General features: G+C 45.2%; 3 protein-coding genes and 1 pseudogene across 3 annotated transcripts in view; all 4 read left to right on the plus strand.

Annotated features, from left to right (window-relative positions):
• The first annotated feature begins 9,917 nt into the window (after window positions 1-9,917).
• Window positions 9,918-14,602, plus strand: LOC135532065 (junctophilin-3-like). Its single transcript, XM_064959710.1, has 3 exons — window positions 9,918-10,053; window positions 12,440-13,716; window positions 14,241-14,602. The coding sequence occupies exons 1-3, from the start codon at window positions 9,918-9,920 to the stop codon at window positions 14,319-14,321; spliced, it is 1,494 nt and encodes a 497-aa protein (XP_064815782.1). The 3' UTR covers window positions 14,322-14,602.
• Window positions 14,603-38,224: 23,622 nt separating this feature from the next.
• Window positions 38,225-42,683, plus strand: LOC135532068 (zinc finger protein 319-like; annotated as a pseudogene).
• A 1,367-nt stretch (window positions 42,684-44,050) lies between these two features.
• On the plus strand, window positions 44,051-56,974 carry LOC135532067 (casein kinase II subunit alpha'-like). The gene is made up of 7 exons (XM_064959713.1): window positions 44,051-44,273; window positions 44,550-44,661; window positions 45,171-45,272; window positions 46,140-46,190; window positions 48,728-48,787; window positions 48,951-49,034; window positions 56,856-56,974. Exons 1-7 carry the CDS (start codon window positions 44,170-44,172, stop codon window positions 56,958-56,960), a joined length of 618 nt encoding a protein of 205 aa, XP_064815785.1. The 5' UTR covers window positions 44,051-44,169; the 3' UTR covers window positions 56,961-56,974.
• Window positions 56,975-66,370: 9,396 nt separating this feature from the next.
• Window positions 66,371-67,996, plus strand: part of LOC135532066 (casein kinase II subunit alpha'-like) — a gene marked incomplete at its 3' end in the record, with an annotated part of 36,045 nt that continues 34,419 nt past the window's right edge. The window contains exon 1 of the mRNA XM_064959712.1: window positions 66,371-66,382. Coding sequence (XP_064815784.1) covers window positions 66,371-66,382 — 12 coding nt within the window. The remainder of the gene's footprint in view (window positions 66,383-67,996) is intronic.

Below are 67,996 nucleotides of genomic sequence, written 5' to 3' on the forward strand. Positions count from 1 at the left end.
CAGGCCAGACGGATACAGGGTGTAAACAACAGTCCTTAAGGCAACACACAACCCAGGCCAGACAGATACAGGGTGTAAACAACAGTCCTTAAGGCAACACACAACCCAGGCCAGACGGATACAGGGTGTAAACAACAGTCCTTAAGGCAACACACAACCCAGGCCAGACGGATACAGGGTGTAAACAACAGTCCTTAAGGCAACACACAACCCAGGCCAGACGGATACAGGGTGTAAACAACAGTCCTTAAGGCAACACACAACCCAGGCCAGACGGATACAGGGTGTAAACAACAGTCCTTAAGGCAACACACAACCCAGGCCAGACGGATACAGGGTGTAAACAACAGTCCTTAAGGCAACACACAACCCAGGCCAGACAACACACAACCCAGATACAGGGTGTAAACAACAGTCCTTAAGGCAACACACAACCCAGGCCAGACGGATACAGGGTGTAAACAACAGTCCTTAAGGCAACACACAACCCAGGCCAGACGGATACAGGGTGTAAACAACAGTCCTTAAGGCAACACACAACCCAGGCCAGACGGATACAGGGTGTAAACAACAGTCCTTAAGGCAACACACAACCCAGGCCAGACGGATACAGGGTGTAAACAACAGTCCTTAAGGCAACACACAACCCAGGCCAGACGGATACAGGGTGTAAACAACAGTCCTTAAGGCAACACACAACCCAGGCCAGACAGATACAGGGTGTAAACAACAGTCCTTAAGGCAACACACAACCCAGGCCAGACGGATACAGGGTGTAAACAACAGTCCTTAAGGCAACACACAACCCAGGCCAGACGGATACAGGGTGTAAACAACAGTCCTTAAGGCAACACACAACCCAGGCCAGACGGATACAGGGTGTAAACAACAGTCCTTAAGGCAACACACAACCCAGGCCAGACGGATACAGGGTGTAAACAACAGTCCTTAAGGCAACACACAACCCAGGCCAGACGGATACAGGGTGTAAACAACAGTCCTTAAGGCAACACACAACCCAGGCCAGACGGATACAGGGTGTAAACAACAGTCCTTAAGGCAACACACAACCCAGGCCAGACGGATACAGGGTGTAAACAACAGTCCTTAAGGCAACACACAACCCAGGCCAGACGGATACAGGGTGTAAACAACAGTCCTTAAGGCAACACACAACCCAGGCCAGACGGATACAGGGTGTAAACAACAGTCCTTAAGGCAACACACAACCCAGGCCAGACGGATACAGGGTGTAAACAACAGTCCTTAAGGCAACACACAACCCAGGCCAGACAGATACAGGGTGTAAACAACAGTCCTTAAGGCAACACACAACCCAGGCCAGACGGATACAGGGTGTAAACAACAGTCCTTAAGGCAACACACAACCCAGGCCAGACGGATACAGGGTGTAAACAACAGTCCTTAAGGCAACACACAACCCAGGCCAGACGGATACAGGGTGTAAACAACAGTCCTTAAGGCAACACACAACCCAGGCCAGACGGATACAGGGTGTAAACAACAGTCCTTAAGGCAACACACAACACACAACCCAGGCCAGACAGATACAGGGTGTAAACAACAGTCCTTAAGGCAACACACAACCCAGGCCAGACGGATACAGGGTGTAAACAACAGTCCTTAAGGCAACACACAACCCAGGCCAGACGGATACAGGGTGTAAACAACAGTCCTTAAGGCAACACACAACCCAGGCCAGACGGATACAGGGTGTAAACAACAGTCCTTAAGGCAACACACAACCCAGGCCAGACGGATACAGGGTGTAAACAACAGTCCTTAAGGCAACACACAACCCAGGCCAGACGGATACAGGGTGTAAACAACAGTCCTTAAGGCAACACACAACCCAGGCCAGACGGATACAGGGTGTAAACAACAGTCCTTAAGGCAACACACAACCCAGGCCAGACGGATACAGGGTGTAAACAACAGTCCTTAAGGCAACACACAACCCAGGCCAGACGGATACAGGGTGTAAACAACAGTCCTTAAGGCAACACACAACCCAGGCCAGACGGATACAGGGTGTAAACAACAGTCCTTAAGGCAACACACAACCCAGATACAGGGTGTAAACAACAGTCCTTAAGGCAACACACAACCCAGGCCAGACGGATACAGGGTGTAAACAACAGTCCTTAAGGCAACACACAACCCAGGCCAGACGGATACAGGGTGTAAACAACAGTCCTTAAGGCAACACACAACCCAGGCCAGACGGATACAGGGTGTAAACAACAGTCCTTAAGGCAACACACAACCCAGGCCAGACGGATACAGGGTGTAAACAACAGTCCTTAAGGCAACACACAACCCAGGCCAGACGGATACAGGGTGTAAACAACAGTCCTTAAGGCAACACACAACCCAGGCCAGACGGATACAGGCCAGACGGATACAGGGTGTAAACAACAGTCCTTAAGGCAACACACAACCCAGGCCAGACGGATACAGGGTGTAAACAACAGTCCTTAAGGCAACACACAACCCAGGCCAGACGGATACAGGGTGTAAACAACAGTCCTTAAGGCAACACACAACCCAGGCCAGACGGATACAGGGTGTAAACAACAGTCCTTAAGGCAACACACAACCCAGGCCAGACGGATACAGGGTGTAAACAACAGTCCTTAAGGCAACACACAACCCAGGCCAGACGGATACAGGGTGTAAACAACAGTCCTTAAGGCAACACACAACCCAGGCCAGACGGATACAGGGTGTAAACAACAGTCCTTAAGGCAACACACAACCCAGGCCAGACAACACACAACCCAGATACAGGGTGTAAACAACAGTCCTTAAGGCAACACACAACCCAGGCCAGACGGATACAGGGTGTAAACAACAGTCCTTAAGGCAACACACAACCCAGGCCAGACGGATACAGGGTGTAAACAACAGTCCTTAAGGCAACACACAACCCAGGCCAGACGGATACAGGGTGTAAACAACAGTCCTTAAGGCAACACACAACCCAGGCCAGACGGATACAGGGTGTAAACAACAGTCCTTAAGGCAACACACAACCCAGGCCAGACGGATACAGGGTGTAAACAACAGTCCTTAAGGCAACACAAGACGGATACAACAGTCCTTAAGGCAACACACAACCCAGGCCAGACGGATACAGGGTGTAAACAACAGTCCTTAAGGCAACACACAACCCAGGCCAGACGGATACAGGGTGTAAACAACAGTCCTTAAGGCAACACACAACCCAGGCCAGACGGATACAGGGTGTAAACAACAGTCCTTAAGGCAACACACAACCCAGGCCAGACGGATACAGGGTGTAAACAACAGTCCTTAAGGCAACACACAACCCAGGCCAGACGGATACAGGGTGTAAACAACAGTCCTTAAGGCAACACACAACCCAGGCCAGACGGATACAGGGTGTAAACAACAGTCCTTAAGGCAACACACAACCCCAGGCCAGACAGATACAGGGTGTAAACAACAGTCCTTAAGGCAACACACAACCCAGGCCAGACGGATACAGGGTGTAAACAACAGTCCTTAAGGCAACACACAACCCAGGCCAGACGGATACAGGGTGTAAACAACAGTCCTTAAGGCAACACACAACCCAGGCCAGACGGATACAGGGTGTAAACAACAGTCCTTAAGGCAACACACAACCCAGGCCAGACGGATACAGGGTGTAAACAACAGTCCTTAAGGCAACACACAACCCAGGCCAGACGGATACAGGGTGTAAACAACAGTCCTTAAGGCAACACACAACCCAGGCCAGACGGATACAGGGTGTAAACAACAGTCCTTAAGGCAACACACAACCCAGGCCAGACGATACAGGGTGTAAACAACAGTCCTTAAGGCAACACACAACCCAGGCCAGACGATGTAAAAACAACAGTCCTTAAGGCAACACACAACCCAGGCCAGACGGATACAGGGTGTAAACAACAGTCCTTAAGGCAACACACAACCCAGGCCAGACGGATACAGGGTGTAAACAACAGTCCTTAAGGCAACACACAACCCAGGCCAGACGGATACAGGGTGTAAACAACAGTCCTTAAGGCAACACACAACCCAGGCCAGACGGATACAGGGTGTAAACAACAGTCCTTAAGGCAACACACAACCCAGGCCAGACGGATACAGGGTGTAAACAACAGTCCTTAAGGCAACACACAACCCAGGCCAGACGGATACAGGGTGTAAACAACAGTCCTTAAGGCAACACACAACCCAGGCCAGACAGATACAGGGTGTAAACAACAGTCCTTAAGGCAACACACAACCCAGGCCAGACGGATACAGGGTGTAAACTACAGTCCTTAAGGCAACACACAACCCCAGGCCAGACAGATACAGGGTGTAAACAACAGTCCTTAAGGCAACACACAACCCAGGCCAGACGGATACAGGGTGTAAACAACAGTCCTTAAGGCAACACACAACCCAGGCCAGACGGATACAGGGTGTAAACAACAGTCCTTAAGGCAACACACAACCCCAGGCCAGACAGATACAGGGTGTAAACAACAGTCCTTAAGGCAACACACAACCCAGGCCAGACAGATACAGGGTGTAAACAACAGTCCTTAAGGCAACACACAACCCAGGCCAGACAGATACAGGGTGTAAACAACAGTCCTTAAGGCAACACACAACACCCCAGGCCAGACGGATACAGGGTGTAAACAACAGTCCTTAAGGCAACACACAACCCAGGCCAGACGGATACAGGGTGTAAACAACAGTCCTTAAGGCAACACACAACCCAGGCCAGACGGATACAGGGTGTAAACAACAGTCCTTAAGGCAACACACACAAAGGCCCAGGCCAGACAGATACAGGGTGTAAACAACAGTCCTTAAGGCAACACACAACCCAGGCCAGACAGATACAGGGTGTAAACAACAGTCCTTAAGGCAACACACAACCCAGGCCAGACAGATACAGGGTGTAAACAACAGTCCTTAAGGCAACACACAACCCAGGCCAGACGGATACAGGGTGTAAACAACAGTCCTTAAGGCAACACACAACCCAGGCCAGACGGATACAGGGTGTAAACAACAGTCCTTAAGGCAACACACAACCCAGGCCAGACGGATACAGGGTGTAAACAACAGTCCTTAAGGCAACACACAACCCAGGCCAGACGGATACAGGGTGTAAACAACAGTCCTTAAGGCAACACACAACCCAGGCCAGACGGATACAGGGTGTAAACAACAGTCCTTAAGGCAACACACAACCCAGGCCAGACGGATACAGGGTGTAAACAACAGTCCTTAAGGCAACACACAACCCAGGCCAGAAACGGATACAGGGTGTAAACAACAGTCCTTAAGGCAACACACAACCCAGGCCAGACGGATACAGGGTGTAAACAACAGTCCTTAAGGCAACACACAACCCAGGCCAGACGGATACAGGGTGTAAACAACAGTCCTTAAGGCAACACACAACCCAGGCCAGACAGATACAGGGTGTAAACAACAGTCCTTAAGGCAACACACAACCCAGGCCAGACGGATACAGGGTGTAAACAACAGTCCTTAAGGCAACACACAGACACACAAACCCAGGCCAGACGGATACAGGGTGTAAACAACAGTCCTTAAGGCAACACACAACCCAGGCCAGACGGATACAGGGTGTAAACAACAGTCCTTAAGGCAACACACAACCCAGGCCAGACGGATACAGGGTGTAAACAACAGTCCTTAAGGCAACACACAACCCAGGCCAGACGGATACAGGGTGTAAACAACAGTCCTTAAGGCAACACACAACCCAGGCCAGACGGATACAGGGTGTAAACAACAGTCCTTAAGGCAACACACAACCCAGGCCAGACGGATACAGGGTGTAAACAACAGTCCTTAAGGCAACACACAACCCAGGCCAGACGGATACAGGGTGTAAACAACAGTCCTTAAGGCAACACACAACCCAGGCCAGACGGATACAGGGTGTAAACAACAGTCCTTAAGGCAACACACAACCCAGGCCAGACGGATACAGGGTGTAAACAACAGTCCTTAAGGCAACACAAACCCAGGCCAGACAGATACAGGGTGTAAACAACAGTCCTTAAGGCAACACACAACCCAGGCCAGACGGATACAGGGTGTAAACAACAGTCCTTAAGGCAACACACAACACACAACCCAGGCCAGACGGATACAGGGTGTAAACAACAGTCCTTAAGGCCACACACAACCCAGGCCAGACGGATACAGGGTGTAAACAACAGTCCTTAAGGCAACACACAACCCAGGCCAGACGGATACAGGGTGTAAACAACAGTCCTTAAGGCAACACACAACCCAGGCCAGACGGATACAGGGTGTAAACAACAGTCCTTAAGGCAACACACAACCCAGGCCAGACGGATACAGGGTGTAAACAACAGTCCTTAAGGCAACACACAACCCAGGCCAGACGGATACAGGGTGTAAACAACAGTCCTTAAGGCAACACACAACCCAGGCCAGACGGATACAGGGTGTAAACAACAGTCCTTAAGGCAACACACAACCCAGGCCAGACAGATACAGGGTGTAAACAACAGTCCTTAAGGCAACACACAACCCAGGCCAGACGGATACAGGGTGTAAACAACAGTCCTTAAGGCAACACACAACCCAGGCCAGACGGATACAGGGTGTAAACAACAGTCCCAAGGCAAACAACAGTCCTTAAGGCAACACACAACCCAGGCCAGACAGATACAGGGTGTAAACAACAGTCCTTAAGGCAACACACAACCCAGGCCAGACGGATACAGGGTGTAAACAACAGTCCTTAAGGCAACACACAACCCAGGCCAGACAGATACAGGGTGTAAACAACAGTCCTTAAGGCAACACACAACCCAGGCCAGACGGATACAGGGTGTAAACAACAGTCCTTAAGGCAACACACAACCCAGGCCAGACGGATACAGGGTGTAAACAACAGTCCTTAAGGCAACACACAACCCAGGCCAGACGGATACAGGGTGTAAACAACAGTCCTTAAGGCAACACACAACCCAGGCCAGACGGATACAGGGTGTAAACAACAGTCCTTAAGGCAACACACAACCCAGGCCAGACAGATACAGGGTGTAAACAACAGTCCTTAAGGCAACACACAACCCAGGCCAGACGGATACAGGGTGTAAACAACAGTCCTTAAGGCAACACACAACCCAAGCCAGACAGATACAGGGTGTAAACAACAGTCCTTAAGGCAACACACAACCCCAGGCCAGACGGATACAGGGTGTAAACAACAGTCCTTAAGGCAACACACAACCCAGGCCAGACAGATACAGGGTGTAAACTACAGTCCTTAAGGCAACACACAACCCCAGGCCAGACAGATACAGGGTGTAAACTACAGTCCTTAAGGCAACACACAACCCCAGGCCAGACAGATACAGGGTGTAAACTACAGTCCTTAAGGCAACACACAACACAAAACCCAGGCCAGACAGATACAGGGTGTAAACAACAGTCCTTAAGGCAACACACAACACAAAACCCAGGCCAGACGGATACAGGGTGTAAACAACAGTCCTTAAGGCAACACAAAACCCAGGCCAGACGGATACAGGGTGTAAACAACAGTCCTTAAGGCAACACACAACCCAGGCCAGACAGATACAGGGTGTAAACTACAGTCCTTAAGGCAACACACAACCCAAGGCAAACAACAGTCCTTAACACAAAACCCAGGCCAGACAGATACAGGGTGTAAACAACAGTCCTTAAGGCAACACACAACCCAGGCCAGACAGATACAGGGTGTAAACAACAGTCCTTAAGGCAACACACAACCCAGGCCAGACAGATACAGGGTGTAAACAACAGTCCTTAAGGCAACACACAACCCAGGCCAGACAGATACAGGGTGTAAACAACAGTCCTTAAGGCAACACACAACCCAGGCCAGACAGATACAGGGTGTAAACAACAGTCCTTAAGGCAACACACAACCCAGGCCAGACAGATACAGGGTGTAAACAACAGTCCTTAAGGCAACACACAACCCAGGCCAGACAGATACAGGGTGTAAACAACAGTCCTTAAGGCAACACAAAACCCAGGCCAGACGGATACAGGGTGTAAACAACAGTCCTTAAGGCAACACACAACCCAGGCCAGACAGATACAGGGTGTAAACAACAGTCCTTAAGGCAACACACAACGGATACAGGGTGTAAACCAACAGGCCAGACAGATACAGGGTGTAAACAACAGTCCTTAAGGCAACACACAACCCAGGCCAGACAGATACAGGGTGTAAACAACAGTCCTTAAGGCAACACACAACACAAAACCCAGGCCAGACAGATACAGGGTGTAAACAACAGTCCTTAAGGCAACACACAACCCAGGCCAGACAGATACAGGGTGTAAACAACAGTCCTTAAGGCAACACAAACCCCAGGCCAGACAGATACAGGGTGTAAACAACAGTCCTTAAGGCAACACACAACCCAGGCCAGACAGATACAGGGTGTAAACAACAGTCCTTAAGGCAACACACAACCCAGGCCAGACAGATACAGGGTGTAAACAACAGTCCTTAAGGCAACACACAACCCAGGCCAGACAGATACAGGGTGTAAACAACAGTCCTTAAGGCAACACAAACCCCAGGCCAGACAGATACAGGGTGTAAACAACAGTCCTTAAGGCAACACACAACACACAACCCAGGCCAGACAGATACAGGGTGTAAACAACAGTCCTTAAGGCAACACACAACACACAACCCAGGCCAGACAGATACAGGGTGTAAACAACAGTCCTTAAGGCAACACACAACCCAAGCCAGACAGATACAGGGTGTAAACAACAGTCCTTAAGGCAACACACAGCACCAAGACAATCTACACACACATTAAAATCTACAACCAGCATCTACATCAAGCATTTTAATATCTCTGTCTCTGTCTCTCTCTTTCTCTGTGTCTTTCTCTCTGTGTCTCTCTCTCTCTCTGTCTCTCTCTGTCTCTCTCTGTCTCTGTCTCACTCTCTTTCTCTGTGGTTTCTCTCTGTGTGTCTCTCTCTGTCTCTCTCTGTCAATCTCTATCAATCTCTGTCTCTGTCTCTCTCTTTCTCTGTGTATCTGTCTCTCTCTTTCTCTGTGTCTCTCTGTGTCTCTCTCTGTCAATCTCTGTCAATCTCTGTCTCTGTCTCTCTCTGTCTCTGTCAATCTCTGTCTCTGTCTCTCTCTCTCTTTCTCTGTGTCTTTCTCTCTGTGTGTCTCTCTCTCTCTGTGTCTTTCTCTCTGTGTCTCTCTCTCTGTGTCTTTCTCTCTCTCTCTCTGTGTGTCTCTCTCTCTCTCTTTCTGTTTCTTTCTCTCTGTCTCTCTCTCTGTCTCTCTCTGTCTCTGTCTCTCTCTGTCTCTCTCTCTCTTTCTCTGTGTCTTTCTCTCTGTCTCTCTCTCTCTCTCTTCTCTGTCTCTCTGTCTCTCTGTCTCTTTCTCTCTCTCTCTCTCTCTTGTCTCTCTCTGTCTCTCTCTCTCTCTCTGTCTCTCTCTCTCTTTCTCTGTGTCTCTCTCTCTGTGTCTCTCTCTGTGTCTCTCTCTGTCTCTTTATCTCTCTCTCTCTTTCTCTCACTCTTGTCTCTCTCTGTCTCTCTCTGTCTCTCTCTCTCTCCCTGTCTCTCTCTCTTTCTCTGTGTCTTTCTCTCTGTGTGTCTCTCTCTCTGTGTCTCTCTCTCTCTCTCTCTGTCTCTCTCTCTCTCTCTCTCTTCTGTGTCTTTCTCTCTGTAAACTACAGCCAGACAGATACTCTCTGTCTCTCTCTCTCTCTCTCTCTCTGTCTCTCTCTCTCTGTCTCTCTCTCTCTCTCTCTCTCTCTCTCTGTCTCTCTCTCTGTCTCTCTCTTGTCTCTCTGTCTCTCAGGATGAGCCACGCAAGGGGAAAGGCGGATGCAGCTGAAGGTGTGGCCCTGAAGGCTTGCGAGGAATGTCGGATGGCCAGGGTCGCTGCCAAGGAACTCTCGCCGTCATTCCATATCCATGGAAACGGTGAATCCAACGGTGAGTCAATCACAGAGAAATTGACTTAGCTCCAGTAACTACTGTACACATGCCCATTCAGGCAGAGAAAATAATTTGAATCATTGTAGAATTTGAAGTAACTTTATTGAAACTTCCTTTATAGACAATCTGGGTTGGATTCAGTCAGTAGTGTACCCAAATTCTAATTCTCCTTATCTTGTCCTAATTACCTGAGTTAACACAGTACAGGGTGTACTGTACTGTGTAATATTACCTGCGTTACTTGAATTAACACAGTAATCTAGCTGTGTAATCCTGATGTACAGTACCAGTTTTACAACACCTACTCATTCTAGGAGTTTTCTTTATTTTTTAAAACTATTTTCTACATTGTAGAATAATAGTCAAGACATCAACACTATGACATAACACATATGGATACATGTAGTAACCAAAAAAAGTGTTAAACAAATGAAAATATATTTTAGATTCTTCAAAGTAGCCACCCTTTGCCTTGATGACAGCTTTGCACACTCTTGGCATTCTCTCAACCAGCTTCACCTGGAATCAACATACTTCCTCCTCCATGCTTCACGGTGGGAACCACACATTCGGAGATCATCCGTTCACCTACTCTGCATCTCACAAAGACACAGTGGTTGGAACCAAAAATCTCAAATTTTGACTCATCAGAACAAAGGACAGATTTCCACCGGTCTGTTGTTCATTGCTCGTGTTTCATGGCCCAACCAAGTCTCTTCTTATTATTGGTGTCCTTTAGTAGTGGTTTCTTTGCAACACTTCGACTATGAAGGCCTGATTCACGCAGTCTCCTCTGAACAGTTGATGTTGAGATGTGTCTGTTACTTGAACTCTGTGAAGCATTTATTTGGGTTGCAATCTGAGGCTGGTAACTCTAATGAACTTATCCTCTGCAGCAGAGGTAACTCTGGGTCTTCCTTTCCTGTGGTGGTCCTCATGAGAGCCAGTTTCATCATAGCGCTTGATGGTTTTTGTGACTGCACTTTCATGTCTTAAAGCAATGATGGACTGTTGTTTCTCTTTGCTTATTTAAGCTGTTCTTGCCATAATATGGACTTGGTCTTTTATCAAATAGGGCAATCTTCTGTATACCACCCCTACCTTGTCACAACACAACTGATTTGCTCAAACGCATTTAAAGGAAAGAAATTCCACAAACTAACTTTTAACAAGGCAAACCGTTTCATTGAAATGCATTCCAGATGACAACCTCATGGTTGAGAGAATGCCAAGAGTGTGCAAAGATGTCGTCAAGGCAAAAGGGTGGCTACTTTGAAGAATCTGAAATCTAAAATGCATTTTGATTTGTTTAACCCTTGTTGGTTACTACATGATTCCATATGTGTTATTTCATAGTTCTGATGTCTTCACTATTATTCTACAATGTAGAAAATATTAAAGAAAGAAAGAAAAACCCTTGAATAAGTAGGTGTGTCCAAACTGTTGACTGTACTGTATGTCTGGTGGATCTCTGCCAAATCCCCTCTTTCATTGTGTTTCGTCTCTTCCCGCCTGTCTGTCTGTCTGCCTGTCTGTCTGCCTGTCTGTCTGCCTGTCTGTCTGCCTGTCTGTCTGTCTGTCTGTCTGTCTGTCTGTCTGCCTGTCTGTCTGTCTGCCTGCCTGCCTGTCTGTCTGCCTGTCTGTCTGCCTGTCTGTCTGTCTGTCTGTCTGTCTGTCTGTCTGTCTGTCTTCCCGCCTGTCTGTCTGTCTGCCTGTCTGTCTGCCTGTCTGCCTGCCTGCCTGCCTGCCTGCCTGTCTGTCTGTCTGTCTGTCTGTCTGTCTGTCTGCCTGCCTGCCTGCCTGCCTGTCTGTCTGTCTGTCTGTCTGTCTGTCTGTCTGCCTGTCTGTCTGTCTGCCTGTCTGCCTGCCTGCCTGCCTGTCTGCCTGTCTGTCTGTCTGTCTGTCTGTCTGCCTGCCTGTCTGTCTGTCTGTCTGTCTGTCTGTCTGTCTGTCTGTCTGCCTGCCTGCCTGTCTGTCTGTCTGTCTGCCTGCCTGCCTGTCTGTCTGCCTGCCTGCCTGTCTGTCTGTCTGTCTGTCTGTGTCTGTCTGTCTGTCTGTCTGTCTGCCTGTCTGTGTCTGTGTCTGTCTGTCTGTCTGTCTGCCTCTGCCTGTCTGCCTGTCTGCCTGTCTGCCTGCCTGCCTGTCTGTCTGTCTGTCTGTCTGTCTGCCTGCCTGTCTGTCTGTCTGTCTGTCTGTCTGTCTGTCTGTCTGTCTGTCTGTCTGTCTGTCTGTCTGTCTGTCTGTCTGTCTGTCTGTGTCTGTCTGTCTGTCTGTCTGTCTGTCTGTCTGTCTGCCTGTCTGTCTGTCTGTCTGTCTGTCTGCCTGTCTGTCTGCCTGTCTGCCTGTCTGTGTCTGCCTGTCTGCCTGTCTGCCTGTCTGTCAGGTCTGGAGTGCCAGCGGCCCAATAAGCACCAGGACAACAAAGACCACGAGATCATTTCCACGGGAACTGACAGTCCTGAGCTGTGCACCCCGGACACCACGCCTCCCTTGATAACGCCTGACCTCAGCCCAGTCCTGAGCCTCCCCCCCTCGCCCCCCCGCAGCCCGCCGACCTCTAAACAAGGCCACTCTCACCGTCCCAGAAACGCCTGCTTCATGCGGCAGAGCGCTGTGGACGACCAGGGAGGAGGAGCAGAGATACAGGTGCTAGTGGAGGGGCGGGGCATGGATCTCCAGAGGGGAGGAGCTAACAACTGGACAGAGGACATGTATCCAGACCGGGGGGGTCACAGCAGCCAATCCACCCCTCCATCTCTACTGGAGGAGCAGGAGGGACAAGTCAACGGCCACCAGCAGGTCCCGTCCAACCACAAACCGAGGGAGAAGGCCTCGACCAACCACAAGTCCCGGGAGCACACTTCCTCTTCCTATAGGTCGTGGGAGCACTCCTCCTCGTACAACCAGAAGCCCTCAAAGCACACCTCATCCAATCACAAGTCCCGGGAGTACATGCCGTCCAATCACAAAACATGGGATCATTCCTCCTCCTCCACCAATCACAAGGCCTGTGAGAATGCCTCTTCCAATTACAAGCAGCAGGTGCACATTTCATCCAATCACAAAGCCTTGGAGCATAACCTGTCCAATCACAAGACTTCTGAGCATGCTTCTTCCAATCACAAGTCGTGCCAAGATTATACCTGCTCCAATCACATCCCAAAGGACAATGTATCCTCAGCCAATCACAATGACCCCCGAGAGCATGTGTACTCCAACCATCACTCCAAGCAGCAGCACATCTCATCCAATCACAAGCTTAGCAAGCATGCCTTGCCCGACCCCGGGCTCGACAGCCCCGCAGGGGGCTGGACTGCCGAAGGCGCCCTGCAGTGGAGCCCTGCCCACTCGCGCCTCATGGACCGAGAGGAAGAGGAGGACAGGCTGGGAGACTACACAGTAGACATGAGGTTCCAGCCCCTGGACTCCACTACCCAGATGTCCCCTGGCCATTGCCCCAAAAGCAGGCTGCGCCCGCGGGGCCTGCGGCCGGTCAAGGAGGGCTCCATGGACTCTGTACAGATGCTGGACACTCTGAATGTGGGGGCGGAGCAGGAGGAGTGGCCCCTGCACAGGGACCTCACTCTCTCCCCGCCTCTCAAGTCTCAGCCAATCACCTTGGAGCAGGATGGGGAGCACCACACCCTCAAATCAAACTCAGTGAGTGATTTATTGGTATCAGATTGATCTATAAACTGGACCTCAGGTTTTAAATACTGATACTATACTCTTAACTGTAGAATCAGATTGATCTGTAAACTGGACCTCAGGTTTTAAATACTGATACTATACTCTTAACTGTAGAATCAGATTGATCTGTAAACTGGACCTCAGGTTTTAAATACTGATACTATACTCTTAACTGTAGAATGAAGTCTGAGAATTAACACTTTCTCTCTCTTCTCTCTCCTTCCACTCTCTCTCCTCTCTCCTCTCTCTCTCTCCCTCTCTCTCTTCTCTTCTCTCTCTCCTCTCTCTCCTGTCTCTCTCTCCTCCTGTCTCTCTCTCTCTCTCTCTCTCCTTTCTCTCCTCCTGTCTCTTCTCTCTCCTCCTGTCTCTTCTCTCTCCTCTCTCTCCTCCTGTCTCTTCTCTTTCCTCCCGTCTCTCTCTCCCTCCTCTCTCCTCCTGTCTCTTCTCTCTCCTCCCGTCTCTCTCTCCCTCCTCTCTTCTCCTGTCTCTCCCAGGGCTCCAGCTCTGTCCTGGTTGTCATGGTTATTTTACTCAACATTGGAGTAGCCCTCCTCTTCATCCATTTCTTCATTTAACCTTCCTTCTATGATCTACTAAGTCATATTATTATTATAATGACTTATATAAGTTATTATTGATACAGACATGACTCTGCCAAGTGGAGCAGCGTGGGAGGAGCGGAGGAGTGGCGACGGACATCGGTGTTTCTATTGTCGTTAACCTCCTGCTGTCCCCTTCTCCAGCCCTTTGATGTTTATCTCATCTCATGTCACAGACTCAGTTAAGGTATATAATTCAACGGATTTATCCATCTGCCTTGAGTTTCTAAAACACTACACTTTTTTTTTTTAATTTTTTTTTTTTAATGAATTGCCTTTTTTTGTTGTGCTTGCAACCACGTGGAAAGGTATTTTGACATTACGACTGAGTGGAACAGCAGCTTTGAGATGGTGTGATGCGATGTGGTGGCGTAGTCGGCCACAAACACACAGGTTTTGTTCGTAGGGCACCTGCTGTATGGAGGGCAGGATACACAGGGCACAGACTATGTCCACTGGGCCCATCCCTCCAAGACTAGTGTACAGCACCCTCTGTCCTACACTGTATCCCACTTATCAATATGATACAGCACCCTCTGTCCTACACTGTATCCCACTTATCAATATGATACAGCACCCTCTGTCCTACACTGTATCCCACTTAACAATATGATGCAGCACCCTCTGTCCTACACTGTATCCCACTTAACAATATGATGCAGCACCCTCTGTCCTACACTGTATCCCACTTAACAATATGATACAGCACCCTCTGTCCTACACTGTATCCCACTTAACAATATGATACAGCACCCTCTGTCCTACACTGTATCCCACTTAACAATATGATACAGCACCCTCTGTCCTACACTGTATCCCACTTAACAATATGACATGCTAGCCCACCTTAGCCCCTAACCCTATGGCCTCATCCACCAACCGCTGGGGTGCCGCTCAAATGGCACCCTATTCCCTATATAGTGTACTACTTTTGACCAGAGCTCTATGGGGGCTACGGTTAAACATAGAGGGTATAAGGTGCCATTAGGGACGTAGTCCTGGTCTATGCTATCAAACGATGCTGCAAGAGTAGATCCATGTTAAAGGGCTCCGCCATGTTTATTTTCCTGTTCACTATAACACACACACACTCACACACACACACATCTCTCTCTCACATACACACTCTCTCACACACACACTCTCTCTCACATACACACTCTCTCACACACACTCTCTCACACACATACACTCTCTCACACACACACTCTCTCACACACTCTCTCTCACACACACACTCTCTCACACACACACTCTCTCTCACACACACACACACACACACACACACACACACACACACACACACACACACACACACACTCTCTCACTCTCTGACACACACACACTCACTCACTCACTCACTCACTCACACACACACACACACACACACACACACACACACACACACACACACACACACACACACACACACACACACACACACACACACACACACACACACACACACACTCTCTCTCTCTCACATACACACTCTCTCAAATACACACTCTCTCACAAGTACACACACACACTCTATAATGTTTACCATAACACACACACACACACATACTCACACACACCCACAGCCACACACACCCACACACACTCACCCACACCCACACTCACACACACACTCACACCCACACACACAGCCACACCCACACACACAGCCACACACACACACACATCCACACACACTCACCCACACCCACACTCACACACATACACACACCCACACTCTCTCACATGCACACTCACACACACACTCTCTCTCACACACACACACAGATACACTCTCTCACACACACATACTCACTCTCGCACACATACAGTCACACAGTCATACACGCACACACACACACACAGTCATACACGCACACCCACAGCCATTACATGAGGGTGTGAGCAGTTAAAATAGCATCTTTCTATCCCTCTGTCTTTTCCATCTGTTGTTCTTCATTTGTCCACAAACCCTCCTAGAAATCCATCCTTATGATTCACTGATTCACTACGAACCGAGAGTTGGGATCAATGCCGTTTCACATTCAGACGAATCAGGAAACTGACATTTTGAAGATTCGATTCATGAATTGAATAAAACCCACACTTTTTTTCTATGAGTTTTTTTATATATTTTTTTTAAAATTCATGAATCATTCATGAATGATCTCAACCCTATCACTTACGCAACAAAACACACGTAGTGTCCACACTACACACACACACACACACACAGGACTATGGAGGTGGGAGAATTCAGGCTTGCCCCTGTGTACAGCGTTGAGACTGTTACGTTATAACACAGATTCTAAATATATATACATATATATATATGTATGTATCATTATTATTCAAATGTTTGTTACTTTTGAGCATTTTGCCAGACAGAGAGAATGCTGAGTGCCTCGTATTTATTTATTTTATATTAATGTAATGATTCACTTGATGAAACACCCCTCGTGGGAAATGCAGGCTGGGAGGGAGGGGGGCGGGGGTGACCTTCAGAATGGTGAAAGGTTGACCCCGCCTGAAGTGGCATGCACCGTTTAGTCTCTCTCCTTGTCGGCCTTCTTCCAGAACAGTCCACAGGGAGAACTGGGTCTCTTCCAGACTAGTCCAAAGTCCCAAATGGAACCCTCTTCCCTATATAACTAGTGCACTGCTTTGGGAGAACAGGTATGCGTGGGCCCTGGTCCAGAATGGTGCATGGTATATAGTGAATAGGGTGCTATTCTGGAATACAAGCCTTGATGTGTTCTCCTTCAGTGTCACTTCCAGATATGCTGGGGGGCCCCATGAGATGTTTTTCAGCATGTTTGTTTAGCCTGCTCAATCTGGTGTCAGTCAGTTTGTGAGTCTCTCTCTCTCTCTCCGGCTCTCCTAGTGTTTTTATCCAGCTACAGGTGGCTGTCGCTGAGGCAGAAACCATCATCGGTGTCAAAAAAAAAAAAAAAAAACGCTAGCTTTAAAAAAAATAAAACTCTTGTGGATTTTCAAAATGTCGATCCAGAGTTTTTTATGAATGGGCTTAAAAAAAAAAATCTGTTCTGCCTTTTTATACTCAGCACCCGGTGACATCATGTTGTGACATCATGTTGTGACATCATTGCATGCCCAAGCATGCTCTTTTCTTACGCTTTTTGGTTTATGACATGTGGAGAAAAAGAATGAAAATGTTTGAAATGACTGTGTGTCGGTGTTGGTTACTGCTGCTCTCCTCCGTATAGCCTCAGACACACACACACACACACACACACACACACAACAATGTATAGTGGACTGGATTGCAGATGTTAAAATCCTTTTCCTAGTGTCTGAATGTATAGTAACTACACTGACTTGTCTTTCTGCAGTATGTTTCTGTCAATACATCCAGAGGGTAAAAAAGTCAGCCAGCACTCAACAAAACAACCTTCAAAAAACCCCAGTCACTCTTCACTCCTGTCATCATTGGCTGTTTCAAAAACTTTATTTATAAAACCTAAATTCACATTCAAAGTGCAGCACAGGAAGGACACTTAGAACAATGTCTTGGGTATTTCATATAAAAATAAGTTTGAAAACATTCAGAGCAAACAGAGTATTTAAATGTAAAAAAAAAATAAAAAAACAATAACAAGACAAGGCACAGGAAGTGTCAAGAAAGCTTCAGGAATATCTCTGTCGGTAGAATACAGAGAGTAACAACCCGATGATAACATTAGATAACTAGTTCAATAGGTCATCTCGTCCTCCAGCCGGCGCTCTCTCTCTGTAGGAATGGAGCCTGGGGACTCTAGAGCTCTGACTTCTCATTCTGAATTCCAGTGACTATTTTACCTTCTGAGATGTGCACTTCCTAAAGAACAAACTTCTTCAGGACCAAATATCATGCCTTCATACAACCAGTTATGTAATGGAAAGGGAAGGGGGATACCTAGTCAGTTGTCCAACTGAATGTATTCAACTGAAATGTGTCTTCCTCATTTAACTCCTCTGAATCAGAGAGGGGCGGGGGACCGCCTTAATCCACATCCACGTCTTCGGCGCCCGGGTTGGGGTCAATTCCATTTCAATTCAGGAAGTACAATGAAATTAATATTCTCTTCAATGCATTTCAATGAGGAAAATGGTTTACTTTCTGAATGGAATTGAAATTGAGCCCAACCCTGCTTAGTACACTCTCTAGAACTTCCCAGTTTAACATTTAAAGACACTCTCAAAATAAGAAAAACACAGTCTACATAAGTGCTATTTAAATAATGGAAGAAATATAAACAAAAGACCAAAATACTGAAAAGACAGTTTGAAAATGCAGAGAACAGACAGCAAGGTGGGTTCTGTGTAAACAACCAAATTGTTAGGCCTCTACTTACTAGTTGGTCCCCCCCTATATACCCCACTGGTTAGGGGTCAAATGTTAGGGATCAGAGGTCATATAGTATTCAGAGTGATCAGCCTGAGATGAACACACATTGACGGTCCAGCACTGCTTCAGTGGTGATACAGCGGCTTGGTTTGCAGTGGAGAAAAGGATGAGTTCATGAGTCCTGAGGAACCACGTTCAGCAGCTTCTGACAGAACAGGGTCAACAAGCCTGCAAGAAACCCATCTCTACTAGGACACCCTTTCATCAGTAGTAGTAGTAGTAGTAGTAGTAGTAGTAGTAGTAGTAGTATTATTAGTAGTAGTAGTAGCACTAGTAGTAGTAGCACTAGTAGTAGTAGCACTAGTAGTAGTAGTAGTACTAGTAGTAGCAGTAGCACTAGTAGTAGCACTAGTAGTAGCAGTAGCACTAGTAGTAGTAGCACTAGTAGTAGTAGCACTAGTAGTAGCACTAGTAGTAGCACTAGTAGTAGCACTAGTAGTAGTAGTAGCAGTACTCGTAGCAATAGTAGTAGTAGCACTAGTAGTAGTAGTAGTACTAGTAGCAGTAGTAGCACTAGTAGCACTAGTAGTAGTAGTAGCACTAGTAGTAGTAGTAGCAGTACAAGTAGTACTAGTACTAGTAGCAGTACAAGTAGTAGTAGTAGTAGTACTAGTAGTAGTATCAGTACTAGCAGTAGCAGTACTAGTAGTAGCAGTACTAGTAGTAGTATCAGTACTAGTAGTAGCAGTACTAGTAGTAGTATCAGTACTAACAGTAGCAGTAGTAGCAGTAGCAGTAGTAGCAGTACCAGCAGCAGCGGTATTAGTAGTAGTGTATTTAATTCATCTAGATGTCATCTTGATGTGCACTGTACATTAACCTTGTGAGTAGAAGTGATAGTTTAGTATATTGATGTGCACTGTACATTAACCTTGTTAGTAGAAGTGATAGTTTAGTATATTGATGTGTACTGTACATTAAACTTGTCAGTAGAAGTGATAGTTTAGTATATTGATGTGTACTCTACATTAACCTTGTCAGTAGAAGTGATAGTTTAGTATATTGATGTGCACTGTACATTAACCTTGTCAATAGAAGTGATAGTTTAGTATATTGATGTGCACTGTACATTAACCTTGTCAATAGAAGTGATAGTTTAGTATATTGATGTGTACTCTACATTAACCTTGTCAATAGAAGTGATAGTTTAGTGATTCTCTACAGGAAGTGACAGCAGTGTTAAGTTACTCACTGAAGCCATTGATGATCCACCGAAGCCACACTCCATGGGCGTCTTCCCAAATGACACCACAATGAGGAACACACACGCTACCACTAAACTCACCGGGAGTAGGAGATTCACCTGGAACACACACACTACGTTGTAAGACCCAGAGGAGAAACACACACAGAAACACTCATACAAACGGACACACACACACAGACAGACTTACCTTGATGGGGCGCTCCAGTTCAGGTCTCTTGTGTCGCAGGTACATCATGCCGATGATGGCCATGGCGACGCAGAGCCAGTTAAAAAAGATGTCGCTGGATAATGTGTACAGCACCGTCATTATGCACTGAGAGAGAGAGACAACATACAGCACCGTCATTATGCACTGAGAGAGAGAGACAACATACAGCACCGTCACTATGCACTGAGAGAGAGAGACAACACACAGCACCGTCATTATGCACAGAGAGAGAGACAACACACAGCACCGTCATTATGCACAGAGAGAGAGACAACATACAGCACCGTCACTATGCACTGAGAGAGAGACAACACACAGCACCGTCACTATGCACTGAGAGAGAGACAACACACAGCACCGTCACTATGCACAGAGAGAGAGAACATACAGCACCGTCATGCACAGCAACATACAGCACCGTCACTATGCACTGAGAGAGAGACAACACACAGCACCGTCACTATGCACAGAGAGAGAGACAACATACAGCACCGTCACTATGCACTGAGAGAGAGACAACACACAGCACCGTCACTATGCACTGAGAGAGAGAGACAACATACAGCACCGTCACTATGCACTGAGAGAGAGAGACAACATACAGCACCGTCACTATGCACTGAGAGAGAGAGACAACATACAGCACCGTCACTATGCACTGAGAGAGAGAGACAACACACAGCACCGTCACTATGCACTGAGAGAGAGAGACAACATACAGCACCGTCACTATGCACTGAGAGAGAGAGACAACATACAGCACCGTCACTATGCACTGAGAGAGAGAGACAACATACAGCACCGTCATTATGCACTGAGAGAGAGACAACATACAGCACCGTCACTATGCACTGAGAGAGAGACAACATACAGCACCGTCACTATGCACTGAGAGAGAGAGACAACATACAGCACCGTCACTATGCACTGAGAGAGAGAGACAACACACAGCACCGTCACTATGCACTGAGAGAGAGAGACAACATACAGCACCGTCACTATGCACTGAGAGAGAGAGACAACATACAGCACCGTCACTATGTACTGAGAGAGAGACAACATACAGCACCGTCACTATGCACTGAGAGAGAGAGACAACATACAGCACCGTCACTATGCACTGAGAGAGACAACATACAGCACCGTCACTATGCACTGAGAGAGAGAGACAACATACAGCACCGTCACTATGCACTGAGAGAGAGAGACAACATACAGCACCGTCACTATGCACTGAGAGAGAGAGACAACACACAGCACCGTCACTATGCACTGAGAGAGACAACATACAGCACCGTCACTATGCACTGAGAGAGAGACAACATACAGCACCGTCACTATGCACTGAGAGAGAGAGACAACATACAGCACCGTCACTATGCACTGAGAGAGAGAGACAACATACAGCACCGTCACTATGCACTGAGAGAGAGAGACAACATACAGCACCGTCACTATGTACTGAGAGAGAGACAACATACAGCACCGTCACTATGCACTGAGAGAGAGAGACAACATACAGCACCGTCACTATGCACTGAGAGAGAGAGACAACATACAGCACCGTCACTATGCACTGAGAGAGAGACAACATACAGCACCGTCACTATGCACTGAGAGAGAGAGACAACATACAGCACCGTCACTATGCACTGAGAGAGAGAGACAACACACAGCACCGTCACTATGCACTGAGAGAGAGACAACATACAGCACCGTCACTATGCACTGAGAGAGAGAGACAACATACAGCACCGTCACTATGCACTGAGAGAGAGAGACAACATACAGCACCGTCACTATGCACTGAGAGAGAGAGACAACATACAGCACCGTCACTATGCACTGAGAGAGAGAGACAACATACAGCACCGTCACTATGCACTGAGAGAGAGACAACATACAGCACCGTCACTATGTACTGAGAGAGAGAGACAACATACAGCACCGTCACTATGCACTGAGAGAGAGACAACATACAGCACCGTCACTATGCACTGAGAGAGAGAGACAACATACAGCACCGTCACTATGCACTGAGAGAGAGAGACAACATACAGCACCGTCACTATGCACTGAGAGAGAGAGACAACATACAGCACCGTCACTATGCACTGAGAGAGAGAGACAACATACAGCACCGTCACTATGCACTGAGAGAGAGAGACAACATACAGCACCGCCACTATGTACTGAGAGAGAGAGAGACAACACACAGCACCGTCGCTATGCACTGAGAGAGAGAGACAACACACAGCACCGTCGCTATGTACTGAGAGAGAGAGACAACATACAGCACCGTCACTATGCACTGAGAGAGAGAGACAACACACAGCACCGTCACTATGCACTGAGAGAGAGACAACACACAGCACCGTCACTATGCACTGAGAGAGAGAGACAACACACAGCACCGTCACTATGCACTGAGAGAGAGACAACACACAGCACCGTCACTATGCACTGAGAGAGAGAGACAACATACAGCACCGTCACTATGCACTGAGAGAGAGACAACATACAGCACTGTCACTATGTACTTAGTCAAACACTGATACACACAACAGGAGTCAAACACTGATTCACACAACAGGAGTCAAACACTGATTCACACAACAGGAGTCAAACACTGATTCACACAACAGGAGTCAAACACTGATTCACACAACAGGAGTCAAACACTGATTCACACAACAGGAGTCAAACACTGATTCACACAACAGGAGTCAAACAATTGAGAGGTTAAATAAATAAATAAATATTTATACTGAAGGTGTAACTTTGTTGACAATGACAGGAGTCAAACAATGAGGGAAGGTTAAATAAATAAATAGGATAATTATACAAGGACAACAGAATGATAATGACAGAACTCACGGTGAAGATGAGTGAAGGTTGAGAGGTGAAGCAGGATCAGGTGGATCATGGACAACAGAATGATAATGACAGAACTCATGGTGAAGATGAGTGAAGGTTGTGGGGTGAGCAGGATCAGGTGGATCATGGACAACAGAATGGGCAGGTGACCTTCTCGTGACCTGACCAAAAACAACCTGACAAAAGAAAGATGGAGAGAAGTCTATTACAAACAGGTGCCCAGTAACTGCATGTAAGTTGACCTGTGTGTATTGACTTTAGAAGGTTATATTGTGAGGTGTGTGGGCTGCGAGGTGTGTGTGTGTGCATATACAGTGTCTTGCGAAGGTATTCACCCCCCCCCCCCTTGGGATTTTTCCTATTTTGTTGCCTCACAACCTGGAATTAAAATTGATTTTTTTTTGGGGGGGGGGTGTATCATTTGATTTACACTGGGATTTTTGCCCATCATTCAAGACAAAACTGCTCCAGTTCCTTAAAGTAGGATGGGTTCCGCTGGTGTACAGTCATACCACAGATTCTCAATTGGATTGAGGTCTGGGCTTTGACTAGGCCATTCCAATACATTTAAATGTTTCCCCTTAAACCACTCAAGTGTTGCTTTAGCAGTATTCTTAGAGTCATTGTCCTGCTGGAAGGTGAACCTCCGTCCCAGGCTCAAATTTCTAGAAGACTGAAACAGGTTTCCCTCAAGAATTTCCCTGTATTTAGCTCCATCCATCATTCCTTCAATTCTGACCTGTTTCCCAGTCCCTGCCGATGAAAAATGGTATTCTTGGGGTGATGAGAGGTGTTGGGTTTGTGCCAGACATAGAGTTTTCCTTGAAGGTCAAAAAGCTCAATTTTAATCTCATCTGACCAGAGTACCTTCTTCCTTATGTTTGGGGAGTCTCCCACATGCCTTTTGGCGAACACCAAATGTGTTCGCTTATTCTTTCTTGAAGCAATGGCTTTTTTCTGGACACTCTTCCGTAAAGCCCAGCTCTGTGGAGTGTACGACTTAGTGGTCCTACGGACAGATAGTCCAATCTCCACTGTGGCGCTTCACAGCTCCTTCAGGGTTATCTTTGGTCTCTTTGTTGCCTCTCTGATTAATGCCCGCCTTGCCTGGTCCGTGAGTTTTGGTGGGCGGCCCTCTCTTGGCAGGTTTGTTGTGGTGACATATTCATACATTTTTTTAAATAATGGAGTTAATGGTGCTCCGTGGGATGTTCAAAGTTTCAAATCTTTTTTTATAACCCAACCCTGATCTGTACTTCTCCATAACTTTGTCCCTGACCTGTTTGGAGAGCTCCTTGGTCTTCAAAGTGTTGCTTGCATGCGCAGACCAGCTGGCTGGTGTTTTTACGGACATATTCAATCAATCCCTATACCAGTCTGCTGTTCCCACATGCTTCAAGAGGGCCACCATTGTTCCTGTTCCCAAGAAAGCTAAGGTAACTGAGCTAAACGACTACCGCCCCGTAGCACTCACTTCCGTCATCATGAAGTGCTTTGAGAGACTAGTCAAGGACCATATCACCTCCACCCTACCTGACACCCTAGACCAACTCCAATTTGCTTACCGCTCAAATAGGTCCACAGACGATGCAATCTCAACCACACTGCACACTGCCTTAACCCATCTGGACAAGAGGAATACCTATGTGAGAATGCTGTTCATCGACTACAGCTCGGCATTCAACACCATAGTACCCTCCAAGCTCGTCATCAAGCTCGAGACCCTGGGTCTCGACCCCGCCCTGTGCAACTGGGTACTGGACTTCCTGACGGGCCACCCCCAGGTGGTGAGGGTAGGTAACAACATCTCCTCCCCGCTGATCCTCAACACTGGGGCCCCACAAGGGTGCGTTCTGAGCCCTCTCCTGTACTCCCTGTTCACCCACGACTGCGTGGCCACGCACGCCTCCAACTCAATCATCAAGTTTGCGGACGACACAACAGTGGTAGGCTTGATTACCAACAACGACGAGACGGCCTACAGGGAGGAGGTGAGGGCCCTCGGAGTGTGGTGTCAGGAAAATAACCTCACACTCAACGTCAACAAAACTAAGGAGAAGATTGTGGACTTCAGGAAACAGCAGAGGGAACACCCCCCTATCCACATCGATGGAACAGTAGTGGAGAGAGTAGCAAGTTTTAAGTTCCTCGGCATACACATCACAGACAAACTGAATTGGTCCACTCACACAAACAGCATCGTGAAGAAGGCGCAGCAGCGCCTCTTCAACCTCAGGAGGCTGAAGAAATTCGGCTTGTCACCAAAAGCACTCACAAACTTCTACAGATGCACAATCGAGAGCATCTTGGCGGGCTGTATCACCGCCTGGTACGGCAACTGCTCCTCCCTCAACCGTAAGGCTCTCCAGAGGGTAGTGAGGTCTGCACAACGCATCACCGGGGGCAAACTACCTGCCCTCCAGGACACCTACACCACCCGATGTTACAGGAAGGCCATAAAGATCATCAAGGACATCAACCACCCGAGCCACTGCCTGTTCACCCCGCTATTATCCAGAAGGCGAGGTCAGTACAGGTGCATCAAAGCTGGGACCGAGAGACTGAAAAACAGCTTCTATCTCAAGGCCATCAGACTGTTAAACAGCCACCACTAACATTGAGTGGCTGCTGCCAACACACTGACACTGACTCAACTCCAGCCACTTTAATAATGGGAATTGATGGGAAATTATGTAAATATATCACTAGCCACTTTAAACAATGCTACCTTATATAATGTTACTTACCCTACATTATTCATCTCATATGCATACGTATATACTGTACTCTATATCATCGACTGCATCCTTATGTAATACATGTATCACTAGCCACTTTAACTATGCCACTTTGTTTACATACTCATCTCATATGTATATACTGTACTCAATACCATCTACTGTATCTTGCCTATGCTGCTCTGTACCATCACTCATTCATATATCCTTATGTACATATTCTTTATCCCCTTACACTGTGTATAAGACAGTAGTTTAGGAATTGTTAGTTAGATTACTTGTTGGTTATTACTGCATTGTCGGAACTAGAAGCACAAGCATTTCGCTACACTCGCATTAACATCTGCTAACCATGTGTATGTGACAAATAAAATTTGATTTGATTTGATTTGATTTGCTTGGTGGAGCCCCTTGCTTGGTGGTGTTGCAGAATCTGGGGCCTTTCAGAACAGGTGCAGATATACTGAGATCATGTGACACTATGTGACTTCTGAAGGTAATTGGTTAAACTAGATATTATTTAGGAGCTTCACAGCAGAGGGGGAAAACATAAGCACACACCACTTTTCTATTTACATATTTGTTAACATTTTTGTAAAACGTTTTTTTGTTTTTTTTCAATTCACCAATTTTGACTATTTTGTGTAGGTCCATTATATGAAAACCAAATAAAAAATACATTTAAATTACAGGTTGTAATGAAACAAAATAGAAAAAACACCAAGGGGGTGAATACTTTTCCAAGGCACTGTATATGTCTGTGTGTTTGGTTTGTGTGCTAGCGTGTGTGTGTGTGTGTGTGTGTGTGTGTGTGTGTGTGTGTGTGTGTGTGTGTGTGTGTGTGTGTGTGTGTGTGTGTGTGCTGTGTGTCTGTGTGTTTGGTTTGTGTGCTAGCGTGTGTGTGTGTGTGTGTGTCTGTGTGTTTGGTTTGTGTGCTAGCGTGTGTGTGTGTGTGTGTCTGTGTGTTTGGTTTGTGTGCTAGCGTGTGTGTGTGTGCATGTGTGTGTGTGTGTGTTACCTGGAGGAGGTGAAGAGAGCCGAAACCCGTGGCAGAGCAAACCCGTGGTAGAGCAAACCCGTGGTAGAGCAAACCCGTGGTAGAGCAAACCCGCGGTAGAGCAACCCCGCGGTAGAGCAAACCCGCGGTCGAGCAAACCCGCGGTAGAGCAACCCCGCGGTCGAGCAAACCCGCGGTAGAGCAAACCCGTGGCAGAGCAAACCCGTGGCAAAGCAAACCTGTGGCAGAGCAAACCCGTGCAACCCCGTGGTAGAGCAAACCCGTGGCAGAGCAAACCCGCAACCCCGTGGCAGAGCAAACCCGTGGCAAAGCAAACCTGTGGCAGAGCAAACCCGTGCAACCCCGTGGTAGAGCAAACCCGTGGCAGAGCAAACCCGCAACCCCGTGGCAGAGCAAACCCGTGGTAGAGCAACCCGTGGCAGAGCAAACCCGTGGTAGAGCAAACCCGTGGCAGAGCAAACCCGTGATTTCTGGTAGATCATTAAAAGCAATTCAAACGCGGCATGTTTTTTTGACTCATTCGGCTGTTTTTTTTAATCTGATACAATACAATTGGAAATTAACATTGATAGTCTTTTCTTCATGTTAAAAAGACGCTGGTTGGACATTTTGATAAATAGCCCAATGTCAAAACAGAGTTTTAACTGTCCAAAACAATAACGAATATACACAAACAGTTCGTGATATATTGAAAACCTAAACATGTACATACATGTGTAACAATAGTAATCATATTACTTGTATATATATTTTTTTAACAAGCACCTTATAAACCACACACGCACCAAAAACCGTGGCAATAATTCACTGATATCGATTAGGGGAGAATTCAGGATGCGCGCTGTTGAAACTAACAACTAAAAAAAAAACACATGGAAACTGGAAATCTTTTTTCCATGTTTAGAGAACAACCTGCAGAAGACAGACCGTTACATTTTGGGTCGCTAAAACGGAAATAGAAACGCAATACGCACTTATTTGTCAATCACACATATCACGTTGAAATCAAATGGGCGAGAGAGGAGGAAATGAGGTTGCGCGTCCTGTTTAAACGAACACCGCTCAAAAAACGGAATATGGGAATAATGTGTACGTCATTGGTTTTAGAGGACAATTTGTAGAAGACATCTAGCTACATTTTTTTAAGTGTTGCGTTTTGATTAAAGTGTTTGGCCAACGCGGCAAGTGTAACGCATTAAAAATAACAGTTAATAACTTTATCGATATCACCCTGAAATCAATAGAACAGGGGGTAAACGTCTGGGGGTGTATCGCTGTTTAAACTAACACCATTCAGAGGCCAAATGGAAACTTGGAAAACCCTATACATGGTTGGTTGGATGAGAACTTATAGAAGGCTTCAATCGATATTTTGGCATTTCGGATGTTGAGTTGTAACTTCAGGGAGGCTGCCATTATGGGAAAGGGAACAGACCACTTTTTCTGTTAGTTAGTTAATTTAAACAGCATAAGATATCAAGTGACAACGATGGGTTGCGATTTAAGTGATACATTTGAATGTCCGCGACTTTTATAGCGGGACTGCCCCGAATTATCCGTGCCATTTCGTTAAGTCCCGCGCATCCCAAAGTGAACAGGACAAAACAACATATATTGATTGATCTGTTTTAAGTAATATATTTTATGTCATCGTGATGAATATAAACGTTCGTAGCCGAAAGGTCGCTGGATTGAATCCCTGAGCTAACAAGGTTAAAATCTGTCGTTCTGCCCCCTAAACAAGGCAGTTAACCCACTGTTCCCCGGGCGCCGAAGACGTGGATGTCGATTAAGGGTTAAATGCGGAAGAGGTATTAAGTTTAACAACTAACGGTATCCCCCTTTCCCCTTCGCCAGTCTGAGGTAAAAACGGGTGTGTAGTTACACAAAAATGTTATGGGGTGAAAATACAAGGTTTCCTTCAGCACAACAGATCGATACCTGCTTTATTTCAAAGGGAGATTGTATCCATACCTTATGTCACAAGTTACTGGAATACATTGGTCACTAATATCTGTTGGGAAAAAGTCTGGTTATTACCACACAAATACCTGCTTGTTAAGAAGGTCAAAGAGGTCTCTTTCAGAATGATCTATAAGTATGACCCTGCGAATCATTACCTGAAGAAACTCCAAAAAGACATTAACATTGATTGTACTTTTTGTGTTGAGCATCCAGAAACAGTTTTGCATTTATTTTGTCATTGTCTACATGTAAAAACATAATGGAAAGATATTCATAGTTTTATAATTATTCATATTCAGAATGACTTTAGTTTTTTATGGGAGAATGTGCTGCACGGTTGCACGGTAACCTTAATAAGAATAAAGAAAAACTATTTTACCTCGTAAATCTAATTGTGCTAATGGCAAAATTTCATATTCATAAATGTAAATTCACTAATAAAAAAACACTCTTCTGTGTTTTCTAGAAGGAAATGGAGCAGTACATTAAGAACACAATGTTCTGGGACACTGTAAAGTCCATGGAGAATAAGAGCACCTCCTCCCAGCTGCCCACTGCACTGAGGCTAGGAAACACTGTCTCCACTGATAAATCCACTATAATTGAGAATTTCAATAAGCGTTTTTCTACGGCTAGCCGTGCTTTCCACCTGGCTACCCCTACCCTGGCCAACTGCCCTGCACCTCCCACAGCAACTCGCCCAAGCCTCCCTCATTTCTCCTTCACCCAAATCCACATATCTGATGTTCGTGAGAGAGCTGCAAAATCTGGACCACTACAAATCAGCCGGGCTAGACAATCTGGACCCCTACAAATCAGCCGGGCTAGACAATCTGGACCCCTACAAATCAGCCGGGCTAGACAATCTGGACCCCTACAAATCAGCCGGGCTAGACAATCTGGACCCCTACAAATCAGCCGGGCTAGACAATCTGGACCCCTACAAATCAGCCGGGCTAGACAATCCCCTACAAATCAGCCGGGCTAGACAATCTGGACCCCTACAAATCAGCCGGGCTAGACAATCTGGACCCTCTCTTTCTAAATTGTTGCAACCCCTATTACTTCCCTGTTCAACATCTCTTTGGTATCGTCTGAGAATCCCAAAGATTGGAAAGCTGCCGCGATCAGCCCCTCTTCAAAGGGGGAGACACTCTAGACCCAAACTGCTACAGGCCTATATCTATCCTACCCTGCCGTTCTAAGGTCTTCGAAAGCCAAGTTAACAAACAGATTACCGACCATTTCGAATCCCACCGTACCTTCTCCGCTATGCAATCTGGTTTCAGAGCTGGTCATGGGTGCACCTCATCCACGCTCAAGGTCCTAAACGATATCATAATCACCATCGATAAGAGACATTACTTTGCAGCCGTATTCATCGACCTGGCGAAGGCTTTCGACTCTGTCAATCAACCACATTCTTATCGGCAGACTCAACAGCCTTGGTTTCTCAAATGACTGCCTCGCCTGGTTCACCAACTACTTCTCTGATAGAGTTCAGTGTGTCAAATTGGAGGGCCTGTTGTCCCGGACCTCTGGCAGTCTCTATGGGGGTGACACAGGCTTCAATTCTCAGGCCGACTCTCTTCTCTGTATACATCAATGATGTCGCTCTTGCTGCTGGTGATTCTCTGATCCACCTCTATGCAGATGACACCATTCTGTATACTTCTGTATACTTCTGGCCCTTCTTTGGACACTGTGTTAATAACTAACCTCCAGACGAACTTCAATGCCATTACAACTCTCCTCCGTGGCTTACAACTGCTCTTAAATGCAAGTAAAACTAAATGCATGCTCTTCAAACGATGACTGCCCGCACCTGCCCGCCCGTCCAGCATCACTACTCTGGATGGTTCTGACTTAGAATATGTGGACAACTACAAATACCTTGGTGCCTGTCTAGACTGTAAACTCTCCTTCCAGACTCACATTAAGCATCTCCAGTCCAAAATTAAATCTAGAATCGGCTTCCTATTTTGCAACAAAGCATCCTTCACTCATGCTGCTAAACATACCCTTGTAAAACTGACCATCCTACCGATCCTCGACTTCGGCGATGTCATTTACAAATTAGCCTCCAACACTCTACTCAACAAATTAGATGCAGTCTATCACGGTGCCATCCGTTTTGTCACTGAAGCCCCATATACTACCCACCACTGCGACCTGTATGCCCTCGCTTCACACTCATCGCCAAACCCACTGGCTCCAGGTCATCTACAAGTCTTTGCTAGGTAAAGCCCCGCCTTATCTCAACTCACTTGTCAACATAGCAGCACCCACAGGTAGCACGCACAAAGCCAATTCCTACTTTGGCCGCCTTTCCTTCCAGTTATCTGCTGCCAATGACTGGAACGAACTGCAAAAATCACTGAAGCTGGAGACTCATATCTCCCTCACTAGCTTTAAGCACCAGCTGTCAGAGCAGCTCACAGATCACTACACCTGTACATAGCCCATCTGTGTATAGCCCTTCCAACTATCTCATCCACATACTGTATTTATTTATTTATCTTGCTCCTTTGCACCTCAGTATCTCTGCTTGCACATTCATCTTCTGCACATCTATCACTCCAGTGTTCAATTGGTATATTGTAATTACTTCGCCACCATGGCCTATTTATTGCCTTACCCACATGCAGTATCTTATCTCATTTGCACACACTGTATATTGATTTTTTGTACTGTATTATTGACTGTATGTTTGTTTATTCCATGTGTAACTCTGTGTTGTTGTTTGTGTCAAACTGCTTTGCTTTATCTTGGCCAGGTCGCAGTTGTAAATGAGAACTTGTTCTCAACTAGTCTACCTGGTTAAATAAAGGTGTTCTCAACTAGCCTACCTGGTTAAATAAAGGTGTTCTCAACTAGCCTACCTGGTTAAATAAAGGTGTTCTCAACTAGCCTACCTGGTTAAATAAAGGTGTTTTCAACTAGCCTACCTGGTTAAATAAAGGTGTTCTCAACTAGCCTACCTGGTTAAATAAAGGTGTTTTCAACTAGCCTACCTGGTTAAATAAAGGTGTTCTCAACTAGCCTACCTGGTTAAATAAAGGTGTTCTCAACTAGCCTACCTGGTTAAATAAAGGTGTTCTCAACTAGCCTACCTGGTTAAATAAAGGTGTTCTCAACATCTCCGGCGCGGCCCACGCTTGGATTGCGTCCTACCTGACAGGTCGCTCCTACCAGGTGTTCTCCTCGCCAACCACTGGTGTCCCCCAGGGCTCTGTTCTACCCTCTCCTGGTTAAACCTAAAGTCTCTCCTATCATTGCTATGTTCTTCACCAGGTGGCTATCTCTGCATGTCTGGCAGACATATCAGTGTGGATTCACCACCTCAAAAGCTGAACCTCGGCAAGACGGAGCTGCTCTTCCTCCCGGGGAAATGATCTAAACTCCATTGTGTCCTCCTCCCAGGCGCTGTTCGTGATCCTGGACAACACCCTAGCCTCACCATGGTTAAATAAAGGTGCCTCACACAGGAAGCGGCGCAGGTCCTAATCCAGGCACTTGTCATCTCCCGTCTGGATTACTGCAACTCGCTGTTGGCTGGGCTCCCTGCCTGGCCATTAAATAAACTCATCCAGAACGTGTTCAACCTTCCCAACTCAGCACCCCGCTCCTCCGCTCTCTCCACTGGCTTCCAGTTGAAATAAGACCATGGTGCTTGCCTACGGAGCTGTGAGGGGAACGGCACCGCAGTACCTCCAGGCTCTGATCAGGCCCTACACCCAAGCAAGGGCACTGCGTTCATCCACCTCTGGCCTGCTCGCCTCCCTACCATTGAGGAAGTACAGTTCCTCAGCCCAGTCAAAACTGTTCGTTCTGGCCCCCAATGGTGGAACAAACTAAAGGACAGCGGTCAATCACCAAGACACCTGAAACCCCACCTCTTCAAGGAATACCTAGGATAGGATAAGTAATCCTTCTCACCCCCCCCCCCTTAATGATTTAGATGCACTATTGTAAAGTGGCTGTTCCACTGGATGTCAGAAGGTGAATTCACCAATTTGTAAGTCGCTCTGGATAAGAGCGTCTGCTAAATGACTTAAATGTCTTAAATGTAAACTAGCCTACCTGGTTAAATAAAGGTGTTCTCAACTAGCCTACCTGGTTAAATAAAGGTGTTCTCAACTAGCCTACCTGGTTAAATAAAGGTGTTCTCAACTAGCCTACCTGGTTAAATAAAGGTGTTCTCAACTAGCCTACCTGGTTAAATAAAGGTGTTCTCAACTAGCCTACCTGGTTAAATAAAGGTGTTCTCAACTAGCCTACCTGGTTAAATAAAGGTGTTCTCAACTAGTCTACATGGTTAAATAAAGGTGAAATAAATAAAAAATAAGAAATCTGTTAAAACAATCAATATGTATGTTCCTTTTAAGGACTTTGTATAATATGTCATTTGTTGTACCCCCAGCATGTGTTATCATTGTCTGTTTGTATACTTCTTGTATGTATACTGGTTTATCTGCAATACAGTTATATATATATATATACAGTATACATTTGAGAAAAAAACAAGCTTGTGTAAGGTAGTAACACAAACTGGCCACATCACGGACATTAGCGCATATACAATCATTTAAATATGGATAAATAATTCAACATGTCATTTTAACATGATAGTATATGTTTCCCGCTCAAACTATTGAAACAACGACGTCTATGTCTCACTAATTTAAACCATTAAAGAGTTTAAAAATGCTCACACGATGTAACCAGGCGCTCTAGACACAAGCCTCCATAGTGTCTGTGCATTAGGCTGAACGTTTGCCGTACCTACGTATTGCGCACGCCCAAGTCTCTAAAGCCAGTGAGGGAACATTTACATTTTTCTCAATGTAGCCAGCATGTTAATTTCATTGTAAACACACAAAACTGATTGTAAGTACTATGTAAACATGTGCAGTGTGTAACTGTACTGTACCTGACATACTTTATAATTTTTTTTTAATTGTACCTTTATTTAACCAGGCAAGTCAGTTAAGAACAAATTCATATTTTCAATGACGGCCTAAGAACAGTGGGTTAACTGCCTGTTCAGGGGTAGAACGACAGATTTGTACCTTGTCAGCTCGGGTGTTTGATCTTGCAACCTTCCGGTTACTAGTCCAACGCTCTAACCACTAGGCTACCCTGCCACCTCTACACTCTAACCACTAGGCTGCCCTGCCACCTCTACACTCTAACCACTAGGCCACCCTGCCGCCTCTACACTCTAACCACTAGGCTACCCTGCCGCCTCTACACTCTAACCACTAGGCTACCCTGCCGCCTCTACAGTCTAACCACTAGGCTGCCCTGCCACCTCTACACTCTAACCACTAGGCCACCCTGCCGCCTCTACACTCTAACCACTAGGCTACCCTGCCGCCTCTACACTCTAACCACTAGGCTGCCCTGCCGCCCTCCACTCTAACCACTAGGCTACCCTGCCGCCTCTACACTCTAACCACTAGGCTGCCCTGCCGCCCTATATACTTAACCTTTATTTTATTTGTGTTGCATCCTTTTTAATCTTAAACAAGATGACTTGGAAGTAATATATTAATTGTGGCTCTGATGACTCAGATCAGAGAACATGAAAACTCAGTCAGTCACATTGGTGCCGTGACTCCCACCCATATACTATACTCCCACCCCCATCCATCCAGGAAAATGAAATGTTCATCAATCTGTACATATTCTGATTACAGCTACAGTAGCCTAGTGTGTATCAATGTTCATAGTGCTTCAATTAGTAACGCATATAGAATTTGGCTTTACAATGCATTAACCCTCTTGTTGTGTTCGTTTCATGCTACTTAATTCTGTGTTCCGGGTTGAAAATGATCGCCCCATTATAGCTGATTATAAATCCATAATAATAGATATATTATCACCTAATGTTGTGTTAGAACCTTTTATCAACTTAAGTTATTGTGAACATAAGTTTTTAACTTCTATTTGCAATTTATGGCCTGAAGGCCTCATTGACCTGAGCTCATACAACTAGTTTTTGAGTAAAACAAGCATAAGGTATGGATTATTTCGACTACAACAAATACTCAGATGAAACATATTGTGCTATTTATCACAGACTACTTTGTGTCAAAGTTTAACAAGGACTCTCTCCTCCTCACTAGTGTCATGATCAAAGATATGCTCAAGAGCCTCACATACAGTATATTGTTTTGGCCATTGTGCTGCCACAGCATGAATTGTGAGCAAGGCCTCAAAAAAGCTTATATACTGTATACCAGAGCTGCGAGAAAAGCTTCTATATATTATTGAAACAATGTTGTGATTGTTTGTGAGAATGCCAACAGGTGTGGTTCCGTGGAGGAAAGATTCTATTGGGGAAAGGTTCCCGTGGGGGTTGCCTTGGAAGCCAAGAAGGGGAGTGAGGTGTGTGTGTGTGTGTGTGTGTGTGTGTGTGTGTGTGTGTGTGTGTGTGTGTGTGTGTGTGTGTGTGTGTGTGTGTGTGTGTGTGTGTGTGTGTGTGTGTGTGTGTGTGTGTGTGTGTGTGTTCAAACACACATGCATGTGGGGGTCTGTGAGAGGACGTGTGTCCATCTGATGAATGGACATGTGCCTGGTCTCAATTTTATACACTAATTGTAGTCTCACCCATTAATTTCTAATGACCATTCATTTTTGACCGGGAACACCACAAGTTAAATTAAACAACCCAAAACTTAATGAAAATCATCTAAATGTGTTTTGTGTGTTCAGATGCCCTGTGTGGACAAAGTCATGAAACCTTATGACAATCAGAATAAATGAACTACATTTGTCCGGGAGAAAACTTCGGACAACTCGGTCCAAATTCGACCGGAACACAGCAGGAGGGTTACAATTATACACCAAAGTTATACCAAATTGAAGGAGAACGGTTGAACGGACCGACAAATAAGAACAACCTTACATTATGATACAGAAGGGAGGGGAAATGTAGCTATAACATTTGAATCTACACCCCGGGGAGTGAGGCAGGCTGTGGAGATTTCCGGTGTACATCATTAGTGGTTGGCGTTCCGCTCTCATCTCGCCACCGTCCTCCGCCAGCCGAAATATTTATCGGAAGGTCGAGTCCTGTCCTGGCAGCAGAGGAAGATGACTGAGAGCCATACCGAAATGTAAGCTGTCAACCGTGTTGACTTATATATATATATATAGTTTTTTTAAATGATGTTGTATTTATGATTGCATGAAGATGTATGACGCCGCTTTTGGTTGTATACAAGGTGGAGTGTATAGCTCCGGTAGGGCGGCCTAGGTCGGCGGCTGGCACAATCCGAGACCATCGATGGGGCCTCGACGTTTCCATTTTTATTTTCCCCCTTCTGAAACAGCTAAATTAGCTTGGTAGCTAGCCATCTGGTTAGTCCTTTTCGCAGACAAGACAGTAACTTTCGGCGAACAACAGCTGTGTTTCTAGTTTTTTTTGCCGGCGACGTTATAGGCCTAAACATATTATTAACTAGGTAATACAAATGATACATTAATATTTTAAGATTAGTCATCTGTTTTTTGCAAACCGAATAGCCATGCTAACCCACGTAACTTGCTTAGCTAACCGACGTTAGCCACCTAATGCTATGTATCTAATAAATAACAATTATTATCGAGCTAGTTAACGTTAGTTTATTATAATCATACACCCAGTTATAATTTCGGCATCGTTTTTAATAGGTCACTTGTATAGCCGCATGATGTACTGTAGGTTTAAATGAGAGAACATGTAGTTCAGTGTCATTTTAGTGCCTGGACCTAGTCTCAGCCTCTAGTTAGCGAAACAGATAACTGTTGTAGTGATGTTGTTACTAGTTGAAGGATGCTGTCGCTCATATATAGAGACGACTCAAAACAAAACAACAAACACAATCTCCTCTCATCTCGCCTTTATGTAGCTACATATGGTAACACCAGATCATTTGATTTAACTCTAAGAAAATATATATATGTTTTACCATTATACTGGTAGTTACAGGTGTGGCTATACAAAACAAGTCATTTTTATCAACTAATCTGGCGATACTATCAAATTAAATTGTATTTGTCAGATGCGCCGATACAACAGGTGTAGGATCTTACCGTGAAATGCTTACTTACAAGCCCTTAAATCAACAATGCTGTTCAAGAAATAGAATGAAGAAAATATGTGCTAAATAAACTAAAGTAAAAAATAAAATGAAAAGTAACACTAAGATTAGGTTTCAATAACGTGGCTATATGCAGGGGGTACTGGTACCGAATCAATGTGCAAGTTAGTCGAGGTACTTTGTACATGTATGTAGGGGTAAAGTGACTATGCATAGATAATAAACAGTGAGTAGCAGCAGTATTAAAACAATGTAAATAGTCCGGGTGACCGTTTGATGAATTGTTCAGCAGTCTTATGGCTCGGGGGTGGGAAGCGGTTAAGGAGCTGGTCTTGGCGCTCCGGTACCGCTTTCCGTGCGGCAGCAGAGAGAACGGTCTATGACTTGGGTGACTGTCGTCCTCGATCCGTGGAAACGGGAAGGACCATGTCCGTTTGAATCTAGAAAATGCTCCATTGTTAAAATAAATATTTTTTGGGGGGCTCTATGAATTAATCCAACAATGTGTACTTCATGTAAAAAACAACGTTTTATTTTAAAAACGGAGCATTATCTAAATTTAAACAGACCCCTGCAGCTGGACACAAACATTTGACTATTAATCGAGGAGGAAGATGGTATCGCCAATACCAGTTTAGTTAAAATCTCTGGTGACGTTTTGTATAGACACCTGTAATACCAGTGTAATGAAACCATTCTTTGGGGTTTGAATCACATGATCTGGTTTTAAAATCTGTAGCTAAACCTTTAAGCTGTAGTCTATGTCCATCTCGAAATGTATACAATCCTAAAAATGTATAAAAAATCAAATCCAGTCGTTTTGAGAGTATTAATACCATAGATTTGGTAATAGCATTGCGTTGCAGTTAAAAACAATGCACATGGGCTCCCGAGTGGCGCGGAGGTCTGATGCACTGCATCTCAGCTCTAGAGGCGTCACTACAGACACCCTGGTTCGATTCCAGGCTCTATCACATAGGGAGGCGACTAATTGGCCCAGCGTCGTACGGGATTGGCCGGTGTAGGCCGTCATTGTAAAATAAGAATTTGTTCTTAACTGACTTTCCGAGTTAAATAAAATGTTAAATAAATAAAAAACATACATGGATCCATTGCATAAAATTTGTATCATTTACATCATGTTCATATACCCCCTCTGTCTCTCCCTCTGCAGGGTTTCTGCCCTTTTACTAGTGGACGACCAGATGTGTATCACCTATTGATAAGAGCCAGTAGAAAACACACCTGTTGGACATCACCAGCCCGACCAAAACCTGCCCCCATAGCCGGGCCTTATTGGATACTCCTGGGCCTCCCCTTCACACAGTCAAAACTGAATCAATACGTGCGAAGCAGCAGGATGACTGAGGCGTGGCAGCAGCACGCAGTGGCCCCCCCACCCACCGTGGTGCACAACCTCCCCCAGGCTCCGACAGCGCCCTGGGCTGTGCCGTGTACGGGATCGTCCTCCAGCCGGATGTGGCATCCCTCCAGCAGCAGCCCCAGCACGGCCAGCAGCACGCCGTACCCGCCCAGCAGCCTACCCTGCAGGTAGGAGGCGAGGGAGGGCACAAGTGCGGAGCCTGCGGCCATGACATATCCCACCTAGCTAATCCACATGAGCACCAGTGTATGGGGACCGGGGATCGGTCGTTCCAGTGTACCCAATGTATGAAGATCTTCTGCCAGGCCACTGATCTGCTGGAGCATCAGTGTGTACAGGTGGAGCAGAAGCCGTTTGTGTGTGGCGTGTGTAAGATGGGTTTCTCTTTGCTCACCTCGCTGGCACAGCACCACAACGCCACAACAACGGCAACAACCCCATGAAGTGTTCCATCTGTGAGAAGACCTACCGCCCAGGTTCTGGCAACAACACCCCCACGTCCTCCGCCGCCAACCCGTCCACGGGCGAGGCCTCCAGTGGCGGGGCGACGTGCGGAGCGTCAGCCCCTACGGCGTTTGAGGCTTCGGGACCAGACAGGCCCTACAAGTGCTCGGTGTGCCACAAGGGCTTTCGGCATCTGTCTGAGCTGTCGCGACACGAGCGGGTGCACACGGGAGAAAAGCCTTACAAGTGTGACACCTGTGACAAGAGCTTCAGCCAGTCCTCTCACCTGGCCCACCACCAGCGCACCCACAGCTCAGAGCGGCCCTACAAGTGTGCCGTCTGTGAAAAGTGCTTCAAGCACCGCTCACACCTTGTGCGCCACATGTACGCCCACTCCGGCGAGCACCTGTTCAAGTGCAATTTGTGCGAGATGCACTTCAAGGAGTCGTCGGAGCTGCTGCACCACCAGTGCCAGCCCACAGTGACGTTGGACAGGCCGTTCCGCTGCGGCTCGTGCGGGAAGGGCTTCAAGCGGCCTTCGGATCTGCGGCAGCACGAACGCACGCACTCCGAGGAACGCCCGTTCCAGTGCGAGGAGTGCCAGATGAGCTTCAAGCAGCAGTACGCCCTCGTTCGTCACCGCCGCACTCACAAGAACCCAGCCGACCGGCCTTTTAAGTGTAACCTATGTGACAAGGGTTTCCTGCAGCCCTCCCACCTGCTGTACCACCAGCACGTCCATGGCATGGAGAGCCTGTTCAAGTGTGCTTCCTGCCAGAAAGGCTTCAGCCAATCCGGTGAACTGCTCCGGCACAAATGCACCGGCTCAGGGTCGGCGTCTGGCTCCGTGACCGCGGCCACGCCGGCGGTGGAGAAGCCCTACAAGTGTGACGTGTGTGGCAAAGGCTACAAGAAGAAGTCCACGCTCCAGCGCCACCAGAACTCCAGCTGTCAGGAGAAGCCGCTGAAGTGCTCCCTGTGCAACCGACGCTTCCTGTCGCCGTCCGAGTTCGTGACGCACCGCTGCGACCCGTCGCGGGAGAAGCCCCTGAAGTGCCCCGACTGCGAGAAGCGCTTCAAGTATTCCTCGGAGCTGCAACGGCACCGCCGCGTTCACACCGGCGAGAAGCCTTACAAGTGCTCCAGCTGCGACAAGAGCTTCAAACAGAGGGAGCACCTGGTGAAGCACCAGGCGGTGCACTCGCGGGAAGCCCAGTTTAAGTGCGTGTGGTGCGGGGAGCGTTTTGTGAACCTGGGAGCCCTCCAGGAGCACACAGTCCAGCACACTGCAGAAGGAGGCGGTTATCCCACAGCCCCGTGTATACAGTGAGCAGGTCTGCTGCTGTTGAGCGCCTGTACAGTGTGAACACACGCCGTGACGTGGAGCGTTACCCGCCAGGCATACAGCAACACCCTTCCTGACACCTTATTTGTATATAACCACACATTTATTATTTACATTTAGTTACACCCCCACACACACACCCCCTCCCCCACACCCTTTTGCATAAACAATGGTAAAACTCTGCTTAATCCTAACCATGAAGTTATTATTGACACCTTCTTCCTCACACCAATGTTCTGCCCATGTTCTGCCCTTCATTAGTGACTTCCAACTACCCATGACCCAGATCAACTGAAAACAGTACATCAACTACCCATGATCCAGATCAACTGAAAACAGTACATCAACTACCCATGATCCAGATCAACTGTGGTCACCTTGTTGGATGCAGGAAAAATGCAACTTGAAAAGGAATCTTTTAATCTGAAAAGGCATTGGAAATGTATTCATGCGTTGTAACATCAAATACTTAGTTGCTTTTTAAAACATTTATGGAAATGAAATGTTTAAGAAAATTGTGTGGGGGGGGTCTTATTCTCTGACTCCTTCATGGTCATATAATTTCTTTGCTGTGGTTTGGTTCAAGTTTTGGCCACACTACGTGTTGAACTCCCCCTTAACCCTCTGGTTGGCTGTTAGTAATGCCCAATAAACCCCACCCCTCATAGACTTAAATATACGTTTCTGCATGAGTATATTTAAGCAATATGGCCCGAGGGGTTGTGGTATATGGCCAATATACCACGGCTAAGGGCTGTTCTTATGCACGGTGCAATGCGGAGCCCTTAGCTGTGGTATATTGGTCATATACCACAACCCCCATGAGGGGCCTTTATAAACTGGTTATCAATGTAATTAGAGCAGTTAAAATACATGTTTTGTTATACCTGTAGTATACCACGGCTGTCAGCCAATCAGCATTCAGGGCTCGAACCACCCAATTTATAATTGTGAAATATGTTTATATTTAGCATCACTGTTGTACTGTAGTAGCTTAGGTTTGCTTAAAAAAAAGAAGAAAAAAATGTGACAAGTTATATCTTGTGTTCTCTTTGGAAATCTGTGGTAGATAAACTGTCTCATCTCTGTACTATAATGAATAGCAACTACTGTAGTATGTATCAATGGGAATATTTCCCCGCATTCTGGACTACTTTGGCTCCCTATGTCATAGAAATAAACACATACCATATCTCTCCATCAACGTGGGGCTCCCGAGTGGCACTGCATCTCTGGTCCGATTCCAGGCTGTATCACAACCGGCCGTGATTGAGTCCCATAGGGGGCGTCGTCCGCGTTTGGCCCAGGGGTAGGCCGTCATTGTAAATAAGAATTTGTTCTTAACTGACTTGCCTCGTTACATCAAATAAAACGTGCACAGGGAATGGGCCGACGACGCTCACAACCTCTGAATCCTATACGCACTGGTTGTACATAAACAGTACACGCTAACATATTAACAAACTTAGTGGTAGAAGTTGTCAAAACGTGTTGAAGAACTGCTTCTGCTACCTGCTTTTTCGACCCTGTTGAGTTGAGATTGTTTTGTGTTTTTGTATTTAAGCAAAAAGGGGTGTGGAGGACATCCTCCGGTCCGGTGGCATTGTCCTCCGACAGGTGGGATCACTCCTACGCTACGCTCGTCCCTCAACCCACAGAGCAGACAGTTGGTCGTAAGACAACGGCCCACTGGTTTTTGTTTCAACCAGTAATGTCTACATCTGGATTTCAACCTAGAAGTTATCGTGTGATTTAAAAAAATAAAATTAAAAAAACACACATCAATCTCTTTATCATGACTTTTATTTGGACATGTTGGCCTTGGTTTGTGCCTAGGAGGTCTTCATGTAAACCTTGCCAAGTTAGGGTCCCAATTGCACAAATCGTTCCCTCAGTTGCCCCTGAAATAGCTGTGAGAGGACTTTTATGTTAGTATGTCTATATGTTGAGGTGGAGAAGAAGGAGAAAAATAGTATGTGATTATGTAATTCAAGTTTATACATATGTTGTTTTTTTTATATTGTTTTATGATAAGTGTATTTGGAAGGAGAGAAAAAATAAACCGTATGCTCACAATGTGTATTTGGAATGAGGATATGAAACTGAAAGGTTAGCAGTGAGAATGTCATGTGGTGGATTCATCTTAAATGGCACCCTATTCCCTATGTAGTATACCAGGGCCTCTGGTCAAAAGTAGTGCAAGCTATAAGGAGTAGGGTGCAACTTGGGAAGATGTTTTATGTTTGACCTGGGTAGGATGATGAGGTAGTCAAGCACTTGTGTCTGCAGCTCGGCTATGAGCGTGTTTGACATTGCAGCCAAAACATTTTTTTTTAAAGGCGTGACTGACTAATCTCCAAGTCACCTTGAATCATAATTAACTACTCAGATCGGTCAGTCGGTCACAATTTCCCCATGATGCATCACGGTTTTGATGCTCTCGACAGGCCTTCTGCATGCCAACGCTGGTCAAATATGTCCCAGTCTGTGCGTCTGCCTCTGCTGCCATCAATTTTTTTGTCAACTGGGAGATATAGACGATGGCATCATTCTGTGGCTTAATCTGTGTAGGCTGCATTCAATCTTGAATGATATGTACAGTATATCATGTTCATATACACACTGCACTAACAAAATAAACAAATCTTACAATATTATTGTTTTACAGTATTTGTGTTCGCTTAAATACACTGGACAGTAACTTACCACACATTCGAGAGGGGTCAAAGTACTACTAGTTCTTGACAGAAAAGGAAGTTCTTGACAGAAAACAGGAAACGGTCTCATACACAAACACAATACTTCAATGCACATGGAAATGTTGTCCACGAGGTGCACATTTTTTTAATTATCAGGTACCGAGGTGGAATTACAATACACCACACCTGAAAGAAAAGTGCATGTGAATATTGAGAGTGATCATGTGACTAATTTGGTACGTATTTCAGACTTTCTCTAGATATTTGCAGAAAGGTTTATATACATTTACTTCGTCAAATAAGATATAGTTTATGTTTCAATAAAGCAATTGCTAGGTTAAAAATGTGTGATATATCTTTAAACGAAACCCGCTACAAATGAAACCCCTGCTGGTTAGAATGCGGACGGTAACAAGACAGAGTAGTGATCTTTGGGCCGTTACATCAACGACTCCAATAGTGGCTCCAATGTTGCGTTTTGGGGAGGCGGGGTCACTGGCGACTACTTCCGGGTGAGTTTTTTTTTTTGTTGCAACGGAGTCCACAGCAGCAACGACTTGAACGACGGAGTCTTCTTGGGAATGAATATTTAAGCTAAACCCATTAGCCAGACTCAAAAACATATTCAAGCGGTTTCAAGTGTCATATTCTCAGGCATTTTTCTCGAACTTTGCGCCCTGGAGAGGGTGCCACCGCAAGCCCAAATACATGTCGCTGGACTTCCTACCCGAGTGCGCTGCTAGCTAGCTAACAGTAGCAGGCTAGCTAACGACAATCATTTCTACAGTAACGTACATGTAGCGAGACGGGATTTCACGTCTTTTCTAAACCAACTGACCATTGTTAAATAACTTATTATCGCCACTCAAGCTTGCTGTTTGATATTGTACTTATGTTGGCTTATCGTATTCGTTTACGTTAGTATTGTGATGAACACTGGGGCCCAACTTAGCTGGTTAGCATCTAGGCTAACTAGCTAACTTATCTTGCTTATACCAGAGGGGTCTGTCAAATTCAATTAGCTTGCCCAGCTCTCGGCCTCGTAAATTGCTTTTTAAACCATTTCTCGATTTGAGTTACTAACTAGCTGTCCGATATTGAATCCTTATTGCCAATTGTGTTAGTCTACCTCGTCCTCTTTCCCCTTTCTCCTGCCGCCTCCCTGAAACTGGCGGTCCACCATAGCATCTTGCCAGACAGGCTGTTCAGGTGCATCAGGCACTCGCTCATCGTAGCGTTGACAATCCGCACAGCAAGTTCTGCCGACTGCGGTCACCAACTACGGACGAAAGTAGCCCAAACCAATGTTAAGCCATCTTACACGGAGTTAACTAAATCTAGGGTCCCCGAAAGTCGGTGCCCTGCCTTCCAATTTCGCGCCAAGAAGAGTAGTATTGTTGTGGAAGGTGAGCCCCATCAGCACCGGGCGTCCAAGCTCGCGATGCCCCCTCCTACGGTCAGCAGTAAAGCTCGGGTCTACACCGATGTCAACACGCAGAAGACCAGGGACTACTGGGACTACGATGCACACGTGCCAAGCTGGAGGTAAAGAAGGATGTAGCTATTCTACTAACTGTTAGTTACTAGGGTTCTCTAATTCTGGAGAGTTGGGTGCGCACGCTTTCATTGCAAGTCTACAGGGTTTGATCAAACGTCTGTTTATCACTCGGTTGTCTCTTCGGGACAGGAGTTAGGAGAACCCTGTTGTAAATGTGTGTTATCCCTTCCAGATAATCCGGATAATAACCCTACTGCATGCATGTACTCCTACCATTCCCCCGCTGGTCTCTTCTCAGGATTCTCTTGTTCTTCTCTCTCCAGTAATCAGGACAACTACCAGTTGGTGCGTAAGCTGGGCCGAGGGAAATACAGCGAGGTGTTTGAAGCCGTCAACGTCAGTAACAATGAGAAAGTGGTGGTTAAAATCCTCAAGGTGAGCTGCTGTCATTTTTTTAATGTGTTTTGAATATATTTTTTTCCGTAGGTGTAGACAATGGGGTTAATAGGCCCCTCAACCTAGACATGTTGCCCCTGACTTAAAACATTTGGCCTTCCATTGAACAGCGTCGTATTCGTTAGTGCGCACACCCAATATTTTTTTATTTTACCTTTATTTAACTAGGCAAGTCAGTTAAGAAAAAACTCTTATTTTCAATGACGGCCTAGGAACAGTGGGTTAACTGCCTGTTCAGGGGCAGAACGACAGATTTGTACCTTGTCAGCTCAGGGATTTGAACTTGTAACCTTCCGGTCACTAGTCCAACGCTCTAACCACTAGGCTACCCTGCCGCCCCAATGGAGTGTGTCGAGTTAAGTGTCACCCCGTTTCGATCCAATTGTTTCCGTTTGGTTCTGGAGAATACGACCCTGCCTGTTTGAGGCTTTGAGGGTCTTTGTTGTTGTTGTGTTTAAGTCTGGGAAATGATTGATCTCTTGTTTCAGCCTGTCAAGAAGAAGAAGATCAAGCGAGAGATTAAGATCCTGGAGAACTTGCGTGGTGGAACCAACATCATCCGCCTGGTGGACACAGTGAAGGATCCTGTGGTATGTCTCTCTCTCTCTCTCTCGTAGAAATATCATCTCTAGAAGGGGTTTAGAGCCTCAGACAATCATAAATTGACTGGCAATGGCTGCCAGTCATCCCATAATAACATCAATGATTTGGCCTGTTCTATAGATTATATTTCTGTGGTCTCTCTGGTCAGCCCCAGTACTCCCTTCTATAGATTATATTTCTGTGGTCTCTCTGGTCAGCCCCAGTACACCATTCTATAGATTATATTTCTGTGGTCTCTGGTCAGCCCCAGTACTCCCTTCTATAGATTATATTTCTGTGGTCTCTCTGGTCAGCCCCAATACACTATTCTATAGATTATATTTCTGTGGTCTCTGGTCAGCCCCAGTACCTCCATTGGGTGCATGTTTATTTGTATTTAGGGGTGTGACCTCCCCTCTACGAAAAGGGAATTAATGAGCCCACACCGTCACAGTGAGGTTCTGACTAACATATTTACATTTCAGTTGTTTAGCAGACTCTTATCCAGAGCCACTCACAGTTAGTGCATTCATCTTAGCTAGGTAAGACAACCACCTATCACAGTCATAGTAAGTCAAACTTTTTCTCAAAGCCCGCTATCGGCGAAGTTAAACTCTAGAATGAGAGACCCCCCCCCCGATGAAGGCTATTTGGACGATGTTGGTGATAAATCCCACAAGCAAGGAGAGAGATGAGTGTGAGACTGTTTTCATTGTAATGTCTCTCCCATCAGTTTATTAGCCTTTAGTGGTGTGCTGCTCTGCTCTTGTTGAAATGTGTGCTGGTGATTGTGTCCTCAACAATAGAACTCTCTCTCACTGCCATCTTCTTCTTAATTAATCGAGGATGAATTCTCCCATCTTGTCTCTCTGCAGTCTAGAACGCCGGCCCTTGTCTTTGAGTGCATCAATAACACAGATTTTAAGGTACTGATGTTTGGTGAATATCATGCATTCGTGTGAAACCACTACAACATTATTTTTTTTTTAAGTTACTGATCTCTCTCTCTAAGGTAATTGTCTGTTTGAAATGTTAAGACATGACAATATACTGATATCATCTAACAAATACTTTTTTAATCTGTAAACGTTTTTGAAGGTACATTGCCTTCCGAGAGTATTCAGACCCCTTGACTTTTTCCACATTCTGTTACAGCGCTATTCTAAAATTGATTACATTTGAAGAAAAAAATACAATCTACACACAGTATCCCATAATGACAAAGCAAAAACAAATGTTTTGATTTTTTTTTTTGCAAAACAAAATATCACATTTACATAAGTATTCAGACCATTTACTCAATACTTTGTTGAAGCACCTTTGGCAGCGATTACAGCCTTGAGTCTTGGGTATGATGCTACAAGCTTGGCACACCTGTATCTCTGCAGATCCTCTCAAGCTCTGTCACCTGTATCTCTGCAGATCCTCTCAAGCTCTGTCACCTGTATCTCTGCAGATCCTCTCAAGCTCTATCACCTGTATCTCTGCAGATCCTCTCAAGCTCTGTCACCTGTATCTCTGCAGATCCTCTCAAGCTCTGTCACCTGTATCTCTGCAGATCCTCTCAAGCTCTGTCACCTGTATCTCTGCAGATCCTCTCAAGCTCTGTCACCTGTATCTCTGCAGATCCTCTCAGCTCTGTCACCTGTATCTCTGCAGATCCTCTCAAGCTCTGTCACCTGTATCTCTGCAGATCCTCTCAAGCTCTGTCACCTGTATCTCTGCAGATCCTCTCAAGCTCTGTCACCTGTATCTCTGCAGATCCTCTCAAGCTCTCAGGTTGGATGGGAAGCGTTGCTGCACAGCTACTTTCAGGTCTCTCCAGAGCTGTTCGACCAGGTTCAAGTCTTGGCTCTGGCTGGGCCACTCAAGGACATTGAGACTTGTTCCAAAGCCATTCCTGTGTTCTGTTGGCTGTGTGCTTTGGGTTGTTGTCCTGTTGGAATGTAAACCTTTTGCCCCAGTCTGTGGTCCTCAGCGCTCTGGAGCAGGTTTTCATCAAGGATCTCTCTTTACTTTGCTCCGTTCATCTTTCCCTCGATCCTGCCTAGTCTCCCAGTCCCTGCCGCTGAAAATCATACCCGGAGCATGATGCTGCCACCACCATTCCCCGCTGTAGGGATGGTGCCAGGTTTCCTCCAGAGCATGCTGCCACCACCATTCTCCGCTGTAGGGATGGTGCACCTGACAATGCTGCCCCACCATTCTTCAAGGAATACCTAGGATAGGATAAAGTAGGGATGGTGCCATTTCCTCCCCTGCCACCACCATTCCCCGCTGTAGGGATGCTGCCAGGTTTCTGCTAAATGATTTAGGGATGCACTAGGTTTCCTCCAGAGCATGATGCTGTTCCACTGGATGTCAGAATGCATGATTCCACCACCATTTGCTAGGGATGGTGCCTGGATAAGAGCATGATGCTGCCATTTAAATGTAAATGTGATGCTGCCACCACCATTCCCCGCTGTAGGGATGGTGCCAGGTTTCCTCCAGAGCACGATGCTGCCACCACCATTCCCTGCTGTAGGGATGGTGCCAGGTTTCCTCTGGGGGTGACGCTTGGAATTCAGGCCAATCAGTTACATTTTGGTTTCATCAGACCAGAGAAAATGGTCCGCCTTTATGGCGCCCATTGGCAAACTCCAAGCAAGCTGTCGTGTGCCTTTTACTGAGGAGTGGCTTCCGTCTGGCCACTCTACCGTAAAGGCCAGATTGGTGGAGTGCTGCATAGATGGTTGTCCTTCTAGAAGGTTCTCCCATCTCCACAGAGGAACTCTAGAGCTCTGTCAGTGACCTTTGGGTTCTTGGTCACCTCCCTGACCGTGGCCCTTCTCCCTCGATTGCTCAGTTTGTCCGGGCGGACAGCTCTCGGAAGATTGTTGGTGGTTCCAAACTTCTTTAATTTAAGAATGATGGAGGCCACTGTGTTCTTGGGGACCTTCAATGCTGCATACATTTTTTTTTTGATACCCTTCCCCTGATCTGTGCCTCGACACCATCCTGTCTCGGACCTCTACGGACATTTCCTTCAACCTCATGGCTTGGTTTTTGCTCTGACATGCACTGTCCACTGTCGGACATTTTTTATATAGCCATGTGTGTGCATGTCCGATCAATTGAATTTACCACCGGTGGGCTCCAATCAAGCTGTAGAAACATCTCAAGGATGATCAATGGAAACAGGATGTACCAGAGCTATTTCAAGTCTCCAAGCAAAGGTTCTGAATACTTATGTAAAAAATAAATACAAAATTCAATTTTTTTTTTTTACATTTCCAAATTTAACACAACCAGTTTTTGGTTTGTCATTATGGGGTATTGTGTGTAGTTTGAGGACATTTTTTTTCTTCTTCTTTACTACATTTTAGAATAAGGCTGTAACAAAATGTGGGAAAAGTCAAGTGGTATGAATTACTTTCCAAATGCACTGTAGTTAAACTTTTTGTTTGAAATTCATTCACAGGAACTTTACCAGAAGTTAACAGACTTTGATATTCGTTTCTATGTGTACGAGCTTCTCAAGGTAAGGGAAACTGGCAGGTCCCCTTGCTTGGCTCTGTTGCATCCCACTTTTCAAATCATTTGGCTTCAATTTGTTTCCATTGACAATTTTTTTGTGGGGTCAAGAGGGCCTGAAACGAGCCTTCAGATATAGGCTGTGTTGTCCTTTGTGTTGTCTCCTACAGGCTCTGGACTACTGCCATAGCATGGGGATCATGCACAGGGACGTCAAACCACACAACGTCATGATCGACCACCAGACGAGAAAGGTAGCCATCCGATCATCTTTATTTAAACAGGTTATTCTCATTGAGATACAGTCTGGAGAGACCTGTGAGCAACATCAAACACTCTCTCTGTCAGAGAGATTTTTTTTTTTTAAATTTTTTATGGGGATTTCTGGTTTCGCTGACATCATCCTCTATTCATACATGATGGAAGTTGGCCCCGCCCCCAAACAATATTCTCTTTTTGTCCTGGTTCTCTACGGGGTTAAAATATATATATTATATTTAACCTTTATTTATTTTTTAGGGAGTCATACTGAGGCCAAGGTTTCTTTTACAGATGAGAAACATGGTCATAAAAAAACCAACACATTCATCAGTAATAATGTCCTCAATCAGCTTCTTGAATTGACCCAGAGACAATATTGTTCCACAAATACAGTGGAGGGAAAAAAAACCTAAAAGCTGGTTTACCGAACTCAATACAGACCGAATGAATTTTCCAGACTTATCCTCTCATGTCTAGAGGTTAGTAATGATGTTAGGTACAGTGAGTTTTGTTGTAAAAAGGCTTTATGAATGAAAACACAGCAATGTATCATCCTACGTGATATCAGAGACGGCCAGACCAACTTTACGGTAGAGAATGCGGTGATGAGCACTAAAACCGTCGACCCACAAAAAAAAAAATCAAATAACATTTTATGCTATGAGAACAACGGGCGTAGACTTTACCGTGAAATGCTTCCTTACGAGCCCTTTCCCAGCAATGCAGAGGTAAAAAGTAAATGAAAATAACAATAACAAGGCTGCATACAAGGAGTACCGTTTCCAATATACTTATGTACATTAGATATTTCTCTTTCATTTTCAATACATTTTGCAAATGTGTAATCCCCCCTTCACCTTGTTATTATGGTATGTGTAGAGGTGAGAAAAAAATCATTTAATCCATTTAGAATTCAGGCTGTAACACAACAAAATGTGGAATAAGTCAAGGGATTTGAATACTTTCTGAAGGCAATGTACATGTGGGTAATTAGGTGGTAACTAGGGGGTAACTAGGGGGTAGCTAGGGGGAAACCTGGTGGTAGCTAGGGGGAAACTCTGTGGTGGCGAGGGGAAACTAGGGGTAAAAGGCAGGATAGATAATACAGTAGCAGAGTGTGGCTACAGTCCAGTGAGTGTGCATAGAGCCAGTGGAAAAATGTAAGTGCAAACAAGGGAGTCAATGCAAATAGTCTGGTTGGCCGTTTGATTAACTGTTGAGCACAGGGTTTCCGTTAGCCGGCGCTTGGCCAATTTACATTTCTGATGTTGAAAAGCAGATATAAATTGGCACCGGACAATTGTCCTGGAGAAGAAGATCCCATTTAGAAATAATGCTTATCTTTAGCCTATTCATTGACGGTAAAACGCGGCAGGGTAGCCAAGTGGTTAGAGCGTTGGACTAGTAACCGGAAGGTTGAGAGTTCAAACCCCCGAGCTGACAAGGTACAAATCTGTCGTTCTGCCCCTGAACAGGCAGTTAACCCCACTGTTCCTAGGCCGTCATTGAAAATAAGAATTTGTTCTTAACTGACTTGCCTGGTTAAATAAAGGTAAAATAAAAAAAATACCAGTGGATGGAAACACATTTGACTAGTCATGCCTATCGGTCTCGTGGTTAATTTAGTGGAATTAAATGGGTGGGGTGTAGAACAGTATATTCCTAATGCGTTTTATCACACCAGACACATGCAGAGCCTTTGAGGGGAATGTCTTGTCAGACACCATCTCCAACGGCAACGGAAGGCAGGCTTCATCACCTCACACACCACTTTGCAGTGAGCTGGAGGCACTATGCGTTTTAGGAAACATTAACTTTAATTTTTTGAAACTTGAATGTTTAGTTTTTTTTTTACTACCAATGAGGCATGTCTTACCTTGATTCAAAGTAGCCTAGTCAATCACAACATATCCTTGGAGGCTATTTATTTTGTATCAAATTTCTTTGTCCAGGAGCCAATGGCACAACCCTGGTCATATTAGCGACCCGTGGTAGTTGTTGATAATCCTGGTCATATTAGCGACCCGTGGTAGTTGTTGATAATCCTGGTCATATTAGCGACCCGTGGTAGTTGTTGCATATTGGATCTCCCTTCTTCCTGAATATCTAACAGGATATTTTCATCGGTCACGTGAAACCGCTCGCTTGTGCGGTGCGCTATTGACAACTGTTTTCCCGCTAATTTACGTTATTTAGTAGCCGCCCTTATCCAGAGAGACTGAACCGTAGTGAGTCATTTAACAGACTCTCTGATCCAGAGACTGAACCGTAGTGAGTCATTTAACAGACTCTCTTATCCAGAGACTGAGTAGTGAGTCATTTAACAGACTCTCTTATCCAGAGACTTACAGTAGTGAGTCATTTAACAGACTCTCTGATCCAGAGAGACTGAACCGTAGTGAGTCATTTAACAGACTCTCTGATCCAGAGAGTCATTTAACAGACTACAGTAGTGAGTCATTTAACAGACTCTCTTATCCAGAGACTTACAGTAGTGAGTCATTTAACAGACTCTCTTATCCAGAGACACTACAGTAGTGAGTCATTTAACAGACTCTCTGATCCAGAGACTAGTAGTGAGTCATTTAACAGACTCTCTTATCCAGAGACACTACAGTAGTGAGTCATTTAACAGACTCTCTGATCCAGAGACTCCAGTGAGTCATTTAACAGACTCTCTGATCCAGAGACACTACAGTAGTGAGTCATTTAACAGACTCTCTGATCCAGAGACACTACAGTAGTGAGTCATTTTTCATGTTGTTTTGAACTGGTCCACTGTTGGAATCGAACCTACGACTCTGGTGTTGCTCTACGAACTGAATGTTTTCCTGCTTCCATCACTGGTGCGTGTCGTCCGTGATTTGATCCTTAGTGATGTGGACACCGAGAAACTTGAGGCTTTCAACCCGCTTCACTACAGCCCCGTCAATATGAATGGGGGGCCAATCTCAGCCCTCCATTCCCTGTAGTCCATGATCAGCTGCTTTATGTTGCTGACGTTGAGGGAGAGATTGTTGTCCTGGCACCACACTGCCAGGTCTCTGACCTCCTCTCTGCAGGCTGCCTCGTCACTGATCAGTCCTACCTGTCAGTCCTACCTTAAGGATGGTGTTGGAGTCGTGCACAGCCACGCAGTCATGGGTGAACAGGGAGTACAGAAAGACTTTACAATTTACCAACATCTGAAAACGTGCGCGTGTGTGTGCTCGCGTGTGCGTGTGTGTGTGTGTACGTGCACGTGTGTGTGTCAGTTCCACGTAGGTCAGTACATGGCACCTACTGGTTATGTGTATAAGGGAAGAGGCATTGTGCCGGGAGGTGTTGCTTTGTGTTCGTTTTTAACCTGGTTTGCTGTTAACTTGCACTGTATAAGATGGAAGTTTCCATGGCTCATTATAATCCTATACGTTTTCCTTGAATGTGTTCTGCCCCTGGGGACTGTGGAAAATGCCCCTGGTGGCATGTCTGATGTGTGTCAGTGCTGTGTGTCAGTGCTGTGTGTCAATTGACTATGTAAGCAATTTGGAATTTCCAACACCTGAGTATTTCTTATCAAAACAAAATGGAGACGTAGTCAGTCTGGATCCAACTCTTAGCCAATAGAGACTGGCCGTGCATAGTATTAAAATGAGCCCTCTGATTACAATGAAGAGCACGACGTGCCGCTCTGTTCTGGGCCAGCTGCAGCTTAACTAGGTCTTTCCTTGCAGCACTGGACCACACAACTGGACAATAATCAAGATCAGATAAAAACTACAACCTGCAGAACTTTGTGGTGTCAAAAAAGCAGAGCGTCTCTTTATTGCGGACAGACGTCTCCCCATTTTGACAACCTTTTGAATCTATACTGAACAAAAAAATATAGATGCAAATGCAACAATTTCAAATGTTTTACTGAGTTAGTTTAATATAAGGAAATCGGTCAATTGAAATGAATTCATTACGCATTTAATCTATGGATTTTACATGACTGGAATACAGATGTGCATCTGTTGGTCACAGTTTCCTTAAAAAAAAACGTAGGGGCGTGGATCAGAAAACCAGTCAGTATCTGGTGTGACCACCATTTGCCTCATGCAGCGAGACACATCTCCTTCAGAGTTCATCAGGCTGTTGATTGTGGAATGTTGTCCCACCCCTCTTCAAATGGCTTTGCGATGTTGCTGGATATTGGCGGGAACTGGAACACGCTGCCCATCTAGAGCATCCCAAACATGCTCAATGGGTGACATTTCTGAGTGTGCAGGCCATGGAAGAACTGGGATGTTTTCAGCTTCCAGGAATTGTGTACAGATCCTTGTGACATGTGGCCGTGCATTATCATGCTGAAACATGAGGTGATGGTGGCAGGTGAATGGCGCGACATGGGGCCATGCATTATCATGCTGAAACATGAGGTGATGGTGGCAGGTGAATGGCGCGACATGTGGCCATGCATTATCATGCTGAAACATGAGGTGATGGTGGCAGGTGAATGGCGCGACATGTGGCCATGCATTATCATGCTGAAACATGAGGTGATGGTGGCAGGTGAATGGTGCGACATGTGGCCTCCATGGATTATCATGCTGAAACATGAGGTGATGGTGGCAGGTGAATGGCGCGACATGGGATGCATTATCATGCTGAAACATGAGGTGATGGTGGCAGGTGAATGGCGCCACTATGGGGCATTATCATGTTGAAACATGAGGTGATGGTCAGCAGACCACACGGCACATTATCATGCTGAAACATGGTGATGGTGGAGGTGAATGGGACGACTGCCGTGCATTATCATGCTGAAAATGTCATGGTGGCGGTGAATGCTTATGGTAGAAAATGAACATGAGGTGATTCTCTGGCCACAGCCCTGGTGGACATTCATGCAGTCTGCATGCCAATTGCCATCGCTCCCTGCAACTTGTGGTATTGTGCTGTGACACAACTACACATTTTAGTGGCCTTTTATTGTCCCCAGCACAAGGTGCACCTGTGTAATGATCGTGCCGGTTAATCATCTTCCTGCATATCCTGAACCGATCAGGTGGATGGATTATCTTGGCAAAGGAGAAATGCTCAGTAACAGAGATGTGAAACAAATTTGTGCACAAGATTTGATGAAATACACACTGACAAAGCTTATGGAACATTTCTTGGGGTTTATTTCAGCTCCTGAAACATGGGACCAACACTTTACATGTTGTGTTTCGTGTGTATGTCTTATATGGGTTGGAGTTAACCTACAGGAGGGCATTCCAGGAGCATTGGAGTGAAACCTAGCTCTCCAGGAGCAGGGTTGGAGTGGCCTACAGGAGGGTAGCAAATCCAGGAGCAGGGTTGGAGTTAAAACCTACAGGAGGGTAGCTTATCCAGGAGCAGGGTTGGAGTTAAAACCTACAGGAGGGTAGCTCTCCAGGAGCAGGGTTGGAGTTAAAACCTACAGGAGGGTAGCTCTCCAGGAGCAGGGTTGGAGTGAAAACCTACAGGAGGGTAGCTCTCCAGGAGCAGGGTTGGAGTGAAAACCTACAGGAGGGTAGCTCTCCAGGAGCAGGGTTGGAGTTAAAACCTACAGGAGGGTAGCTCTCCAGGAGCAGGGTTGGAGTGAACCTACAGGAGGGTAGCTCTCCAGGAGCAGGGTTGGAGTGAAAACCTACAGGAGGGTAGCTCTCCAGGAGCAGGGTTGGAGTGAAAACCTACAGGAGGGTAGCTCTCCAGGAGCAGGGTTGGAGTTAAAACCTACAGGAGGGTAGCTCTCCAGGAGCAGGGTTGGAGTGCAAACCTACAGGAGGGTAGCTCTCCAGGAGCAGGGTTGGAGTGAAAACCTACAGGAGGGTAGCTCTCCAGGAGCAGGGTTGGAGTGAAAACCTACAGGAGGGTAGCTCTCCAGGAGCAGGGTTGGAGTGCAAACCTACAGGAGGGTAGCTCTCCAGGAGCAGGGTTGGAGTGAACCTACAGGAGGGTAGCTCTCCAGGAGCAGGGTTGGAGTTAAAACCTACAGGAGGGTAGCTCTCCAGGAGCAGGGTTGGAGTTAAACCTACAGGAGGGTAGCTCTCCAGGAGCAGGGTTGGAGTTAAAACCTACAGGAGGGTAGCTCTCCAGGAGCAGGGTTGGAGTTAAAACCTACAGGAGGGTAGCTCTCCAGGAGCAGGGTTGGAGTTAAAACCTACAGGAGGGTAGCTCTCCAGGAGCAGGGTTGGAGTGAACCTACAGGAGGGTAGCTCTCCAGGAGGAGGGTTGGAGTAAACCCCTGATATAGATGTCACCATAGTCTAGGACCGGTAGGAACATCTACTGAATAATCTACTTTTGACTATTTAGCGAGAGGCAGGACCTATTTCTATAGAAGAAGTCCATTTAAAAAAAAAAATGTATGTTATAATAAACACCATTCCTGCCCCTGTTCCCTACTAATCTAGGCCAGTGTTTCCCAAATAGCTGGCCTCATAGCAGCCGGAGCTGCAGCTCATTTCTCCTGGGTCAGAAGCAGAGCATCAACACTGTTGTTTTATCAGGACGGTCACAGAATCTGGGTCCCAAATATCACCTGAAGTGTACACTCGATTTTTACCTCTTACAACCGTCCGCAAGTCTCGCAAGCTTACATTGTTGTGCTACACGAATTCCGCAGTAATCAGTAATCCTCTCACTGTAATGGGATGGCATTGGATTGATGGATGCATAGGTTAGTGGGAGTTCCTACCATATTTGTTAGGCCTGTCATTTCCTGTTAGAATCAGTCGAGGGAAGTAAACAAGGTCACACTTTGGGAGGAAGAAGAGATAATTGGGTCTCATCCAGAGAGGGAACTTCAGAAGGTGTTAACTGGGTCAAGGTATGGCACCAAAACGCTGTGTAGATGGAGGGGGGGGTCCCAGGGTGGGGCGGGCTGTCATGGTTCTGTTTCTCCACCAGGTGGCAGTAATGGAGCTGCACCAGCAGAACACAAAGCTGAAGGCCAAGATTTTTTAAAAAAAAAAAATTATTTAACCTTTTTATTTAACTAGGCAAGTCGGTTTAAGAACAAATTATTATTTTACAATGACGCCTACACAGGCGCGGGCTGGCAATTGTGCGCAGCCCTATGGGACTCCCAATCACGGGCGGTTGTGATACAGCCTGGATTCTAACCAGGGTGTCTGTAGTGACGCCTCTAGAGCTGAGATGCAGTGCATCAGACCTGCTGTGCCACTCGGGAGCCCTTCAAATTAAAGATGAGTGTAGAGAATCATTGTAGCATCTAAACCGCAGTGAAATATATTTTTCATGACCTAAAATATTGTATTTTCAGCTGTTTTTGAAGCAAAACTGAAAGTTAAAAGACGCAAAAAACTAAACGTAAGAACTGGAAGCATAGAAATAGCACCCATAGAATAGATCTTAGACTTGTGTTCAATTAAGAATGACAGATCTATAACACACGTTTCTATGTGAATTTGGTCTGGTCGTCCTCAAAGTGACATTTTGTGGCTTTATGGATCAATTCCTTTTTTAAAAAATTCAATAACCAACTGAATATTCAATTGTATAAATTTAAAAGGATCCGTTTAATATTCAGACTATTTTCAACTGAATTCCTTTGCCTTCTTTTACTGTTTTTCAAAATGTAAATTGATCCCAGACATACTGTAGATCCGTAGTTCCCAGATGGTCCACTAGTCGGTGGGTCAGAAGGACATTTTGAAAAGGCTTAGAAGGCAGGTTAGCATAGTGCTAAACAGGAAGCTCTGCTTCTGTAGATGTCACACTACCCCCCCCCCTCTAATTCCTCTGTCTGTGTCTCTCTGTCTCTCTGTGTCTCAATCCTCTGTCTGTGTCTCTCTGTCTCTCAGCTGCGTCTCATAGACTGGGGTCTGGCTGAGTTCTACCACCCAGCTCAGGAATACAACGTCAGGGTGGCCTCCCGTTATTTTAAAGGACCTATCAGGAGCTGCTAGTGGACTATCAGGTAGACACTAGTTACTAACACAATGTGGACTATCAGGTAGACACTAGTTACTAACACAATGTGGACTATCGGGTAGACACAATGTGGACTATCAGGTAGACACTAGTTACTAACACAATGTGGACTATCAGGTAGACACTAGTTACTAACAGGGTAGACAATGTGGACTATCAGGTAGACACAATGTGGACTATCAGGTAGACACTAGTTACTAACACAATGTGGACTATCAGGTAGACACTAGTTACTAACACAATGTGGACTATCAGGTAGACACAATACTGGGACTATCAGGTAGACACTAGTTACTAACACAATGTGGACTATCAGGTAGACACTAGTTACTAACACAATGTGGACTATCAGGTAGACACTAGTTACTAACACAATGTGGACTATCAGGTAGACACTAGTTACTAACACAATGTGGACTATCAGGTAGACACTAGTTACTAACACAATGTGGACTATCAGGTAGACACAATGTGGACTATCAGGTAGACACTAGTTACTAACACAATGTGGACTATCAGGTAGACACTAGTTACTAACACAATGTGGACTATCGGGTAGACACTAGTTACTAACACAATGTGGACTATCGGGTAGACACTAGTTACTAACACAATGTGGACTATCAGGTAGACACTAGTTACTAACACAATGTGGACTATCAGGTAGACACTATCAGGTAGTTACTAACACAATGTGGACTATCAGGTAGACACTAGTTACTAACACAATGTGGACTATCAGGTAGACACTAGTTACTAACACAATGTGGACTATCAGGTAGACACAATGTGGACTATCAGGTAGACACTAGTTACTAACACAATGTGGACTATCAGGTAGACACTAGTTACTAACACAATGTGGACTATCAGGTAGACACTAGTTACTAACACAATGTGGACTATCAGGTAGACACTAGTTACTAACACAATGTGGACTATCAGGTAGACACTAGTTACTAACACAATGTGGACTATCAGGTAGACACTAGTTACTAACACAATGTGGACTATCGGGTAGACACTAGTTACTAACACAATGTGGACTATCAGGTAGACACTAGTTATTAACACAATGTGGACTATCAGGTAGACACTAGTTATTAACACAATGTGGACTATCAGGTAGACACTAGTTACTAACACAATGTGGACTATCTATCAGGTAGACACTAGTTATGTGGGTACTATCTATCAGGTAGACACTAGTTACTAACACAATGTGGACTATCGGGTAGACACTAGTTACTAACACAATGTGGACTATCAGGTAGACACTAGTTATTAACACAATGTGGACTATCGGGTAGACACTAGTTACTAACACAATGTGGACTATCAGGTAGACACTAGTTACTAACACAATGTGGACTATCGGGTAGACACTAGTTACTAACACAATGTGGACTATCGGGTAGACACTAGTTACTAACACAATGTGGACTATCAGGTAGACACTAGTTACTAACACAATGTGGACTATCAGGTAGACACTAGTTATTAACACAATGTGGACTATCGGGTAGACACTAGTTACTAACACAATGTGGACTATCAGGTAGACACTAGTTACTGGGAACAGACACAATGTGGACTATCAGGTAGACACAATGTGGACTATCAGGTAGACACTAGTTACTAACACAATGTGGACTATCGGGTAGACACTAGTTACTAACACAATGTGGACTATCAGGTAGACACAATGTGGACTATCAGGTAGACACTAGTTACTAACACAATGTGGACTATCGGGTAGACACTAGTTACTAACACAATGTGGACTATCGGGTAGACACTAGTTATTAACACAATGTGGACTATCAGGTAGACACTAGTTACTAACACAATGTGGACTATCAGGTAGACACTAGTTATTAACACAATGTGTGGACTATCAGGTAGACACTAGGACTATCAGGTAGACACTAGTTACTAACACAATGTGGACTATCGGGTAGACACTAGTTATTAACACAATGTGGACTATCGGGTAGACACTAGTTATTAACACAATGTGGACTATCAGGTAGACACTAGTTACTAACACAATGTGGACTATCGGGTAGACACTAGTTACTAACACAATGTGGACTATCAGTTACTAACACAATGTGGACTATCAGTAGACACTAGTTACTAACACAATGTGGACTATCAGGTAGACAGACACACAATGTGGACTATCAGGTAGACACTAGTTACTAACACAATGTGGACTATCAGGTAGACACTAGTTACTAACACAATGTGGACTATCAGGTAGACACTAGTTACTAACACAATGTGGACTATCAGGTAGACACTAGTTACTAACACAATGTGGACTATCAGGTAGACACTAGTTACTAACACAATGTGGACTATCAGGTAGACACTAGTTACTAACACAATGTGGACTATCAGGTAGACACTAGTTATTAACACAATGTGGACTATCGGGTAGACACTAGTTACTAACACAATGTGGACTATCAGGTAGACACAATGTGGACTATCAGGTAGACACAATGTGGACTATCAGGTAGACACAATGTGGACTATCAGGTAGACACAATGTGGACTATCAGGTAGACTATCGGGTAGACACTAGTTATTAACACAATGTGGACTATCGGGTAGACACTAGTTACTAACACAATGTGGACTATCGGGTAGACACTAGTTACTAACACAATGTGGACTATCAGGTAGACACAATGTGGACTATCGGGTAGACACTAGTTATTAACACAATGTGGACTATCAGGTAGACACAATGTGGACTATCAGGTAGACACTAGTTACTAACACAATGTGGACTATCGGGTAGACACTAGTTACTAACACAATGTGGACTATCGGGTAGACACTAGTTACTAACACAATGTGGACTATCAGGTAGACACTAGTTATTAACACAATGTGGACTATCAGGTAGACACTAGTTACTAACACAATGTGGACTATCGGGTAGACACTAGTTACTAACACAATGTGGACTATCAGGTAGACACTAGTTACTAACACAATGTGGACTATCGGGTAGACACAAGTTACTATCAACACAATGTGGACTATCAGGTAGACACTAGTTACTAACACAATGTGGACTATCAGGTAGACACTAGTTACTAACACAATGTGGACTATCAGGTAGACACTAGTTACTAACACAATGTGGACTATCTGGTAGACACTAGTTACTAACACAATGTGGACTATCGGGTAGACACTAGTTATTAACACAATGTGGACTATCAGGTAGACACTAGTTACTAACACAATGTGGACTATCAGGTAGACACTAGTTATTAACACAATGTGGACTATCAGGTGTGGACTATCAGGTAGACACTAGTTACTAACACAATGTGGACTATCAGGTAGACACTAGTTACTAACACAATGTGGACTATCAGGTAGACACTAGTTATTAACACAATGTGGACTATCAGGTAGACACTAGTTACTAACACAATGTGGACTATCGGGTAGACACTAGTTACTAACACAATGTGGACTATCAGGTAGACACTAGTTACTAACACAATGTGGACTATCAGGTAGACACTAGTTACTAACACAATGTGGACTATCGGGTAGACACTAGTTATTAACACAATGTGGACTATCGGGTAGACACTAGTTACTAACACAATGTGGACTATCAGGTAGACACTAGTTACTAACACAATGTGGACTATCGGGTAGACACAATGTGGACTATCAGGTAGACACTAGTTACTAACACAATGTGGACTATCGGGTAGACACTAGTTACTAACAGGCCTCCCACTACTTACACAATGTGGACTATCGGGTAGACACTAGTTACTAACACAATGTGGACTATCGGGTAGACACTAGTTACTAACACAATGTGGACTATCGGGTAGACACTAGTTACTAACACAATGTGGACTATCGGGTAGACACTAGTTACTAACACAATGTGGACTATCGGGTAGACACTAGTTACTAACACAATGTGGACTATCAGGTAGACACAATGTGGACTATCAGGTAGACACTAGTTACTAACACAATGTGGACTATCAGGTAGACACTAGTTACTAACACAATGTGGACTATCGGGTAGACACTAGTTACTAACACAATGTGGACTATCAGGTAGACACTAGTTACTAACACAATGTGGACTATCAGGTAGACACTAGTTATTAACACAATGTGGACTATCAGGTAGACACAATGTGGACTATCAGGTAGACACTAGTTACTAACACAATGTGGACTATCGGGTAGACACTAGTTACTAACACAATGTGGACTATCGGGTAGACACTAGTTACTAACACAATGTGGACTATCGGGTAGACACTAGTTACTAACACAATGTGGACTATCAGGTAGACACTAGTTACTAACACAATGTGGACTATCGGGTAGACACTAGTTACTAACACAATGTGGACTATCAGGTAGACACTAGTTACTAACACAATGTGGACTATCAGGTAGACACTAGTTACTAACACAATGTGGACTATCAGGTAGACACAATGTTATCAGGTAGACACTAGTTACAACAATGTGGACTATCGGTAGACACTAGTTACTAACACAATGTGGACTATCAGGTAGACACTAGTTACTAACACAATGTGGACTATCAGGTAGACACTAGTTACTAACACAATGTGGACTATCAGGTAGACACTAGTTACTAACACAATGTGGACTATCAGGTAGACACTAGTTATTAACACAATGTGGACTATCGGGTAGACACAATGGACTATCGGGTAGACACTAGTTACTAACACAATGTGGACTATCAGGTAGACACTAGTTACTTAACACAATGTGGACTATCGGGTAGACACTAGTTACTAACACAATGTGGACTATCAGGTAGACACTAGTTATTAACACAATGTGGACTATCGGGTAGACACTAGTTACTAACACAATGTGGACTATCAGGTAGACACTAGTTATTAACACAATGTGGACTATCGGGTAGACACTAGTTACTAACACAATGTGGACTATCAGGTAGACACAATGTGGACTATCAGTTATTAACACAATGGGACTATCAGGTGGACACTAGTTATTAACACAATGTGGACTATCAGGTAGACACTAGTTACTAACACAATGTGGACTATCGGGTAGACACAATGTGGACTATCAGGTAGACACTAGTTACTAACACAATGTGGACTATCGGGTAGACACTAGTTACTAACACAATGTGGACTATCAGGTAGACACTAGTTATTAACACAATGTGGACTATCAGGTAGACACAATGTGGACTATCGGGTAGACACAATGTGGACTATCAGGTAGACACTAGTTACTAACACAATGTGGGCTATCAGGTAGACACTAGTTACTAACACAATGTGGACTATCGGGTAGACACTAGTTATTAACACAATGTGGACTATCGGGTAGACACTAGTTACTAACACAATGTGGACTATCGGGTAGACACTAGTTACTAACACAATGTGGACTATCAGGTAGACACAATGTGGACTATCAGGTAGACACTAGTTACTAACACAATGTGGACTATCGGGTAGACACTAGTTACTAACACAATGTGGACTATCAGGTAGACACAATGTGGACTATCGGGTAGACACTAGTTACTAACACAATGTGGACTATCGGGTAGACACTAGTTACTAACACAATGTGGACTATCGGGTAGACACTGTGGAGTTATTAACACAATGTGGACTATCAGGTAGACACTAGTTACTAACACAATGTGGACTATCAGGTAGACACTAGTTATTAACACAATGTGGACTATCAGGTAGACACTAGTTACTAACACAATGTGGACTATCGGGTAGACACTAGTTATTAACACAATGTGGACTATCGGGTAGACACTAGTTATTAACACAATGTGGACTATCAGGTAGACACTAGTTATTAACACAATGTGGACTATCAGGTAGACACTAGTTACTAACACAATGTGGACTATCAGGTAGACACTAGTTACTAACACAATGTGGACTATCAGGTAGACACTAGTTATTAACACAATGTGGACTATCAGGTAGACACTAGTTACTAACACAATGTGGACTATCAGGTAGACACTAGTTATTAACACAATGTGGACTATCAGGTAGACACAATGTGGACTATCAGGTAGACACTAGTTACTAACACAATGTGGACTATCAGGTAGACACTAGTTATTAACACAATGTGGACTATCAGGTAGACACTAGTTACTAACACAATGTGGACTATCAGGTAGACACTAGTTACTAACAGGCCTCCCACTACTTACACAATGTGGACTATCGGGTAGACACTAGTTACTAACACAATGTGGACTATCGGGTAGACACTAGTTACTAACACAATGTGGACTATCAGGTAGACACTAGTTACTATCGGTAACACAATGTGGACTATCAGGTAGACACTAGTTACTAACACAATGTGGACTATCAGGTAGACACAATGTGGACTATCGGGTAGACACTAGTTACTAACACAATGTGGACTATCGGGTAGACACAATGTGGACTATCAGGTAGACACAATGTGGACTATCGGGTAGACACTAGTTACTAACACAATGTGGACTATCAGGTAGACACTAGTTACTAACACAATGTGGACTATCAGGTAGACACAATGTGGACTATCAGGTAGACACAATGTGGACTATCGGGTAGACACAATGTGGACTATCGGGTAGACACAATGTGGACTATCAGGTAGACACTAGTTACTGACACAATGTGGACTATCGGGTAGACACTAGTTACTAACACAATGTGGACTATCGGGTAGACACTAGTTATTAACACAATGTGGACTATCGGGTAGACACTAGTTATTAACACAATGTGGACTATCAGGTAGACACTAGTTATTAACACAATGTGGACTATCGGGTAGACACTAGTTATTAACACAATGTGGACTATCACAATGTGGACTATCAGACACTAGTTACTAACACAATGTGGACTATCGGGTAGACACTAGTTATTAACACAATGTGGACTATCAGGTAGACACTAGTTACTAACACAATTACACAAGTGGACTATCAGGTAGACACTAGTTACTAACACAATGTGGACTATCAGGTAGACACTAGTTACTAACACAATGTGGACTATCGGGTAGACACTAGTTACTAACACAATGTGGACTATCTGGTAGACACTAGTTATTAACACAATGTGGACTATCAGGTAGACACTAGTTATCTAACACAATGTGGACTATCAGGTAGACACTAGTTACTAACACAATGTGGACTATCGGGTAGACACTAGTTACTAACACAATGTGGACTATCGGGTAGACACTAGTTATTAACACAATGTGGACTATCGGGTAGACACTAGTTACTAACACAATGTGGACTATCTGGTAGACACTAGTTACTAACACAATGTGGACTATCAGGTAGACACTAGTTATTAACACAATGTGGACTATCGGGTAGACACTAGTTACTAACACAATGTGGACTATCAGGTAGACACTAGTTACTAACACAATGTGGACTATCAGGTAGACACTAGTTATTAACACAATGTGGACTATCAGGTAGACACTAGTTACTAACACAATGTGGACTATCGGGTAGACACTAGTTATTAACACAATGTGGACTATCAGGTAGACACTAATGTGGACTATCAGGTAGACACTAGTTACTAACACAATGTGGACTATCAGGTAGACACTAGTTACTAACACAATGTGGACTATCAGGTAGACACTAGTTACTAACACAATGTGGACTATCGGGTAGACACTAGTTATTAACACAATGTGGACTATCAGGTAGACACAATGTGGACTATCAGGAAGACACTAGTTACTAACACAATGTGGACTATCAGGTAGACACTAGTTATTAACACAATGTGGACTATCAGGTAGACACAATGTGGACTATCAGGTAGACACAATGTTATCTAACACAATGTGGACTATCAGGTAGACACTAGTTATTAACACAATGTGGACTATCAGGTAGACACAATGTGGACTATCAGGTAGACACTAGTTATTAACACAATGTGGACTATCAGGTAGACACTAATGTTATTAACACAATGTGGACTATCGGGTAGACACAATGTGGACTATCGTTACTAACACAATGTGGACTATCAGGTAGACACTAGTTACTAACACAATGTGGACTATCGGGTAGACACAATGTGGACTATCGGGTAGACACAATGTGGACTATCGGGTACACTAGTTACTAACACAATGTGGACTATCGGGTAGACACTAGTTACTAACACAATGTGGACTATCAGGTAGACACTAGTTACTAACACAATGTGGACTATCGGGTAGACACAGTTATTAACACAATGTGGACTATCGGTAGACACTAGTTATTAACACAATGTGGACTATCGGGTAGACACTAGTGGACTACTAACACAATGTGGACTATCAGGTAGACACTAGTTACTACACAATGTGGACTATCAGGTAGACACAATGTGGACTATCAGGTAGACTATCGGGTAGACACTAGTTATTAACACAATGTGGACTATCGGGTAGACACTAGTTACTAACACAATGTGGACTATCGGGTAGACACTAGTTACTAACACAATGTGGACTATCGGGTAGACACTAGTTATTAACACAATGTGGACTATCGGGTAGACACTAGTTACTAACACAATGTGGACTATCAGGTAGACACTAGTTACTAACACAATGTGGACTATCAGGTAGACACAATGTGGACTATCAGGTTATTAACACAATAGACACTAGTTACAACACAATGTGGACTATCAGGTAGACACTAGTTATTAACACAATGTGGACTATCGGGTAGACACTAGTTATTAACACAATGTGGACTATGTTTACACTAGTTACTAACACAATGTGGACTATCGGGTAGACACTAGTTACTAACACAATGTGGACTATCAGGTAGACACTAGTTATTAACACAATGTGGACTATCAGGTAGACACTAGTTATTAACACAATGTGGACTATCGGGTAGACACTAGTTATTAACACAATGTGGACTATCGGGTAGACACTAGTTATTAACACAATGTTACTAACACAATGTGGACTATCAGTCACTAGGTACTAGACACAATGTGGACTATCAGGTAGACACTAGTTACTAACACAATGTGGACTATCAGGTAGACACTAGTTACTAACACAATGTGGACTATCAGGTAGACACTAGTTACTAACACAATGTGGACTTATCACAGGGTAACACAATGTGGACTACACTAGTTACTAACACAATGTGGACTATCGGGTAGGACACAATGTGGACTATCAGGGCAACACAATGTGGACTATCAGGTACACTAGTTACACAGGCCAACCCACGATCAGGTACACACACACATCCCACACACTGGGCATGTACGATCAGGTACACACACAGTTTTGCTTTAATACTGGTTACACAACACATGTATCAGTCTGCAACATGATCAGGTTCAATACACACACACACACACACACACAGGGCAACTTACAGATCAGGTACCAATACATGGATATTGGGCAACTACGATCAGTACACATTTTTCACAGTGTTGTGATCAGTTGTCCTTGTTGTGTTCGTGCTATATGACACACACACACAGGGCATGACAACGATCAGGTACACATTCTTCCACACAGGACACACACAGGGCAACTACGATCAGGTACACACACACACACACAGGACAACTACGATCAGGTACACACACAGGACAACTACGATCACACACACACACACACACAGGACAACTACGATCAGGTACACACACACACACACACAGGGCAACTACGATCAGGTACACACACACACACAACTACAGGTACACACACACACACAGGACAACTACGATCAGGTACACACACACACACACAGGACAACTACGATCAGGTACACACACACACACAGGACAACTACGATCAGGTACACACACACACACAACACATCAGGTACAACACACAGGACAACTCATCAGGTACACACACACACACAGGACAACTACGATCAGGTACACACACACACACAGGACAACTACGATCAGGTACACACACACACACAGGACAACTACGATCAGGTACACACACACACACACAGGACAACTACGATCAGGTACACACACACACACACAGGACAACTACGATCAGGACACACATCACACACACACACAGGACAACTACGATCAGGTACACACACACACACACAGGACAACTACGATCAGGTACACACACACACACACAGGACAACTACGATCAGGACAACTACACATCAGGTACACACACACACACACACACACACAGGACAACTACGATCAGGTACACACACACACACACATCAGGTACACACAGGACAACTACGATCAGGTACACACACACACACACACAGGACAACTACGATCAGGTACACACACACACACACACACAGGACAACTACGATCAGGTACACACACACACACACACACAGGACAACTACGATCAGGTACACACACACACACACACAGGACAACTACGATCAGGTACACACACACACACACACACAGGACAACTACGATCAGGTACACACACACACACACAGGACAACTACGATCAGGACACACACACACACACAGGACAACTACGATCAGGTACACACACACACACACACAGGACAACTACGATCAGGTACACACACACACACACACACAGGACAACTACGATCAGGTACACACACACACACACACACAGGACAACTACGATCAGGTACACACACACACACACACACACAGGACAACTACGATCAGGTACACACACACACACACACACACAGGACAACTACGATCAGGTACACACACACACACACACATCAGGACAACTACGATCACACACACACACACACACACACAGGACAACTACGATCACACACACACACACACACACACAGGACAACTACGAACACACACACACACACACACACAGGACAACTACGATCACACACACACACACACACACACAGGACAACTACGAT

Source organism: Oncorhynchus masou, unplaced genomic scaffold (genome assembly GCF_036934945.1).
Source record: "Oncorhynchus masou masou isolate Uvic2021 unplaced genomic scaffold, UVic_Omas_1.1 unplaced_scaffold_1712, whole genome shotgun sequence".
Lineage (NCBI taxonomy): Eukaryota > Metazoa > Chordata > Actinopteri > Salmoniformes > Salmonidae > Oncorhynchus > Oncorhynchus masou.

Excerpts from the sequence above, each read along its gene's own strand:
- LOC135532067 (XM_064959713.1), top strand. The coding sequence starts at position 44,170 with ATGCCCCCTCCTACGGTCAGCAGTAAAGCTCGGGTCTACACCGATGTC. Across the intron at positions 46,191-48,727 it reads TCAATAACACAGATTTTAAG|GAACTTTACCAGAAGTTAAC; the intron begins GTACTGATGTTT and ends ATTCATTCACAG. Across the intron at positions 49,035-56,855 it reads TCGACCACCAGACGAGAAAG|CTGCGTCTCATAGACTGGGG; the intron begins GTAGCCATCCGA and ends TCTGTCTCTCAG.
- LOC135532065 (XM_064959710.1), top strand. The coding sequence starts at position 9,918 with ATGAGCCACGCAAGGGGAAAGGCGGATGCAGCTGAAGGTGTGGCCCTG. Across the intron at positions 10,054-12,439 it reads TGGAAACGGTGAATCCAACG|GTCTGGAGTGCCAGCGGCCC; the intron begins GTGAGTCAATCA and ends CCTGTCTGTCAG. Across the intron at positions 13,717-14,240 it reads ACACCCTCAAATCAAACTCA|GGCTCCAGCTCTGTCCTGGT; the intron begins GTGAGTGATTTA and ends TGTCTCTCCCAG.